The sequence below is a fragment of the Anomaloglossus baeobatrachus genome, chromosome 7 (assembly GCF_048569485.1).
Source record: "Anomaloglossus baeobatrachus isolate aAnoBae1 chromosome 7, aAnoBae1.hap1, whole genome shotgun sequence".
Classification (NCBI taxonomy): Eukaryota; Metazoa; Chordata; class Amphibia; order Anura; family Aromobatidae; genus Anomaloglossus; species Anomaloglossus baeobatrachus.
The window spans coordinates 295,538,698-295,608,295 of NC_134359.1; the positions used below are offsets into that span (position 1 = coordinate 295,538,698).

General features: G+C 48.0%; 6 protein-coding genes across 6 annotated transcripts in view; 1 reads left to right on the forward strand and 5 right to left on the reverse strand.

Moving 5' to 3' along the window:
* Positions 1–130, reverse strand: part of LOC142246455 (nmrA-like family domain-containing protein 1) — a 5,736-nt gene extending 5,606 nt beyond the window's left edge. Inside the window, exon 1 of the mRNA XM_075319511.1 lies at positions 9–130. Within this exon, the coding sequence (XP_075175626.1) occupies positions 9–48 (40 nt within the window). The 5' untranslated portion in view covers positions 49–130. The remainder of the gene's footprint in view (positions 1–8) is intronic.
* Positions 131–11,992: 11,862 nt separating this feature from the next.
* On the forward strand, positions 11,993–19,624 carry LOC142246456 (nmrA-like family domain-containing protein 1). The gene is made up of 5 exons (XM_075319512.1): positions 11,993–12,095; positions 15,371–15,609; positions 15,719–15,968; positions 17,460–17,650; positions 18,000–19,624. The coding sequence occupies exons 1-5, from the start codon at positions 12,056–12,058 to the stop codon at positions 18,177–18,179; spliced, it is 900 nt and encodes a 299-aa protein (XP_075175627.1). The 5' UTR covers positions 11,993–12,055; the 3' UTR covers positions 18,180–19,624.
* Positions 19,625–26,312: 6,688 nt separating this feature from the next.
* On the reverse strand, positions 26,313–31,067 carry LOC142246457 (nmrA-like family domain-containing protein 1). The gene is made up of 5 exons (XM_075319514.1): positions 30,982–31,067; positions 29,126–29,364; positions 28,766–29,015; positions 27,068–27,258; positions 26,313–26,719 (listed from the first exon to the last, which is right to left on the reverse strand). The coding sequence occupies exons 1-5, from the start codon at positions 31,019–31,021 to the stop codon at positions 26,540–26,542; spliced, it is 900 nt and encodes a 299-aa protein (XP_075175629.1). The 5' UTR covers positions 31,022–31,067; the 3' UTR covers positions 26,313–26,539.
* A 3,897-nt stretch (positions 31,068–34,964) lies between these two features.
* Positions 34,965–41,610, reverse strand: LOC142246458 (nmrA-like family domain-containing protein 1). Its single transcript, XM_075319515.1, has 5 exons — positions 41,476–41,610; positions 39,283–39,521; positions 38,939–39,188; positions 35,729–35,919; positions 34,965–35,396 (listed from the first exon to the last, which is right to left on the reverse strand). Exons 1-5 carry the CDS (start codon positions 41,513–41,515, stop codon positions 35,217–35,219), a joined length of 900 nt encoding a protein of 299 aa, XP_075175630.1. The 5' UTR covers positions 41,516–41,610; the 3' UTR covers positions 34,965–35,216.
* A 5,872-nt stretch (positions 41,611–47,482) lies between these two features.
* LOC142246459 (nmrA-like family domain-containing protein 1) lies at positions 47,483–51,719 on the reverse strand. Its single transcript, XM_075319516.1, has 5 exons — positions 51,669–51,719; positions 49,451–49,689; positions 49,107–49,356; positions 48,588–48,778; positions 47,483–47,910 (listed from the first exon to the last, which is right to left on the reverse strand). The coding sequence occupies exons 1-5, from the start codon at positions 51,706–51,708 to the stop codon at positions 47,731–47,733; spliced, it is 900 nt and encodes a 299-aa protein (XP_075175631.1). The 5' UTR covers positions 51,709–51,719; the 3' UTR covers positions 47,483–47,730.
* Positions 51,720–58,878: 7,159 nt separating this feature from the next.
* LOC142246460 (nmrA-like family domain-containing protein 1) lies at positions 58,879–62,814 on the reverse strand. The gene is made up of 5 exons (XM_075319517.1): positions 62,680–62,814; positions 61,520–61,758; positions 61,176–61,425; positions 60,034–60,224; positions 58,879–59,354 (listed from the first exon to the last, which is right to left on the reverse strand). The coding sequence occupies exons 1-5, from the start codon at positions 62,717–62,719 to the stop codon at positions 59,175–59,177; spliced, it is 900 nt and encodes a 299-aa protein (XP_075175632.1). The 5' UTR covers positions 62,720–62,814; the 3' UTR covers positions 58,879–59,174.
* Between the last annotated feature and the right edge of the window lie 6,784 nt (positions 62,815–69,598).

Genomic DNA, 69,598 nt, shown 5'->3' on the forward strand with positions numbered 1-69,598 from the left:
GCACTCACCTGTGGCTCCAAACACTACAATCACTTTCTTGTCAGCCATGGCCACTGCTGTAGACTGGAGGGTTCCTGCAGGTATACAGCCCGGCCCAGTGTAGAGAGGGTTATATACTGAAGCCCCGGACCCTCCCCGCCCCTGGGCTGTGGCCAAGTGTCATGACTCAGCTGCTCACAATAGGCAACCGGATCATCAGGAGGCCGGGGACCCTCAGAAAGTCAGCCCCTTATCCCAAGACCCTATATCACCCCCCCCCCCCCCCGCCATGACTGTCCACACCATTAAACAAACGCCCCTTTTCCAAACGCATACAAAGGACAAAAACAGAAATTCAAATATCTTTATTGGAGAGTATCAAAACTTAAAACCACTCTCATCTTTTAACACCACCATCTTTGGAAGGGTAAGGTTGCGGCTCATAAAGTTGACCACCGGAAGTGCTGGGGTTATGCCGCCAGACTCACGACGCAAGTTACCCATAGCCGATCTTCCGCCAAGGAGTAGCGATGACACAGTGGAGCTACGACCCCCCACCAAGAAAGAACAAGGCCTCCTCAATCTTGTCCTGCAGCCCCAACAAAAGGATGTCCAACCCAATGTCATTCAGGTGTACCCCGTCTGGCCGCATCAGCCTAGCATTACTCCCTTCTAATTGTCGGTGCCTCACAATAACTCCACCCTTAAAGTGAACAAAACGAAAAATGTGGTGGTTTATGGTCCTGCGGGTCCTTTCCATACCAGCCCAATCACGCGCCCCACGCCACACTACCCTGGGCACTATCTCCGACCATACAATGACTACCTGTGAGAAAACCCCCGGAAATTTGACAATATCCGTCCTCATAAGTGTGAGGAGCTCCGCCATTTGAATTGAGCACAAATCATTGCCCCCCCCCCCCCGCATGCAGCACCAAAACGACTCGTGCAAACGCCGTTCTTGATATCTGAACTACTTCCGGAAGCACTTGCGACCACATAAGCCCCCGGATGCCTCTCCAATTCACATCCGCATTGACGAACCCGAGCGATCTACCACCGGGCCGTAATTCGGCCCTCTGCCCAGCCCAATATACATAAGAGTGTCCCACCCATACACTTGGCCTGGAATGACCGTACGCCGTCAATGTTGATTTAGCAACAGAAGCGCAAACCAGGGGCATCAGGGGGCCCAGAGGTAGCCCGGGAACGGTGTTCCTTGCTGATTGACCGATGGAGCATGCTACCGGAACTTCTGAAAATCAAAACGTGAGAATGCGTCAGCCATAGAGTTTTTTATACCCGGAACGTGACGAGAGCGAAACCAGATATTCAGCGACAAGCATCTCAACACCAGGAAACGACTCAGCTTCACAACAGGAAGTAAAGAAGAAGACACATGATTTACAGCATGAACGACACTTTCATTGTCGGACCAGAAACAAATTTGCGAATTGGCAAACAGCTCACCCCAAAAAACGACTGCCACCATCAATGGGAAGAGCTCAAGAAGAGTAAGATTTTTTTGTCCATCCACATTCGATCCACCTAAATGGCCACCGCTCCGCACACCACTGATTAAGAAAGATAACCCCAAAACCCACAGACCCAGCCGCGTCTGTGAAAAGGGAGATATCCTGACACAAACGCTCCTCACCTTGGAAGCAACTATGACCATTATACTTCAGCAAAAAACTCCTCCACACCTGGAGATCCGCACGCAAGGAAAGACCTATCCGAATCCTATGGTGTGGGAGCTGAACATCTCGCATTGCCATGGCCAGCCACCTAGAAAAAATCCTGCCCTTCGGCATAACGCGGCACTGTGACGGGGGTGTACAACAGAGCAAAGGATGGACGAGGCCGAGGGACAATCCAACAGGTTTATTCACAAGAACACTGGAACAGCACACGATAAGTCCACGTAAAACAGATTCGGGGGCCCTTCCCGACAATCCTCGGACCGGATAACAAAGCAATCGTCCTTACAGTAGTCCAAAGAGTTCCACACAATCCCACGGGCCGCCACACAGGCCTAGCTCCGTCCGTGTCCACAGCCACCCAGGCTGGGGCTCCTGCTCTCTTCAAGTTTCAGCTCACTCTGAAGTTAAAAAAAGGGAAATGCATTGTCTGGGCTGCTTGACCAGCCCACCATGTTTGTTCAGGGGGTAGGGGTCACACATCCTATCATCAATGGTTTGGTCCATCACAGGGCTCCAATATGTCTGCCAGCCACAGTAGATGAAGGGATCCCCTGCTGTAAAGAACAATGACTATTCCTTCACTGGCCAATGCAATTACAGATTAGATACACAACTCTGGAAAGAAGAGGACAGGCTATTTACATAATCACATTGGATGCCAAGACTACAATTGTATGAGAGAGACACATTGAGACCAGTAGCTCTCCCAAGAAAATACATGAATTACAACTAATACAACCAGGGAAATATACATATCATGACATAGTATCACAGCATATACAGTGAGAGGGTAAATTACATCTTCACAATCCCTCCCCCTCCCAACTTGTGTACGTACTAGGGACCTCTACAGGTCACTGGTTAAGTACACACAGGCAGAGCGTTACTTACATGTGGCTTCATGCAGCCACGAATTGGCATCGTAGCTCTCCCACATCATTGCCCAGGAGAACAGCTGCAGGCAGACCACCCATCACCCCAACCACACATCGCCTGACCCCAAAACCAAAGTTCAGATCCACAGTGGCTGTGGGAATAGTCCTCCATTGTCCACCAGCCAGTTCAATGACAATCCCAGGTCCTCTATGGATTGCCTCAGGCCGAACCACTTGGGGATCAGCCAGTGTGAGGAAAGCACCCGAGTCACAAAATCCAACAAGTCTCTGTCCATCCAGCACAACCTCCTGCAAGTGCTTACCTCGATGAGCAGAAGTCGTCATAACTGCGGGTCGCACCCCGTAAACTCCTGGTGGTGCAACATGGGGGGCTGAGTCACTAGGCCAGTCCTCACATAACGGTGCCACATCTTCCTCCATGGCACTGGGCTGTAAATAATTAACAATCCGATTGGGTGCAGGATCAGTCCTCATTTGAACAGCTGGGCAGGAGACTTGCCGATGCCCTGGCTGTCCACATTGATAGCATCTGAGCTGGGTCTCCCTCCATCCAAGGCGTCCTCTTGGGTAAGGGGTAGGGGAACTTGGAGGCCGGCTCCCACCTGAAGGTGCTGTAGGGGTTTGAGGATGATTCCTCCATGGCCTGGCTGGGCATGAGGCCTGCAAATGCCCGGGATGCCTACAAACATAACACCTGCGCTCTGTTATTTCCTCTCCCCGGCGTATTCCAGAAAGTGCAGTAGAAGCAACATGAGGCACATTAACACGGGTATCAACATGTGGTGGCTTAGAGGAACGGGGAACAATGGGGACAGAATAACTGGGGGCATCCGGTGTTGTGGAGCTGTTAGGCATCTCTCCATCCTCCAACAGAACCCTCCACTGAGGCTTGATGGTGAGAGCCTCATCAGCGAGAGCAGCAGCTTCCTCCACTGTCGCTGGTTTTCTCTCACGCACCCATTCCCGGATCTCAGCGGGGCACTGGGCAAATAATTGTTCTTTTAGGATGACCTGCAGGAAGGTCTCCCAAGATAAGGCCTCCTCTGCCTCCAGCCAGCGATTACATATTTGTTTGAGTCTATGAGCATATATCTTAAAAGACACTTCCCCATCACAGGCTAAAGCACGGAACTGAGTCCTGTAAGTGTCTGGGGTCACAGCATAATGTTCTAGAATAGTCTGTTTAATATCCGCATACTCACAGTTCCACCGAGGGTCCATAGCTCTATAGGCTTCAGCAGCTCCCCCCTCTAGGAGCCCAACCAGATGCCGGACACGCTCCCTGTCCGGGACTTCCATTAATCGACACTGATGCTCAAAGTCCTGGAAGAAGCCCTCAATGTCGCCTGCAGCCTCATTAAACGGCTTAAAGTCTTTGCGGGACACCCTGGGAAGTTCCCTCATGATGGGTGCTGGGGTTACAGTCTGTCTGGAACCTCTCGCGGCTTCCACAGCGAGCTCCTTATCCAGCAGTGCCATCTCCTCCATCCTGCGCTCCTTCTCTTTAGCTCCACGCATGGCCTCCCTCTTATCTTCTATGGTGGCCTCATCTCCAAGCAGTGCCATCTCCTCCTTGTACCACACAACCCATTGACTTTTTTGGGTATTCACCTCCGGCTGCCGTCTTTCTTCCGTTTGCTGTGAGGATCCTTCCTCCACGTCATTTTGCGAGCAGACTCCTTCTAGCGCCTCAATCAGCTGCTCCTTGGAGAGTCCTTTGAAACGAACTCCTACTTCACGGGCCTTTGATTGCAGGCTCCCCAAAGTCCAGGTCTTGTACTCTGCAGTGCTGGTTCCTGATGTTGAGCCATTGTCCTCCATTCCTTCTGCTCTGATCCCAGCGCTGCCAACCAGTTTGTGACGGGGGTGTACAACAGAGCAAAGGATGGACGAGGCCGAGGGACGATCCAACAGGTTTATTCACAAGAACACTGGAACAGCACACGATAAGTCCACGTAAAACAGATTCGGGGGCCCTTCCCGACAATCCTCGGACCGGATAACAAAGCAATCGTCCTTACAGTAGTCCAAAGAGTTCCACACAATCCCACGGGCCGCCACACAGGCCTAGCTCCGTCCGTGTCCACAGCCACCCAGGCTGGGGCTCCTGCTCTCTTCAAGTTTCAGCTCACTCTGAAGTTACAAAAAGGGAAATGCATTGTCTGGGCTGCTTGACCAGCCCACCATGTTTGTTCAGGGGGTAGGGGTCACACATCCTATCATCAATGGTTTGGTCCATCACAGGGCTCCAATATGTCTGCCAGCCACAGTAGATGAAGGGATCCCCTGCTGTAAAGAACAATGACTATTCCTTCACTGGCCAATGCAATTACAGATTAGATACACAACTCTGGAAAGAAGAGGACAGGCTATTTACATAATCACATTGGATGCCAAGACTACAATTGTATGAGAGAGACACATTGAGACCAGTAGCTCTCCCAAGAAAATACATGAATTACAACTAATACAACCAGGGAAATATACATATCATGACATAGTATCACAGCATATACAGTGAGAGGGTAAATTACATCTTCACAATCCACGCAAAAGAAAATGAACCCAGGAGAGATTGCATTTGCGCCAACCTAACTTTCTTAAGAAAGAGGAAACTGTTGTGAATACATTTTCCAGTTTGGTGCTCCCTCTTGTGGTCAGTGCTGGTGGTGCAGTTGACTTGTTGAATGGGATATACTCACAGCAAAAAAGAGGGCAACCAGTCTAGTTAGCCCAGGCCAACACATCTAATGCACCAACAGGATGCAGACAAACCTCTCAACATGATGGACACTTCACAGGTGCAAGGTAAATTGCACACTAGTGGCGCGCATAGGGCACTGTTCACACTCGTATGCGCATGGTGTCCAGCCAGCAACCTATTATCACGCCCTTACTATTAGGTTAGGCGGGTTACCCGGACACTACTCACTGCAGCACACAAGGGACAGAGACTCCACTATGCACGGCCGTATTAAGAGGCCCGGCTGCACCCCGTATTAAAAAAGTGCAAAAAATATATATCAAATATATATGAGGTATTAGTTTGTAAATTGGCCAATGTACGTAAGCCCACAATCCTCATCACGGATCCTCATGCTTGCGGGTCCCTACGGGTCCCTTTTTTGCTGTGAGTATATTACATTTTTGGAGGAGTTTTTATCTCCTCTTTCTGTTGCTACTTGTTGAATGGGAGCCAAACACCTGTGGAGGACTGGCAATCAGGTCATTCAGATTGGGCCTATATAACTGAGTAGTTTTCTCCTGTTCCTTGCCGGTGCTCAATGTATCTCCTGTGTGCTAAGGACATTCTGAAACCAGCCCTTCTCTCTACCAGAACTCCTCTCAGATAAGTTGGTCTTTGCACCTCTGCTTATTGTTTCCACTTTTTTGTAGTTTTTTTTTCTGTTTTGATACTAATGCTTGATTCCTGATTTTGCCTGTCTGGAGTTCTTGGTGGAGTTGGATCATTCCGTGCTGGGAGTGTCTGTATACCTAGCTCCATGTTCTGCTATGTATTGTGTTTTGTCATGCTTGGTATTAAATTAAGTCCCTCATCTATATTAGTGTTTTTTGGATCCCAGTAACAGAGTACTGATATAGTGGTGGGGGGCCTGTGTGGGCTCAGGGCTTTTCCATATCAGGCGTGCTGAGATTTAATAGGGTTTTTACGGCTGCAGACAGTGCTTTTTCCTATCCTTTCCTATACAGATAGTTTAGGCCTCATCTTTGCTGAATTTGTTTTCTAGCTATGTATTGTGTTTTCCTATATCACCGTAGTCTTTACATGTGTGGGGGCTATCTATATCTTTGGGGACTGCTCCGAGGCAGATTAGCTTTTCTTATATTTCTCTCTGTAAGAATATTTACTTCTCCGGCTGTGTCAAGGCGACCAGGTCATCATAGGCAAGTCCCACGGCTACTTCTAGTTGTGTGTCAGGATTAGGTCTGCAGTCCGTTAAGGTTCCAGACACTGTGGTTACTTTTGGGTTTCCGCGTTTTTGTCCTTTTCTGATCCTCCTCGGTCCCTGAATCATAACAGGAAACCATCTATCAATCCTAGCAGCTTATCAATTTTTTCAGCAAGTAACCGAAAAACCATGTCCACTGCGTCAACTTCAATGCCCAAAAAGGAAAGGCACGTAAGTGGACCGACAGTTTTTTCCTCCGAAAATGGGACACCAAAAACTCCCATTAGCTCCTTAAACCTCGGCAAAACCTTGCTGCAAATGTCAGAACCAGGCGGACCAACATACAAGAAGTCATCCAAGTAATGGGTGACCAACTTAGAGCCTGTATCAATTTTAACGACCCATTCCAAAAAAACTGCTAAAAATCCCAAAATGCCTGCATGAATTTGCGCAGCCCACGGGCAGTCAAGTATCATAATAATAGGCCCCATTAACAAAACAACCCAAAAGGTGATGACAATCCGGGTGAACTGGTAAAAGGCGAAAGGCGGATGCAATGTCTGACTCAGCCATTAGCGCCCCTCGCCCTGCTTGGCGCACCATCGACACCGCATGATCAAATGAGGCGTAAGCCACCGAAGACTCTTCCTCACCAATTCCATCATTTACAGACGTGCCCGAGGGTGAGATAGGTGGTGGATTAACCCGTATTCCCCCGGCTCCGTCTAAGGGACTACGCCCAAAGGAGATACCCTAAGGTTGGAAAAGGGTGGGGAAACGAAAGGCCCTTCCATGCCACCAAGTGAAACCTCCTTCGCAATTTGTTTAAACAACACTTCCGGGAGCTCCCTGGCCGATTTCAGATTAGAACAAAACAACGAGCTTCCTCATAATCTGAAAGGTATGAAAAAAAACATACGTGAAACCAATCCGCAACTGAGCAGCCACAACCATATTGTGGTACCGGAAGCACCTCGGGCACAGCTATATATACCCCCGGGGGGGGGAGGAAGGAGGACAGAAGCACATCTGGATCTGGGAAGTCCTAGTAAACAGGTAAACGTGACACAAGGGGAGGGAAAAAGTTTGGACACACCTTCTCATTCAAAGAGTTTTCTTTATTTTCCTGACTCTAAAAATTGTCGATTCACATTGAAGGCATCAAAACTATGAATTAGCACATGTGGAATGAAATACTTAACAAAAAAGTGTGAAACAACTGAAAATATGTCTTATATTCTAGGTTCTTCACAGTCGCCACCTTTTGCTGTGATTACTGCTTTGCACACTCTTGGCATTCTCTTGATGAGCTTCAAGAGGTAGTCACCGGAAACGGTTTTCTAACAGTCTTGAAGGAGTTCCCAGAGATGCTTAGCACTTGTTGGCCCTTTTGCCTTCACTCTGCGGTCCAGCTCACCCCAAACCATCTCGATTGGGTTCAGGTCTGGTGACTGTGGAAGCCAGGTAATTTGGCGTAGCACCCCATCACTCTCCTTCTTAGTCAAATAGCTCTTACACAGCCTGGAGGTGTGTTTGGGGTCATTGTCCTGTTGAAAAATAAATAATGGTCCAACTAAACGCAAACCGGATGGAATAGCACGCCGCTGCCAGATGCTGTGGTAGACATGCTGGTTCAGTATGCCTTCAATATTGAATAAATCCCCAACAGTGTCACCAGCAAAAATCTCCCACACCATCACACGTCCTCCTCCATGCTTCACGGTGGGAACCAGGCATGTAGAGTCCATCCGTTCACCTTTTCTGCGTCGCACAAAGACACGGTGGTTGGATTCAAAGATCTCAAATTTGGACTCATCAGACCAAAGCACAGATTTCCACTGGCCTAATGTCCATTCCTTGTGGTTTTTAGCCCAAACAAGTCTCTTCTGCTTGTTGCCTGTCCTTAGCAGTGGTTTCCTAGCAGCTATTTTACCATGAAGGCCTGCTCCACAAAGGCTCCTCCTAACAGTTGTTCTAGAGATGTGTCTGCTGCTAGAACTCTGTGTGGCATTGACCTGGTCTCTAATCTGAGCTGCTGTTAACCTGCAATTTCTGAGGCTGGTGACTCGGATAAACTTATCCTCTGCAGCAGAGGTGACTCTTGGTCTTTCTTTCCTGGGGTGGTCCTCATGTGAGCCAGTTTCTTTGTAGCGTTTGATGTTTTTTTCCACTGCACTTGGGGACACTTTAAAAGTTTTCCCAATTTTTTGGTCTGACTGACCTTCATTTCTTAAAGTAATGATGGCCACTCGTTTTTCTTTACTTATCTGCTTTTTTCTTGCCACATTACAAATTCTAACAGTCTATTCAGTAGGACTATCAGCTGTGTATCCACCAGACTTCTGTACAACACAACTGATGGTCCCGACCCCATTTATAAGGCAAGAAATCTCACTTATTAACCCTGACAGGGCACACCTATGAAGTGAGAACCATTTCCGGTGACTACCTCTTGAAGCTCATCAAGAGAATGCCAAGAGTGTGCAAAGCAGTAATCAAAGCAAAAGGTGGCGACTGTGAAGAACCTAGAATATAAGACATATTTTCAGGTGTTTCACACTTTTTTAAGTATTTCTCTCCACATGTGGTAATTCATAGTTTTGATGCTTTCAATGTAAATCTGCAATTTTTAGTCATGAAAATAAAGAAAACTCTTTGAATGAGAAGGAGTGTCCAAACGTTTGGTCTGTACTGCGCATATATATATATATATATATTTTTTTTTATTATTTTTTTTTTTTTATTTTATTTTTTTTTTCCCCCTCAGTTCCATTTTTTTCTGCATTGATGGCTTCTTGCCAGCGGATTGTGTCATTTATCTCCCCTCAGCAGGTTTGTTGTGTTTAGGTGACATCAGTGCAGGACACCAGCATTACTGACATTACAGGGCGTCCCCAGTACTGCGACCAGGAGGAGGGTGATACCACAGCGGCTGGAGGGAGTCCTGCATATGGCCGCCCTGATACTGTGCTCCCTGTATAGCATGGGTGTGTGCGGTGTGGGTGATGTTATGCGGCATTATGTGATGTGACACCACATAGCTTACATAATCCTATAACAGAAAAGAAAACAGAATTCACAACACAGATATGAATTCAATCTTATACTCCAGAGCTGTATTCATAATTCTGCAGACTTCAGAGCTGAAATCTCCTGCCATTTCCTTGGTGTCCAGGTGCCATCTTTACACAATCATGTGATGTAGGGGAAAATTAAGTGTCCCCCTGCATTACAGATCCTTGTTGTGAAGCATACTGAGTCTGTGGTGGTTTTCTAGGGCGACGTCTCCCCTTGTCACGGCTATATTGTCCTGAGGAAGGGGGCTGTGACCCCTGAAACGCGTTGACCTGTATCTAGCTCATACAGTAAAGACTTGGATTAAATATTTCCGGATTGAATTGGTGATAGGCGCGGCGTCATACCCGTTTTTTCGTTCCGAGAATTCACTGTATGAGGCTGGCGGCTGCGGAGGATTACTGCACCACACGGCCCATTATGTACAGTGAGATTATAAACCGCACATCAATACACAGATTACACCGCCACCGCCGCCCGGGTCATGTGATCTCATTCTCTGCGCCTTCAGGGCAAGGATTGTCCATAGAAAGAGGAGTCCTGTGACCCAGGAGCCGCATTCACAATGGCCGTCTGCAAGCTGAGCACTGATTGGTTGAAAGTTTCTGGCAGCCAATCAACATCTGCTGGTGAGTGTCCCGTAAAAAGGAGCCACCGCTTCCTATTAATTCTGCTGGAGTTCCCCTTTAAGTGTGTAAAATAAAACACTCTGCAATTGTCGGTTTTGTTTTTCAATCTCTCATCAAGATCTCTGCTTGCTGCCAGTGACTGAAAGAATCCTCACTCCTAATCTAAGGTTGCATCAATATATATATATATATATATATATATATATATATGTGACGCCCTGGCCTATCAGGTCGTCACAGGGTATTGTGCAATCTGCCCTTCTGCACAGTATCCACCCTCCTTGGTTAACCTCCGGTGTTGTTAACAGCTAGTCCAATTAAAATCCTAGGAACACTTACCACCTGAACCCACCAGACACACCATTGGGGGCCTGAAGGGAATAGGGCCGCCCACATGGGGGGTTGGTGAGGAGAAAGTGAGGACAGTGACAGTTGAGAGTTGAGAGTGAAGGAGAGAGGAGGGGAAGTAGCTCTCGTGCGGAGAGGCCACGGAAGAGAGCTCCTGTATCCTAGGTGGCAGACGTTGGTCTGGGCCTGGTGGGAGCTGGAACTCGGTCGCGGGGGACAGTGTCAAGGGGCACGGACTGCCGAGGAGGCCAGCCGGCGGCCTTGAGCTGTAACCGGACAGGGGCCAGGGCACGACGGGGTACGTGGACCCCAGGCCGGAAAGTAGCTTCACGCGTTCCGGTAATTTACCCGATGGGGGTGAAGACTTCAAGTGTCATTCCCAACCCGCTCCAAAATCGGGGTACTAGCGTACCGATGGGATAGGACTTTCCCACTACAGTCCAAAGAAATCCTACGCGTGAACCCTGAGAGCAAGCTCTTTTAGCCACACGGGTGAGCGGGACCCGGAGTGTTTCAAACCGACGGGTCCAATCTAGACTAAGGTGCCAGGAATAGGGCCACAGACCAACAACACCACCAAGGGCATGGATCCAGGCGTGCTCCCCGCAGGCTGCAGTGGCGATCACAACTTTGGTTTACAAGCTGTCAGTGTGGTTATTCTGAGACTGAGTGAGTACAGCAGAAACCCCCTGCACCTATCCCCCAACGGCACCCAACACCATCCATCACCAATGGGCCCCAGGACACAAAATCCCCTGGCGTGGGGGCGGTACACACACGTATGTGTATATATATATCTCCACCAGTTTATAATTTAGCAGCACCCAAATTCCCAAATTTAATCTTAGTCTGTACTTTCTGAATTATGAGGTGAGATCCACCAACAGTCGCCATAACACATGTTCTCCTGCTGTAGATCGGGCAGAGGGGAGAGGCTCCTGCTGCAGACAGTCCTCTTACAGCCGGACACAGGACGTTTAGGAGGAGACGTGGATGATCTCTTTTGCTGTCGTCGTATTTTCTGCTGTAACTCAGGCTTTTGTGAGTGAAAAATTAGGTGAAGGACCAAGAAAGAATAGAAATAGATGATAGAAATCTGCCCTGCTCCGCTCCCTGCTGCCCGTCTCTTCTATCCCTATGACGGTGTCAGTCCTTACTGCCGCCCTGCATTCTATTCATGAATCAGGAGGCTCAGGATGAACAGTTGGGTGATAAAACTTCCTTTTTGGCTGATAATCTGAGTTATGACAGAAGCCGCAGAGACTTCATGCCTGTCTGCTGACTGCCCGGCGGACATGGCGGGGGGTGATATAGGGTCTTGGGATAAGGGGCTGACTTTCTGAGGGTCCCCGGGCTCCTGATGTTCTGGTTGCCTATTGTAAGTAGTGCTGAATCATAATAACATTTGGCCGAAGCCCAGGGGCGGGGAAGGATCCGGGTTTTCAGTATATAATGCGCTGTACACTGGGCCGGGCTGTATACCTGCAGGAACCCTCCAGTCTACAGCAGTGGCCATGGCTGACAAGAAAGTGATTGTAGTGTTTGGAGCCACAGGTGAGTGCAGGGAGGGGAAAGGGCTGAAGTTTGGGGGTGTCTGGATGTGGAGGGGTTCTGTGCTTGTCCCCCTCATCTGACTGTAGAAGTCTCCTCACCTGCTGTATACTCCCTCATATATCCACCTATATACTTGCAGTAAGTCTCCTCACCTGCTGTATACTCCCTCATATATCCCCCTATATACTTGCAGTAAGTCTCCTCACCTGCTGTATACTCCCTCATATATCCCCCTATATACCTGCAGTAAGTCTCCTCACCTTCTGTATACTCCCTCATATATCCCCTATATACTTGCAGTAAGGCTCTGCTGGACTATAACCCCCATCATCTACCTCTAACGCTGTTATGTCTAAACTTACAAAAGCATCTGGAGGAAAATAATGCAATTGCGTGTAACACCCACGGGGCTTAAAGAGATAGAAGTGTTTAAGTCCGCACCTCTGTCACTCAGTGCCGGGCCGGCGATGCAGATCCTCTGCGAAGTCACCGGTGGCGTGGCCTTGAGGCGTACAAGCAAGGGGGAAAGGATAGGGGATGGATCCTGGAGGGTGTCACCAGTTACAGTGGCGACAGGGTCCTCAGCCTCCTCCGCCGCAGTCCCGTCCTTCGACTTTCCTCATCCAGGAGGGGATTGGGAATGGAGTGAGGTATGCGGCCAGGTAACGTCCGCTATTTCTGTGCTCTGGGGCAGATGTCACTGCGGCTAGGGTAGTCTTGCTTCCCGCAGGCGAAGCTAGGCCCCAGGACAGTAATGGTGGTAGAACATTGGCGGTGCAGAGCTGAGGTATGCGGCCAGGTAACGTCCGCTATTTCTGTCCTCTGGGACAGATGTCACTGTAGCTAGGGTAGTCTTGCTTCCCGCAGGCGAAGCTAGGCCCCAGGGCTGTAATGGTGGTAGAACGTTGGGGGTGCAGGGCTGAGGCATGCGGCCAGGTAATGTCCGCTATTTCTGTGCTCTGGGGCAGATGTCACTGCGGCTAGGGTAGTCTTTCTTCCCGCAGGCGAAGCTAGGCCCCAGGGCTGTAATGGTGGTAGAACGTTGGGGGTGCAGGGCTGAGGCATGCGGCCAGGTAACATCCACTGTTTCTGTGCTCTGGGGCAGATGTCACTGCGGCTAGGGTAGTCTTGCTTCCGCAGGCGAAGCTAGGCCCCAGGGCTGTAATGGTGGTAGAACGTTGGGGGTGCAGGGCTGAGGCATGCGGCCAGGTAACATCCACTGTTTCTGTCCTCTGGGACAGATGTCACTGTAGCTAGGGTAGTCTTGGTTCCCGCAGGCAAAGCTAGGCCCCAGGACGGTAATGGTGGTAGAACATTGGGGGTGCAGGGCTGAGGGCGATGACAAGAACTGCTCAACACAAGTTGAAGTCTCCTATTACTGGTGTCAGGGTTAGTCCAGAGTCAGTGGCCCGGTCAGCCTGGAAGCAGCAGGGTTTCTCTCTCTGCCTGGGTGTATAAGCCTTCTTCTATGTGCAGGTCACAGTGGCTTGGAGCTTCACAGCGTCCCTCTTTTGGTTTGCTCAATCTCTACTCCGTGTGGCGGGCAGCGTGAACCAGTAATAGGCCCCTCTCAGTAACAGCGGCCCCGGGCTCTATATTGCTGCTTCGTCTTTTCTGGAAGACCAGGTACCTGAAGTCACCTGTCCTCCGGGGGTTGCTACCAGGCCGTTAGTACCTGACAGCCTAGGATCCCGGTATCCCGCTCTATGCACTCGGTCCTTTAGAGCTAGGTTGCAGCTCTCAGACAGCACCCTTCTCCTTGCCTCATACTAATGTTCTGAGGTCTGTCTCCTTGTTTCTCCCTAATCCCTCCTCCAAGTCAGTATGCCCAGAGAGGCTCCCTTCAATACAGGTTATGAGCTCCTCCTACTGGTCCAGAGAAGGAAGTGGTGTTGCATGTTAGTGTACCTGGCAGAGATTTCCCCACTGTTTCCAGGCATAGCATTTCTCCCAGTGATGAGAACAACTCCACTGTGGTTCCCAAGACCACTGGGGTGCCACACTTTGCTCTACTGTGGTGCCAGGTCCAGATTTGTCATTAATATGGTCGCCAACCCTTGGTTTTGATGCAGGGGGCAATGTGTGTCTCATTGAGGTGACTTTCCATGTAGTGGCATTTCATAATGGAAATATCTGATGGAGAAACTTACACCATATACTCTAAATGGGGCAGGGAGTCTGCAAGTTGTGGCTTAAAGGGTATCTGTCAGCAGGCTTCTGCCATCTTGTCTCTGAGCAGCATGATGTAGGCAAAGAGACCCTGAATCTAATGATGTATCACTTAGATTACTGGATGCTGCTCTTCTGACAGAATCTCTAACACTTTCGATGTAGCAGAGCTGCCCCTGCCCACACCAGGCTCTCTACACAGATTGAGTGAGGTGTCACAGGAGGGGGCATGCTGGACTGCTGTGCGTGTGACTCTGTAGTTCTGCAATTATCATGGTGCTGCTGCTTAAATAAACAGATTGGACTCTGACAAGACAGGCATCCCTGAATTCTATGACTTAACTCTTGAGGTATGAGATTACATAGCACAAAAACCTGTTGATAGGTCAGGCTGTTTTGGCAGTCAAGGTAATCTAAGTACTAAAAACCATTGGTTATAAATGATTCAGTGACAAAATGTATAATTGAAGGAACTAGATGGACTGGGGGCTTTTTTCTTCCCATCCTACATAACCCCTGCCTTGTTAAGATGCAGTTGGTGTTGATTACAGCTGATCAGCCATAGCCGCATTGGTTGTGGCTGATTAACCCCCTTGGATGCTGCAGCCATTAATGACTGTAGCATCTAGATGGTTAACAGAGGAAATGAAGGGAGCCCCCTCTTTAATGCCATCAGTTGTGATGAGCGTTATTTTGGGTCTCCCAGCTATGGTGGTCTCTTGAAAGTTGGTAACATTTTGATGGTTAGTGTTTTATAAAGAAATTCATTTTTTTTTTACTTTCTCTCCATCCTCTATTCCATATTGTGTTAATTCTTGTGCAGCACTTGAACGGTTAACCAAAAAATAATCCTCAAAGCTGTCTTACATATACTGGATGTCTGTAAAATGGTATCACCTATGTGAGTCGCTGTTAGAACCATTTTTACAAGAAAAGAAATCCCTTGGAGCGCCCTCTGGTGTCCATCTTGGTGGTCTGTGTTGTCCCCACTAGATCGGGGCCACTGGGGAATATTTGCAGGTTGTCACTCGGCTTTCCCGGACTCCTGGGTGGGGAGTTTGGCTGCGGTGCTGATGTCCGCCATGTCTTGTCCTTTCTCTCTCCAGGAGCTCAGGGTGGGTCGGTCGCTGCCGCTCTCCTGGATGATGGCACTTTTGAGGTCAGGGCAGTGACTCGAGACCCCAGCAAACCGGCAGCTGCGAAGCTAAAGGAGGCCGGAGCGGAGGTCGTGTCCGCGGATCTGGACGATGAGAAGAGCCTGGAGGCCGCACTGAGCGGAGCGTATGGGGCGTTCCTGGTCACCAACTTCTTGGAGCAATTCAGCAAAGAGATGGAGGTCACACAGGTAACGACCCCTTGGATGGATAGAATGATGTGGTGCTCATCCTGAGCCTCCTGGTTCATGTATTTAATGTAAGGAGCGCTGTAATGTGTTTGTTTGTTTTTTTTTCCAGGGTAAACTGGTCGCAGATATCTCAAAGCGTCTTTCCTTGGAGATCGTGGTCTTCAGTGGCCTGGAGAACGTGAAGAAACTGACAGAGGGAAAGCTGGAGGTGCTGCACTTTGATGGGAAAGGAGAAGCTGAGGAATATTTCCGTGAGCTCGGGGTCCCCATGACCAGCGTGCGGCTTTCCAGTTACTTCGAGAACCTGCTGACCTTCTTCAGGCCCCAGAAGAACAAGGACGGTGATGGCTACTCACTAGGTACAAGAAACGGGGTGTTTTACAGGACCTGCCATTGTCATAAATGGATTTTCTCCCCTAACATAGTGCTGGGATGTGTTCCTATGTCTAAATTGAACACATGGGGTATATGACTTGCATACATGCAGTCCTGTGCCATCTAGACTGTCTGCGGCCCCTCACAATGCATCTGTATTGAGTGAGGTCTAGTTGGAATGTGGCCGGAAGTATGGAAATCTCTTACATGCAATCACACTCCCGGCACAGATTTCTCAGTGGCTTCTCACATGTTGCGCTGAGTGACTGAAGACTTGGGGTCCGGTCTTAATAAACCCCTTTAAATAGTTTCTGAATGCTGGGGCCCTTACTGTTCTGGACTGATGGTCTTGTTAAAGGGATACAGGACCCTCTTACACCTGAAGTAATGGGGGCTCTGCTGAGGCTGGGGATAGTAGTCGTGATGCCCCCAACCGGCTCACTCCATGAAAAAGGGATAGTGTGTAGCGGTGGTAGGAGGGTGCCAGCTTCCAGGGGTGCTGTAGACTTTACCTCTAGGTTAGGGTACAGTCCCGGTAAGAGGCAGACTCCAGTTTTCCATTTAACATCTACACTTTATTGGTTTTGCAAACACCTTCCTTCTCTGAGACGGGGCACGTCTTCTTCACCGCACACCTCCATTTCCTCATACTCTCATTACCCCGGCTGTCAGTGTTCCATCGGCCTCCTGGATTACCAGCCCTTCTCCCTGTGGATACGGGTGCTCTGGCCATGCTGGTCTCCCACTTCCCGGGGTTCGTCAGCAATCCTACACGGTGGTGGTCCCTAGGACTTAGCCTCAAGCCTGCTGCATCTGTGTCCTTATCCGCCAGTCCTCAAGCCACAGAGCGGCCATCTCTGCATCAGGATCCGATCTCCCTCCACTCCGCCTCTCTGCAGCCTCTTATTTCCTTGTCTCCTTCACATGTCCTTCCCTGGGTCTCACTTGTGTCCCCCCTATCTACTGAGTTCATACCTCCCTCCCCCCACCCCACCCCGAACTCAACTACAGGTACACTGCCCTCTAGTGGGGAACTATGGAACTCCAACCCACCTTTCTAATAACATGAGGACGGGTAGTCGGGGTGATTGTCTCCTGCCCCCCTCCACCCCCCACCCCCCTTACACACCCAGGTCATCCGGATTTGTTTTTATTAAATACTGCAGTCACCCAAGGGCAGCATTCAGACTTGTACAGGGAATAACCCAATGTCTGGTCAGTACATGCTTTACCAGCAGGGGGCAGCAGTGTGATGTAGTTTAGTCAAGTTTGCAACCTAAAATCATAAGAACTATGAATGCAGCTCTGGATGTGATTGGAGTATAATGTCAATATTTTTCAAGATCTGTCTGAATAGGCATGTGCTTGTTAACTCTGTAGCATCCTACAGCTGAGGATTTGTTACAGTTGCATCCAGTCTACAGATTTGACTTTTGATCATTAGGCTCCAGTTTCACGACTTTCTCTCTTTCCAGCCATCCCGATGGGTGATGTGCTCCTGGATGGGATGTCCGTCAAAGACTTGGGCGGCGTGGTGGTCAACATCTTGAAGGCTCCATCAGAATACATAGGAAAGAACATCGGTCTCAGCACGGAGAAGCTGACGGTGGAGCAGTATGCGGCCATAATGTCCAGAGTCACCGGCAAGGACATCAAAGACGCCAAGGTGAGATCAGAGGCTTCTCCGGGGATGGATCACGCTTATGTCACCGAGGCAAACGTAGATGTAATCTTCTACATTTAGTTTCTGCCGTCAAATGAGAAACCTCCAATGGCTGCCACAGTGCCGACGGGTGTTAATGACCAAGGCAGCCATCTTGTACCTGAGACTCGCTAGACAGGGATGGGTGTGTAATATGCCCACTGAAAACCAGAGCTGCATTTATAGTTCTGCTGACTGTCCTGCAGCCCAAGAGCCAACTACCTCCTCTGCCTAACATGGATGATACCAGAGAACAATAGATTATATTGAGGCCAGTGGTGCAATGTCCCTTAATTGTGCATTTTACCCGCAGATCACCCCTGAAGCCTATGAGAAGCTCGCCTTCCCCGGAGCGGCAGAACTGGCCAACATGTTCCGCTTTTATACCATGAAGCCCGACAGGGACGTGGTGCTGACAAAGAAGCTCAACCCCAAGGCCAAGACCTTTGAGCCATGGATGGAGGAGAACAAGGAGGCGTTTAAGGACTTGTGAAGCAACTTATGGCGTGTGGTGGAGAAAAGACTGGACTATAGCGGCTGCTTTAGCAAAACTAGTGTGTGGATACCAGAAAAAACACTTAGCAACGAATCAGAATTCAGCTCTTTCTTCTGAGCTGGCCTATGGAAAATGAAAGCTGTAACCTGATTGGCTGCCATAGACGTCTGTTACTCTAGTTCTGCCGGTTCTTGGGACCATTACTGTGAAACGTTCCGGAGCCTGTGGAGGAAATGTTTTTGTCACGAACGGGGGGTAGGAAGCGGGAATTATGCCCCTCCTTTCTACCACCCGTCCGACCGAGCATGTGACGTGCTCTCTAGCGCCCCTCTTATAAGGCCACTTTACACACAGAGATAAATCTTTGGCAGATCTGTGGTTGCAGTGAAATTGTGGACAATCAGTGCCAGGTTTGTGGCTGTGTACAAATGGAACAATATGTCCATGATTTCACTGCAACCACAGATCTGCCGAAGATTTATCTGTGTGTGTAAAGTGGCCTATAGTGAGGCCAATTATGGAATTGCCCGACAATAAGCCAGGAGGCCGCTATTCTACTATGCCGATGATTGGAGGGTTCCCGGTGAGAGTAAGGTATATATTCTCCCGACCTCAGCGGATGGAATATATATAAACCTCCCCAAATCTCACTGGCCATCCCACAATGATCCTTGGCATAAACTCGCTGCCACCAACCGATTACGGCAACTATTGTGCCGAGCATACAGACGTGGAGTTCAGGATCGAGATAACAGAACAGCCCAAGATTAATTATATATTTTAATCGGCCTAAGCCACACTAGAAACTACAATATATACAATATGGAATCTACAGAATATATACATAGGTCAGAGTACATTTACAAGTTATGGTTACAAACAGGCATACAGTTCAAGCAGTTACCTTGTGCGTCTGGCCACAGGGGGGTGCTGTTCGACCAGGGTTCCAGGAACTTTCTCACAGGTGTATCCTACACGTGACCCCCCCGAGCAAAGAACAACCCAAAAATGGCTGTACTGTGGTTATCAACCTGGCTCAATCCATGTCCCCTCCTACCTTAGTGACCTCACAGGGAAGCACTGCCCCTCCCCTGGCTGGAGTCTAAAATAATATCCCAAAGGGATTATTGCTCATAACTTTGCCTGGGAACGTCGTTGGCGGACGCCAATGCTCTGTTTTACAGTTATGATTTTACCTTCAAAATGATAGGACACATGGCTGGTCTGCTGGTGCACCACTGGCCAATATCACGTTTGGGATACCTACTGAGGTCCCGCACCTATATAAAATATGTGCTAGAATCGCTAGCATGTCGCGATGCCATATGTCTGCTTGACATTTATAGGAAGCACGGCTCACGAGATATTACACATGTATTCCTGGCTCCTCTGTCTCAGATCTTCGGAACGCCTGTTTATTAGATAGGAACTTCTTCCATAGTGTGACAGGGGGGGGGGGGGGGGGTCTTCATCTCCATTTTGTGTTCTCAGGCGTAACAGCTCAGCTAATTTCCATATTATAGGAGATTGTCCTTTTCTCAAGCCACTGCTAAACAGACAAGTTCAAGTTAATTAGCATACTGATCGAAGCCTCCTTAGTTCTTCCAACTTGACAAGATGGCAGCTATAGGAATATGGCTTCATAGCTCAGAATATATCCCTCTGTCCTCAGTTTTCTATATGGTATTCAATTATAAAAAAATAATTTTTTTTTTTTTCTAAATTCTGATTGAATTGTAACTAAGGCCCAGAATCCCATCTGTGAGAGGTGGCGTTGTCCATAGCAACAGATTCCATACTTTTTCAATGGCTGCTGGACAATGAACACCGAATCTAACTGGTTGCTATGGGCCGACAGTGGTGGATTTGTCCATAACTACCAACACGTTTTATTGGGAATCACAAGGTCACGTATCCACAACTGTTGCCTATGGAAACATTAGAAATTAGAGGATTGGTTGCTATGGGTAACAAAGCTGGTTATGGCGGCCAATTCATCACTTTCCTGCAAGACCCTGATGCAGAGAGGGGGGGGGGGTGAGAAACCCACTAATGTCGGGGAAATAAAGGGCTGAGCTGCAGCTCAATGACTGGGGCAGTGGTCGCTAATGTGCAGTAAGACGCCATTCACACAGGCCCAGTCCACCCCTGGACATATTCCAATAGGCATAGTCACTGTTCCCCCATAATCCTGCTCACCTCTGACAGGTGGGATCATGGGAGTGGAGAGCAGCGCATATATGCACTCTGGAACATCCGCACACTGATCACCCAGCAGTTGTAGGAAGCCAGCAGCTGGGTTATCAAGTCTACAGGTGTGCTACTATTAGGCCCTGTGCCCACGCTGCAGATTTTGACGCAGATTTTCTGAAATCTGCATGTCTATTGTGAAGCCAGCGAGTTCAGAAGTGCTGTGCCCACGTTGCTTATTTGGTGCAGATTTTTTTCTGCACCAATTATGTTAGTGGGTGGGCCTACCCCCTACTAGTCTAGCATAGATAACCCGGCACTGTTGTTATTAAAAATGTTTTACTATTGTTCTATGATGTGTTAGGGCACCCCCTAGTGGCCGGGTGGGACGGCTGTTGCCACCGGGGAGGAGGAGTCGGCCGGATTGCTAGGCAAGGTCTGAATGTGTGTGAGACAGAAAGATCCGGGTCAGCGGAGAGTGAGCATCTGCAGCGGCAAGTGCGATTGTGTGAGCGGACCATCAAGGGACACCGGAGATCAGGAGGTGGACGCAACCTCAGACCCTATTCTGCCGGTGTGGGTCCGGTGTATGCTTGGCTGAAGAGTGGGAGCCCGGAGGAAGTGGAGTACTTTGGGCATATCCCCACTAGAGGGTGCGTTTGGGCAGGTTGTCCCCAGCTCCACTAATATTGCCGGAATCCGCTGACCGGAGTGTTTTATCTTTGTGAATAAATGTCGTTTTTATTGCATCTGGACTGTTGCCTGCAGCCTCTTTGTGCATCGGCCGATGAAGATACCGACACACACTCTCTCAACATTAAAGAAGTGATGAAGCCAGGGATGTGCCTTGAATACAGTGCTGCCACGACTACACAGCCAGAGGCCTCCCTGGCTGGTCGCTTCAAGTGGCGTAGTCGGCAGGATCCGAGTCCCTTGCCGGAGAACCAGGAGTCTGAAGACCAAGTAGTGCCTGAAGCACGGAATTCGGACTATGAAAGAAGATTCCCAGTCCCATGGTGGGAGGAAGAAGTGCCCAAGGCGTTGGACCGGGCACAAGATGGCGGCAAGATGGCCGACGTCTGTGAAGAAACAGAAAAGGCGCGGAAAATTGGCGCCAAAAGAAGAGCCTGGGGCTGGCCGGCGCCGAAGAAAAAGGACAGAGTACTCCGCCCAAAGAGGGGAGGCGCCAGCTCCAGGGCATTGAAGATGAAGAAAAAGAAAAAGAAGTACCTCAGCGGAGGAGTCAAGATGATGCGTGAGGCTGGGGGTGGAGTCCGTTTAAGAGCGGGAAACGAAGACCCGCCTCCACTTTCCCCAGTCTCAGCGTCGACATCACCGCCATTACCAGCGATACTGTCGGAGACCGAGATGGAGACCTTTGGGCAACCCGCGGAGTTGGCAACGACTATGGCCCTCATCAGCCTCGGTCGAGGCCGACCTCGGTTCGCCCCTGCTAGCGAGGCCGCGATAGCGGACCTTCCCATTGGACCGGGAGGTTCTACGAGGCCAGACAAAGTTTCCTGGAAGACCTCATGGGATGCTCAAACCGGGAGCACCATCACAGAGGTGAAGGCGACCTATGCTACCCCGCCCATGCCAAGCCGTCCGGGGGTTGCTGTTTTCCCATGGGACACCCCGCAGCTTAACGCCGCCGCCACACCCTTTGTTCCGGCGCCAGAGTCGGCCGAGGAGTTAGCCGGGCGTCAAGAGAAGGACCACCTGGGCTTCTTCTGGGACCCAGTCATCGTCTCACCGGAGGAGTCGCGCCCCAGTGTTCCGCCCCCGAAGCCTGACCCCGTCCAAGAACGGCTCCTGGCTGAGACTGTTGCCCGGGAAATGCTGTTCGGTTCCGGTGGCGAGAAGTTAGCCCAGCAGTTTGTGACCGGGGTGGTAGTCAAGTTTAATCAGCAAGAGGGATACGGCTTCATCCGAGAAGTAGAGACCGGGGATGATTATTTTTATAACCGGGTTCATCTCGACGTCGAAGGACTCCCTAAGCGACTTCACACCCTTTGGCCGGGCGAAAAAGTCACCTTCCTGCCGGATGCCGGTAGCCGCGGCCTGTTTGCCGTCTGCGTCTCCCGCATGCCGACCACCCGGGAAGCGGAGCAGTGGCAGGAGGAGATAGAGTGGGAGGAGCAGCAAGAGCGGCGCCGGAGCCATGCCAAACCGCTCCCGCCCGCGCCTCCTCAGCCCCAGCGCGTCCTGGCTGCTGCCCCGGAAGCAGTGATGGAATCGGCTCCTGATCCGGAGAAGTTCCCAGCCGTGGTAGCGGTGACCCAAAACGTGACTAATAAGCCGGTCATTATGCTGGATGCACCACCACCATCCCGGGCAGGAACACCGTCACCGCCAAGAGGAGCTGCAGCAGCTGTGCCGGAGGAACCGTCCTACGCCCCGGTGTCTTTCAGGCGAATCCGCCGCCAACCGGGACAAACTCTGGGGGCCTACATCCAGGCTCAAGCGGAAGAATGGAAGAGAGCCTGGCCCCCAGAGTAAGTTGTTGCCTCCAGCACTTGCCGAGACCGGTGTTGTTCCAGACCGGCAGAAAGTTCCTCTGTTGTTGTAAAGTTTTACGGGCCTGTTGCCCCCAGCAAAGACCGGGAGCGCTCTTGAAGCCTCCGGGCACCTCCAGCGAAGACCGGGAGCGCTACTGAAGCCTCCGGGCACCCATCTAAGACCGGGAGCGCTGTTGAGCCTCCGGGCGCTATCCAGAGACCGGGAGCGCTGTTGCGCCATCAAGCGCCCCTCAAGACCGGGAGCGCCGCTGAACTGGTGCCGCTGTTGAGGACTGAACCGAAAGGTTTTTATGTGTTTATGTTTTTATGTGTTTAAGAGCCTTGCCGGGAGGCTCGGATTTTAAGAGGGGAGGCATGTAGTGGGTGGGCCTACCCCCTACTAGTCTAGCATAGATAACCCGGCACTGTTGTTATTAAAAATGTTTTACTATTGTTCTATGATGTGTTAGGGCACCCCCTAGTGGCCGGGTGGGACGGCTGTTGCCACCGGGGAGGAGGAGTCGGCCGGATTGCTAGGCAAGGTCTGAATGTGTGTGAGACAGAAAGATCCGGGTCAGCGGAGAGTGAGCATCTGCAGTGGCAAGTGCGATTGTGTGAGCGGACCATCAAGGGACACCGGAGATCAGGAGGTGGATGCAACCTCAGAGCCTATTCTGCCGGTGTGGGTCCGGTGTATGCTTGGCTGAAGAGTGGGAGCCCGGAGGAAGTGGAGTACTTTGGGCATATCCCCACTAGAGGGTGCGTTTGGGCAGGTTGTCCCCAGCTCCACTAATATTGCCGGAATCCGCTGACCGGAGTGTTTTATCTTTGTGAATAAATGTCGTTTATATTGCATCTGGACTGTTGCCTGCAGCCTCTTTGTGCATCGGCCGATGAAGATACCGACATACACTCTCTCAACATTAAAGAAGTGATGAAGCCAGGGATGTGCCTTGAATACAGTGCTGCCACGACTACACAGCCAGAGGCCTCCCTGGCTGGTCGCGTCATATGCAAGGGAAAAAAACATGGGCACAGCACTTCTGAATTCTCACTTTGCTGGCTTCACAATGGACATGCAGATTTTGCTGCAGATTTCTGAACATATGTATCAAAACTTCACAGCCTGGGCACAGGGCCTTAAAGAGAACCACTGGCGGACATACTGCTGGTGCACTTACACTGGGGCCCCTAAGAAGGGGCCCAAACTGTAGAAAACAGTCTCCCAGTGACTGCAGAGAAGCAGGGGCTGTTCCGGTGTCATTTGCAGATGATGCGGTCACCCCCTGCTCCTTCTGGAGCTGCAGGGTCTGTGCAGGAGAGGGAGGATGACATTGTAGCTGTCGTAGCAAAGCCAGGGGCAGCTCTGCTCTGAGTCGTGTCCCCAATTTCCTGCAGACCAGAGACGTCACAGGTCATGGCTGCAGTCTTGGGATGGGGCAGGGATGAGAAGGCCCCGCTGCTCCTGGAGACTGACTTCTGCATAGGTAAGTACATGCAGTAATGTGTATGCAGAATATGGTGTACAAGGTGGCCATAGAATAACCCAAGGTGTTGTGTAGAGTGACCCAAATTGGCATATATGCTATCCTAACCTTTCAATGGGTCCCAGTGTGACACCCTGGACTAGCCAGGAAGTCACAGTTAGACCCTTGCACTACACCCATCCCCAAATAAGGTGACAGCAGCCGACCTAGTAAACCCTAGTCACCTCCCTCTGGGTTTGATGTCCACACCAGGGGGGCAGAGCCAGGTGGTTGGCCACCCTCCTCCAAAGAGTTCACAGGCCCAGAGGCAGGTAAAACCAAGAGATTAGTTTTGACAGTGAAGTGAATTGGTGAAGTAAACCTGTCAGTGTCCTGGGTAGGAGCACGGGCACTTTGGCTAGGAGGCAGACTGTGGTGGCCGTCTGCAGGAGCCGAGAAGACAGTCCTGGTGGAACCGTAGGTAGCCGGGACAGGGTAGTGGCCCGCCAGTACCGAACCAGGGAACCAGCTGGAAACCGGAGCACAAGTGGGGGGGGGGTACTCAGACCCTGTAATGTGGTCCCGAATCTACCGGACCCCATTAATTAACTGATTGAGGTCTGGACTTTAGGTCTTTTTCCACCCAAAGTCTCGAAAGAAGGCAACAGCCCACCGATTCCGGATAACGGCCACCGCCAAGGGATCCAACGGGCCAGCGCCTGCGGGCAAACTTGCTTTCCCGACGTACATGCCAGGGAGCGGGACTCCCGTCGCTGAAGCGCGGTTGTCCATTTCTACAAAAAGGTGTAGGAGAAAGACGGACACCAACCCGTTTGGGGACTGAAGCAACCAGCTGCGGGCACCGACCATCCTCTGTTTGGTTTACCAGAGACTGTTTGTCCGAGTGACTACTACTGTGCCTGTGGTGCAGTGTTGGTGCGCGGCCCGCATCAACCCAGTCCACCACCCCCTGCCCACGGAGGGGTTAACATCACAAGCTGCCCCCAACTTTTCCCCTGGGGTGCCCCGTAACCGACAACAGTGGTGCCTATGTTCACCACGACCCGTGGGTGGTGTCACGAACTCTAATCTAAAAAAAAAAAAATCCCTGAACACGCCAGTTCCCCGGTTCAGAGCGACATGACCCCTGTCCGGAGACGCTCGAGCCACCGACACATGAGCCCGGATCAGAGCGGCTCTGCTGCGGCCGAGCGGTACACCTACTCTGATGCCTTAATGGTGCGGAGCAGTGTGCCAACCACCACTACAGCAACATTGCAACCTGGGGTGAACACATTTAATAAGGAGCCAAGAACGATCTGAAAGATTGGTGAGCGGAGCCATGGGAACCGGATCACCAAAAAGAGCCGGACTGCCCATCACTAGATCAGATTAACTCACCTTACACCAGCTCCCAGTATGTGAACTGGGGGCGAAGAGGCAGACCCCTCCTGCAGTCTCCTGCTAATTAAAATCAATCGCCGGTGCCAAATGGAGGGGGAGGGGGAGGGGGGGTGAGTTGGGGCTGTCCAAAAAAAAAAAAAAAAAACATTGTGCATAGCAACAATGTGGTAGAAAACAGAAAATTGCCGCACATCCAAAATTCATAAGTTGATCTAATGCCACTAGGCAGCAGCTTCATCCAGTCTGATCAGAAGGTTACACCCAGAACCTCATGTTGAGGTATTTAATTTTTCGCCTAGTGGCATTCGATCAGCTTGTGAATTTTGGATGTGCGGCCATTTCTTTTTTCTACTACATTGTTGCAGAACTTCCCACACTGCTGTACAGGAGCCCCAACTGCCTGGACACTGCACTGCTGCTCCACAATGGCAGTGACAATGTCCTCCACAACCTCTCTGCTTACCGCTCGTCACCCACGCCAGATGGGATTCTGGGCCTTAGTTATAACAGTACAGTCAGATTTTTTGAATTTTTTTTTTATTGAACACCATATAGAAATAGTCGCCCCCACAGGCTCCGGAGCGTTCCACAGTAATGGTCCCAAGAACCGGCAGAACCAGAGGAACAGATGGTCTATAGCAGCCAATCAGGTTACAGCTTTCATTTTCCATAGGCCAGCTCAGAAGAGGGAGGGGAATTCTGGTTGGTTGCTATGGTAAGGGTTTGTCTCCACGCACTAGTTTTTCTAAAGCAGCCCCCTATATTCCAGTCTTTTCTCCACCACACGTCATAAGTTCCTTCACAAGTCCTTAAACGCCTCCTTGTTCTCCTCCATCCATGGCTCAAAGGTCTTGGCCTTGGGGTTGAGCTTCTTTGTCATCGCCACGTCCCTGTCAGGATTCATGATGTAAAAGCGGAACATGTTGGCCAGTTCTGCCGCTCCGGGGAAGGCGAGCTTCTCATAGGCTTCAGGGGTGATCTGCGGGTAAAATGCACAATTAAGGGACATTGCACCACAGGCCTCAATATAATCTATTGCTCTCTGGTATCATCCATGTTAGGCAGAAGAGGTAGTTGGCTCTTGGGCTGCAGGACAGTCAGCAGAACTATAGATGCAGCTCTGGTTTTCAGGTGGCATAGGACACCCCATCCCTGTCTAGCGATGGTCAGGTACAAGATAGTGCCTTGGTCATTAACACCCAGTCTGCACTGTGGCAGCCATTAGAGGTTTCTCATTTGAGGGCAGAGCCTAAATGTAGAAGATTACATCTACATTTGCCTCGGTGAGATAAGCGTGATCCATCCCCGGAGAGGCCTCTGATCTCACCTTGGCGTCTTTGATGTCCTTGCCGGTGACTCTGGACATTATGGCCGCATACTGCTCCACCGTCAGCTTCTCCGTGCTGAGACCGATGTTCTTTCCTATGTATTCTGATGGAGACTTCAGGATGGTGACCACCACGCCGCCCAAGTCCATGACGGACATCCCATCCAGGAGCTCGTCACCCATCGGGATGGCTGGAAAGAGAGAAAGTCGTGAAACTGGAGCCTAATGATCGGAAGTCAAATCTGTAGACTGGACGCAACTGTAACAAATCCTCAGCCGTAGGAGGCTACAGAGTTAACAAGCGCATGCCTATTCAGACAGATCTAGAAAAATATTTGCATTATACTCCAATCACATCCAGAGCTGCATTCATAATGCTCATGATTTTTGGTTGCAAATTTGGCTACAATACATCAAACTGCTGCCCCCTGCTGGTAAAGCATGTACTGACCAGGCATTGGGTTATTCCCTGAACAAGTCTGAATGCTGCCCTTGGGTGACTGCAGTATTTAATAAAAACAAATCCGGATGACCTGGGTGTGTAAGGGGGGGTGGGGGGGCAGGAGCCAATCACCCCGACTACCCGTCCTCATGTTATTAGAGAAGTGAGTTGGGGTTCAATAGTTCCCCACTAAAGGGCAGTGTCCCCATAGTTGGGTGCAGGGGACTGGATGAACTCAGTAGATTAGGGGGGGGGGTGGAGAGACAAGTGAGACCCAGGGAAGGAGACAAGGAAATAAGAGGCTGCAGAGAGGCGGAGTGGAGGGAGATTGGATCCTGATGCAGAGATGGCCGCCCTGTGGCTTGAGGACTGGCGGATAAGAACACAGATGCAGCAGGCGTGGGGCTAAGTCCTAGGGACCGCCATTGTGTAGGATTGCTGACGAACCCTGGGAAGTGGGAGATCAGCATGGCCAGAGCACCCGTATCCACAGGGAGAAGGGCTGGTAATCCAGGAGGCCGATGGAACACTGACAGCCGGGGTAATAAGAGTAGTGAGGAAATGGAGGTGTGCGGTGAAGAAGACGTGCCCCGTCTCAGAGAAGGAAGGTGTTTGTAAACCATTAAAGTGCAGATGTTGAATGGAAAACTGGAGTTTGCCTTTTACTGGGACTGTACCCTAACCCAGAGGTCAACTCTACAGCACCCCTGGAAGCTGGCACCCTCCTACCACCTCTACACTATCCTTTTCATGGCGCGAGTCGGTTGGGGGGGGGGGGGAATCACGACGACTATCCCCAGCCTCAGCAGAGCCCCCGGCTGTTACTACAGGTGTAAGAGGGTCCTGTATCCCTTTAACTAGACCATCAGTCACAGAAGAGACAATAGTCTTCCTCCTCCAGAAGACTAAGGGCCCCAGAAGTCAGAAAACCATTTAAAGGGGTTAATTAAGACAGGACCCCAAGTCTTCAGTCACTCAGCGCAACATGTGAGAAGTCCCTGAGAAATCTGTGCCAGGAGTGTGACTGCATGTATGAGATTTCCATACTGCCGACCACATTCCAACTAGACCTCGCTCAATAGAGTTATATTGTGAAAGGCCGCATAGTCTAGTTGGCACAAGACTGCATGTATGCAAATCACATACTGTATGTGTTCAGTTTAGATATAGGAACTGCATGGGGCTTAGTCATCTTAGGGGAGAAAGTCCATTTATGACAAAATGGTAAGTTCTATAAAAGGCCCTGCTTCTTGTACCTAGTGAGTAGCCATCACCGTCCTTGTTCTTCTGGGGTCTGAAGAAGGTCAGCAGGTTCTCGTAGTAGCTGGGAAGCCGCACGCTGGTCATGGGGACCTCGATCTCACGGAAATATTCCTCAATTTCTCCTTTCCCATCAAAGTGCAGCACCTCCAGCTTTCCCTCCGTCAGTTTCTTCACATTCTCCAGGCCACTGAAGACCACGATCTCCAGGGCGAGACGCTTGGAGATATCTGCTATCAGTTTACCCTGGAGAAAGAAAAAGATAAAATACATAACTATGCTCCTTACATTAAATACATGAATCAGGAGGCTCAGGATGAGCACCACATCATTCTATCCATCCATGGGGTCGTTACCTGTGTGACCTCTTTCTCTTTGCTGAAATGCTCCCAGAAGTTGGTGACCAGGAACGCCCCATACGCTCCGCTCAGTGCGGCCTCCAGGCTCTTCTCATCGTCCAGATCCGCGGACACGACCTCCGCTCCGGCCTCCTTTAGCTTCGCAGCTGCCGGTTTGCTGGGGTCTCGAGTCACTGCCCTGACCTCAAAGCTGCCATCATCCAGGAGAGCGGCAGCGACCGACCCACCCTGAGCTCCTGGAGAGAGAAAGGACCAGACATGGCGGACATCAGCACCGCAGCCAAACTCCCCACCCAGGAGTCCGGGAAAGCCGAGTGACCACCTGCAAATATTCACCAACAGCCCCGATCTAGCAGAGAACGCTGACCACCAAAACACCACCAGAGGGCGCTCCAAGGGATTGATTTTCTTGTAAAAAAGGTTCTAACAGCAACTCAGTATATAGGTGATACCATTTTACAGACGCCGAGTATATGCAAAACAGCTTTGAGGAATTTTTTTTTGGTTAACCGTTCAGTGCTTCATAGGAATGTACACAATATGGAACAGGGACAGAGGGGAAAAAAAAAAAATAAAAAAAAATGTATAAGTCACTAATCACAGAGTTACGAGCTTTCAAGAGACCACCATAGCTGGGAGACCAAGAAGAACGCTCATCACACCTGATGGCAGTAAAGAGGGAGCTCCCTTCCTCCATTAACCATCTAGATGCTACAGTCATTAATGGCTGCAGAATCCAAGGGGGTTAATCAGCCACAACCAATGTTGCTATGGCTGATGAGCTGTAGTCAACACCAACTGCATCTTAAAAAGGCAGAGGTTACACAAGTTGGGGGAAAATTATAATAAATAATATTATAATTATATTAATATTATATTTATATTATAATTATAATTAATTATAATATAAATAAATTATAATAATATAATATTATATATATGCCCCCAGTCCATCTAGTTTAACCTTCCTCCACCAATTATACATTTTGTCACCGAATCATTTATAACCAATCGTTGTTTTACTACTCAGAATCACTTGACTACAATGATTTCTTTTGCTATGAAATCTGAAGACCTCATACCTCAAGGGTTAAGTCATAGAATTCAGGGATGCCTGTCTTGTCAAAATCCAATCTGTTCATTTAAGCAGCAGCACCATGATCAATGCAGGACTAGTCACACGTACAGCAGTCCAGCGTGCCCCTTGCTGTGACATCTCACTCAATTAGTGTAGAGAGCCTGGTGTGGGCAGGGGCAGCTCTGCTACAGCTAAAGTGTTAGAGATTGTCAGAGCAGCATCCAGTAATCTAAGTGATACATCATTAGATTCAGGGTCTCTGCCTACATCAAGCTGCTCTGAGACAAGGTTGCTAAAACCTGCTGACAGATTCCCTTTAAGGGGTTAGACAGTGGGGGTCCCCCATATGTAGCATAAGCCACAGGTTGCAGACTCCCTGCCCCATTTACAGTATATGGTGGAAGATGCTCCAGCAGATATTTCAAATAGGAGATTCCACAACATGGAAAGTCACCATAAGACACACATTGCCCCAGCATCAAAACCAAGAGACAGCTGCCATATTAATGACAAAGCCAGACCTGGCCCCACAGCGGAGCAAAGAATCTGGGGAAAGCATCAGGAGAGGAGATTACTTGTATAGTACATCACAAGGGTATAGGTAGATGCTGGGGGTTGTAGTGCAGCAGAGACTTACTGCATGTATACAGGGGATATATGAGGGAGTATACAGCAGGTGAGGAGACCTCTACAGTCAGATGAGGGGGACAAGCACAGAATCCCCTCCACATCCAGACACCCCCAAACTTCAGCCCTTCCCCCTCCCTGCACTCACCTGTGGCTCCAAACACTACAATCACTTTCCTGTCAGCCATGGCCACTGCTGTAGACTGGAGGGTTCCTGCAGGTATACAGCCCGGCCCAGTGTAGAGAGGGTTATATACTGAAGCCCCGGACCCTCCCCGCCCCTGGGCTGCGGCCAAGTGGCATTATCACTCAGCTGCTCACAATAGGCAACCATTAGGCCGGGGACCCTTAGAAAGTCAGCCCCTTAGGCCCCATTCACACATCAGGTTTGAATGCGACGTCTGTGGTGCGACGGATCTGTCGTAAAATGTTTATCCGGCCGACAGAGCCGACGTCCACATGAACGTTTTTTGTCTGCGTCGAAAAAACAGACAGCAACGCATCCGTCAGCGTCGTCATTTGTTATAATGGAAGCCTATGGGCGCAGGATCCGTCAGAATCCTTGAAATGACGGAATCCAGCGATGGATCCGTTTTTTCCAACCGAGCATGCTCAGATGAGATGTAAATTCATTTCTGGTCAGAAAAAAAGTGGTACGACAAATCCGTTTTTTTTTACAGGATCCGTCGCATCAGTCACAAAACGGATTGTGACGGATGGCAAAAAACTCATGTGTGAAAGAGGCCTTATCCCAAGACCCTATATCACCCCCCGCCATGTCCGCCGGGCAGTCAGCAGACAGGCATGAAGTCTCTGCGGCTTCTGTCATAACTCAGATTATCAGCCAAAAAGGAAGTTCCATCTCCCAACTGTTCATCCTGAGCCTCCTGATTCATGAATAGAATGCAGGACGGTATATATATTTCATTCCCCAGCAAAGTCAGTCTATGAGATTTCAGTTTTGCTGTGCGCACGTTGCAGCTTGTTTTTGGCCATGTCTTTGTGGTGAATTCCTTCTGCGTTTTTGAGCACTTCCAGTCGATAGATTTGACTTAGGGGTGCTTCACACATAGCGAGATCGCTGCTGAATCACGGTTTTTGTGACGCAGCAGTGACCTCATTAGCGATCTCGCGGTGTGTGACACTGAGCAGCGATCTGGCCCCTGCTGTGAAATTGCTGCTCGTTACACCGCTCTCACGCTGCCAGTGATGGCTCCCTGCACAGGTAGCCGGAAGTACACATCGGGTAAATAAGCAAAGCAGTTTTCTTATTAACCCGATGTGTACTCTGGCTAGGAGTGCAGGGAGCCAGCGCTAAGTGGTGTGCGCTAATAACCAAGGTAAATATCGGGTAACCAAGCGCTTGGTTACCCGATATTTACCTTCGTTACCAAGCGCAGCATCGTTTCCACGCGTCGCTGGTGGCTGGTCACTGGTGAGATCTGCCTGATTGACAGCTCACCAGCGACCATGTAGCGACGTACCAGCGATCCTGATCAGGTCAGATCGCTGGAGTGTCACGGACCATTAAAAGAGGCACTGGACAAAAACGTGGCAAAAAACGCAGCATAAAGATGCAGCGTGCGAACAAAGCCTTAAAGGCTTCTTTCACACGTCCGTGAAAATCACGCACATTTTGCATAGACGTGTAAAAGGTGCACATGTGTGTGCGTGTTCAACGTGTGCTGTCAGTGTGCTATCTGCATAGCACACAGATAGCATGAATTTCTATACTTACCTGTCCATGGTGCTGATGTCTCCGGCACTGCTGCTGCTACTTCCGGTCCTCGGTGCAGTGAATACACGATGAGCATAATGAGCGGGGGTCGGAGGCGAGTGCCAGCATTGGCAGAGACTGCAACGCTGGAGAAGGTGAGTGTAGAAATTAATTTTATTTCACAGAAACGTGGTTTTCTCCGGTACGTGTCACACGGAGTACATCTGTGCAGTCCGTGTGCCATCGGTGTTGCCGGAGAAAAACGGACATGTCTATGTGTGGAGCACACTGACACACGGGCCATGTGGAAACACACACGTATGCGTAAACCCAGTGATTTTAATGGGTCTACGTGTGCCCGTGTCTCCGGTACATGTTAAAATGGACATCACACATACCGGGGACACGGATATGTGCAGGGGGCTAAAGGGGAATTCCAGTAGAATTAATAGGAAGCGGCAGTTCCTTTTTTCTAGGATTCTCACAGGTGGACGCTGATTGGTGAATGATTACGGCAGCCAATCATTGTTTGTCTTCCAGGCGGCCATTGTGAATGTGGTTCAGATCTGGGTTCCTTGGCCACTGGACTCTATGGACAATCCTTGCCCTGAAGGTGCAGAGAATGAGATCACATGACCCAGGCAGCGGTGATGGTGTAATCTGAGTATGGATGTGCGGTGTATAATCTCACTGTACATAATGGGCCGTGTGGTGCAGTAATCCTCCGCAGCCGCCGGCCTCATACAGGCGAGACGTCCTAGAAAACCGCCACAGACTCCGTATGTTCCACTACGAGGGCCTGTAATAAAGGGGGGGGGGGGTACTTAGTTTTTTCCTACATCACATGGATTATGTTGAGAGCAAAAGGCAAAGCACATTAAGAAGGGAATGCTGGGAGATTTCAGCTCTGAAGTGTGCAGAGTTGTGATTACAGCTCTGGAGTAATAGGTTGGGTTTTTATCTGAGTTGTCAATTCTGTTTTCTGATCCGTGATAGGACAATGTAAGTTATGTGGTGCCACATCCACATGATGCCAGATCACTCATCCACCTGCAGCCCATCACCCACATGACCATTCGTCAACAGTGAGCACAGTATTGGGGCAGCCATGTACAGGGCTCCCTGCTGCTGCTGTGTCAACCTCCTCCTGGTCGCAGAACTGAGGACGCCCTGTAGTGTCAATAATGCTGGTGTCCTGCACTAATTTCACCTAAACAGAACAAACCTGCTGAAGGGAGATCAATATGACACATTCTGCTGATGAGAAGCAGAAAATACAGGGGGTGGAGGCGCACAAAAAAAAAATGTTGTCTGGTATTCTAAGGCTGGGGAGGCCCATGGCATTCGTGCCCTCCCCAGCTTAAAAATAGCAGCCTGCAGCCACTCAGAGTTGACACATCCATTAGAAGTGCCAATTCTAGCGCTTTACCTGGTTCATTCTGATTGCCACCGCTCAAGAGCAGTCTGTGTAATATAAAGGGTTAGTAACAGCTGTGATTTGTATAAAAAAAAAACAAACAAAAACCCAAACCCTTATCTGAACTTGATACTTAACAAGGTAATCTTTACACTGACAACATTGGTTCCTGCTGATTCTTTACATCAGTCCAGTGATGAGTATCCACATGACCACTGCAGCCAGTCATGAGTGGCAGCAGCCACATATTATTGCAGGGCAGTAAATCGATAGTTAGGGGTTAATGGGCGACAGTGTCCCCTTTTTATAGCTCCTGCTATTTCCCTTCTAATTTTGCCACCTTAACCCTCCTGTGACTGGCTCTCAGGCCACGTGTCAGTTGTGGCCACGGATCTCATAACTGTGCACTATTTCATAGGAGGGTAAAGCATTTAACCCAGTAATGACATGAAGCCCCCCGCACGTTGTGTTTATTAATGGGGTTACAGCACTGACAATACAAGATGGAGGAGTACATATTGCACGTGTGTGAATGGCGTCTTACTGCACATTAGTGACCGCTCCAGTCACTGAGCTGCAGCTCGGCCCTTTATTTTGCTGGCGTTAGTGGGTTTCTCCACCCTCAGTGACACACACACACACACACACACACATATATACATATATACATATATACATATATACATATATACATATATACATATATACATATATACATATATATATATATATATGCCACCATAACTGGCTTTGTTACCCATGGCAACCACTCCTCATTTCTAATGTTGCTATAGGCAACAGTTGTGGATCCACAGCCTTGTGATTCCCAGTAACCCATAGGCAGCCAATTAGATTGCAGCTTTCATTTGCAAGCTACCATTGAAAGTGTAAAAGCATCGAACCTGTTGCTATGACAACGCCACCTCTCAGATGGGATTCTGGGCCTTAGTTATAACAGTACAGTCAGATTTTAGAAATGTTTTTATTGAACACCATATAGAAATAGTCGCCCCCACAGGCTCCGGAGCGTTTCGAAGTAATGGTCCCAAGATCCGGCAGAACCAGAGGAACAGATGGTCTATAGCAGCCAATCAGGTTACAGCTTTCATTTTCCATAGGCCAGCTCAGAAGAGGGAGCTGAATTCTGATTGCTTGCTATGGTAACAGTGTTTTGTCTCCACGCACTAGTTTTGCTAAAGCAGCCCCCTATATGTCACAGTCTTTTCTCCACCACACGTCATAAGTTCCTTCACAAGTTCTTAAACGCCTCCTTGTTCTCCTCCATCCATGGCTCAAAGGTCTTGGCCTTGGGGTTCAGCTCCTTGGTCATCGCCACGTCCCTGTCGGGCTTCATGATGTAAAAGCGGAACATGTTGGCCAGTTCTGCCGCTCCGGGGAAGCCGAGCTTCTCATAGGCTTCAGGGGTGATCTGCGGGTAAAATGCACAATTAAGGGACATTGCACCACAGGCCTCAATATAATCTATTGCTCTCTGGTATCATCCATGTTAGGCAGAGGAGGTAGTTTGCTCCTGGGTTGCTGGACAGTCAGCAGAACTATAAATGCAGCTCTGGTTCAGTGGGTATACAACGATCCCCCCCTCCCCCACCCCATCTAGTATCAGGTACAAGAAGTCTGCCTTGTTAATCACCCAGTCTGGAGGTTTCTCATTAGAGGGTAGAGCACAAGTGTAAAATTTACATCTACGTTTGCCCCAGTGAGATAAGCGTGATCCATCCCCGGAGAGGCCGCTGATCTCACCTTGGCATCTTTGATGTCCTTGCCGGTGACTCTGGACATTATGGCCGCATACTGCTCCACCGTCAGCTTCTCCGTGCTGAGACCGATGTTCTTTCCTATGTATTCTGATGGAGACTTCAAGATGCTGAGCACCACGCCGCCCAAGTCCTTGACGGACATCCCATCCAGGAGCACGTCACCCATCGGGACCGCTGGAAAGAGAAAAATTATTAAACAAGCTTGTTGGGGAGTCAAATCTGTAGACTGGACGCAACTGTAACAAATCCTCAGCTGTTGGCCATTAAAGTTTGGATGGTGACAAGTATTTGCCTATTCAGACAGCTCTTAGGCTATAGACAAAAAAAAGACTGCCTGGCGCATAACTGAACATTACAAAATATAAAAAAAAAAACAAAAAACGACAGTTTGCACTCTGATAATGCTAAAGTATGGAAACCATGAATGTGTGAACATGGACCTGCATTACTGCTAAGGAAAATCTAAGAAAAATGAGATATTTAGCATATAGAAATGGCCATTAAAAATTGTTTTTGCCATTTGGGTTTTGCACTGCAAAGCTGAGTTTTTGACCAAAGTTCTGCAACAAAAAGGCTGCATTTTGAACTGCATAGTGCGGACAAGAAACCCAAATTCCCATAGACTTTGCTTGAAAAGCAGAACACAACCATTTTGGCATTAAACGCTGCAGTTGAAAAAGCAGCAAAAAAAGCAGGTAAAAAGCAACGTGCGGACATAGCCTTAAAAAGCTTTTTTTATTCTCCAATCATCCAGAGCTGCATTCATAATTCTTATATTTTAAGTTGGAAGTTCGGCTACATTATATCACTGCTGCCCCCTGCTGGTAATAAAGCATTCACTGACCAGGCATCAGGTTATTCCCTGTACAAGTCTGAATACAGCGCTTGTGTGACTAGAAGAGGGCCCCGACGCCCTTTAAATAGACGAGGGCCCCGACGCCCTTTAAATAGACGAGGGCCCCGACGCCCTTTAAATAGACGAGGGCCCCGACGCCCTTTAAATAGACGAGGGCCCCGACGCCCTTTAAATAGACGAGGGCCCCGACGCCCTTTAAATAGACGAGGGCCCCGACGCCCTTTAAATAGACGAGGGCCCCGACGCCCTTTAAATAGACGAGGGCCCCGACGCCCTTTAAATAGACGAGGGCCCCGACGCCCTTTAAATAGACGAGGGCCCCGACGCCCTTTAAATAGACGAGGGCCCCGACGCCCTTTAAATAGACGAGGGCCCCGACGCCCTTTAAATAGACGAGGGCCCCGACGCCCTTTAAATAGACGAGGGCCCCGACGCCCTTTAAATAGACGAGGGCCCCGACGCCCTTTAAATAGACGAGGGCCCCGACGCCCTTTAAATAGACGAGGGCCCCGACGCCCTTTAAATAGACGAGGGCCCCGACGCCCTTTAAATAGACGAGGGCCCCGACGCCCTTTAAATAGACGAGGGCCCCGACGCCCTTTAAATAGACGAGGGCCCCGACGCCCTTTAAATAGACGAGGGCCCCGACGCCCTTTAAATAGACGAGGGCCCCGACGCCCTTTAAATAGACGAGGGCCCCGACGCCCTTTAAATAGACGAGGGCCCCGACGCCCTTTAAATAGACGAGGGCCCCGACGCCCTTTAAATAGACGAGGGCCCCGACGCCCTTTAAATAGACGAGGGCCCCGACGCCCTTTAAATAGACGAGGGCCCCGACGCCCTTTAAATAGACGAGGGCCCCGACGCCCTTTAAATAGACGAGGGCCCCGACGCCCTTTAAATAGACGAGGGCCCCGACGCCCTTTAAATAGACGAGGGCCCCGACGCCCTTTAAATAGACGAGGGCCCCGACGCCCTTTAAATAGACGAGGGCCCCGACGCCCTTTAAATAGACGAGGGCCCCGACGCCCTTTAAATAGACGAGGGCCCCGACGCCCTTTAAATAGACGAGGGCCCCGACGCCCTTTAAATAGACGAGGGCCCCGACGCCCTTTAAATAGACGAGGGCCCCGACGCCCTTTAAATAGACGAGGGCCCCGACGCCCTTTAAATAGACGAGGGCCCCGACGCCCTTTAAATAGACGAGGGCCCCGACGCCCTTTAAATAGACGAGGGCCCCGACGCCCTTTAAATAGACGAGGGCCCCGACGCCCTTTAAATAGACGAGGGCCCCGACGCCCTTTAAATAGACGAGGGCCCCGACGCCCTTTAAATAGACGAGGGCCCCGACGCCCTTTAAATAGACGAGGGCCCCGACGCCCTTTAAATAGACGAGGGCCCCGACGCCCTTTAAATAGACGAGGGCCCCGACGCCCTTTAAATAGACGAGGGCCCCGACGCCCTTTAAATAGACGAGGGCCCCGACGCCCTTTAAATAGACGAGGGCCCCGACGCCCTTTAAATAGACGAGGGCCCCGACGCCCTTTAAATAGACGAGGGCCCCGACGCCCTTTAAATAGACGAGGGCCCCGACGCCCTTTAAATAGACGAGGGCCCCGACGCCCTTTAAATAGACGAGGGCCCCGACGCCCTTTAAATAGACGAGGGCCCCGACGCCCTTTAAATAGACGAGGGCCCCGACGCCCTTTAAATAGACGAGGGCCCCGACGCCCTTTAAATAGACGAGGGCCCCGACGCCCTTTAAATAGACGAGGGCCCCGACGCCCTTTAAATAGACGAGGGCCCCGACGCCCTTTAAATAGACGAGGGCCCCGACGCCCTTTAAATAGACGAGGGCCCCGACGCCCTTTAAATAGACGAGGGCCCCGACGCCCTTTAAATAGACGAGGGCCCCGACGCCCTTTAAATAGACGAGGGCCCCGACGCCCTTTAAATAGACGAGGGCCCCGACGCCCTTTAAATAGACCAGTCACTGAGGAAAGTCTTCTCCGGAAGAGTAAGGGCCCCAGAAATTGGAAAGCCATTTAAGCGCTTTATTTAGAGCAGATCACAAGTCTTCAGTCACTGCAGGATATGTGGGAAGTTGGTGCCAGAAACGTGACTGCATGTTTAACATTTCCATACTTCCGGCCACATTCCAACTAGACCTCGCTCAATACTTCTATTGTGAGGCCGCACAGTCTAGTTGGCACAGGACTGCATGTATGCAAATCACACGTTTGGTTTAGACACAGGTAACTGGAGGGGAGGCCTTAGTCATCCTAGAGAAGAAATTATGACAATGGCAATTCTTATAGAAGACCCTGCTTCCTGTACCTAGTGAGTAGCCATCACCGTCCTTGTTCTTCTGGGGTCTGAAGAAGGTCAGCAGGTTCTCGTAGTAACTGGGAAGCCGCACGCTGCTCATGGGGACCCCGATCTCACGGAAATATTCCTCAATTTCTCCTTTCCCATCAAAGTGCAGCACCTCCAGCTTTCCCTCCGTCAGTTTCTTCACATTCTCCAGGCCACTGAAGACCACGATCTCCAGGGCGAGACGCTTGGAGATATCTGCTATCAGTTTACCCTGGAGAAAAATATAAAATACATAACAGCCCTTACATGAATCAAGAGGCTCAGGATGAGCACCACATCATTCCATCCATCCATGGGGTCGTTACCTGTGTGACCTCTTTCTCTTTGCTGAAATGCTCCCAGAAGTTGGTGACCAGGAACGCCCCATACGCTCCGCTCAGTGCGGCCTCCAGGCTCTTCTCATCGTCCAGATCCGCGGACACGACCTCCGCTCCGGCCTCCTTTAGCTTCGCAGCTGCCGGTTTGCTGGGGTCTCGAGTCACTGCCCTGACCTCAAAGCTGCCATCATCCAGGAGAGCGGCAGCGACCGACCCACCCTGAGCTCCTGGAGAGAGAAAGGACCAGACATGGCGGACATCAGCACCGCAGCCAAACTCCCCACCCAGGAGTCCGGGAAAGCCAAGTGACCACCTAAAAATATTCACCAGCAGCCCCGATCTAGCGGGGACAACACAGACCGGCACCAGAGGGTGCTCCAAGGGATTGATTTTCTTGTCGTAAAAATGGTTCTAACAGCGACTTTATTATTTGTACCTCATGTCCTTTCCTTCCCCCCCCCCCCCCCCATTATGGATGTGGTTTGTGTTATACACCCATTTTAACTGTTACAAATGTTATTTGCGCCTTAGCACGGCAGTATCAGTGGAGTAGGAAGACTTAAGTAGGAGACATTTTTTGCAAGAAAATCTTATTTCTCTTTTTGGAGGACACACACCACACAGATTTTTTTTTTATTCAAGTACTGCACACGAATTAGCACAATATGGAAAGGGGAGAAAAAAAACCCAAACAAACCATACATAATATAAACACAATAACCACTAATATGTTACAGTCTTTCAAAGGAAAAAAAATAACCCCAGATATAGATATAGATATCTATGTATATGTGGGGTTATTTTTTCCTTTGAAAGACTAACATATTGGTTGTTAGTGTGATAGATAGAGATTTAGAGATATCTCTATCACACTAACAAAAGACCAAAGAAGAAAAAAAAAACAAAAAAACACCAAAAAACACCAGCACAACAAGAGGGAGCTCCTTTCCTTTGTTAACCATCAGGGTGCTACAGTCATTAGTAGCTGCAGCATCTAAAGGGGTTAATCAGACAACCCATGCTGCTATGGCTGATCAGCTATAGGTCACACCTGCTGCATCTCAAGTCAGGGGTAACATGGGGATTGGGGGGGGGGGGGGGAAGAAAAAAAAAAATACATTTTGTGAACAAATCATTTATAATCAATGTTTTTTTAATTTTCAGATTTCCTTGTCCACAAAAGCATGCTGACCTTTCCACAGGTTTCTTTTGCTATGCAAGCTGAACCTCATAATGCAAGGGTTAGGCCATGTCCGCACGTTGCTTTTTACCTGCTTTTTTGCTGCTTTTTCAACTGCAGCGTTTAATGCCAAAATGGTTGTGTTCTGCTTTTCAAGCAAAGTCTATGGGAATTTGGGTTTCTTGTTCACACTATGTTGTTCAAACTGCAGCCTTTTTGTTGCAGAACTTTGGTCAAAAACTCAGCTTTGCAGTGCAAAACCCAAATGGCAAAAACAATTGACATGTTGCTTCTTTGAAAAGCTGAGTTTTTGACCAAAGTTCTGCAACAAAAAGGCTGCATTTTGAACTGCATAGTGCGGACAAGAAACCCAAATTCCCATAGACTTTGCTTGAATAGAAGAACACAACCATTTTGGCATTAAACGCTGCAGTTGAAAAAGCAACGTGCGGACATAGCCTTAAAAACATAGAATTCATGGATGTCTTCCTTATCAAGGATCAATCTGTACACACACACACACACACACACACTTTGTCAAAACAGTTGCACCCAGTAATCTAAGTGATACATCACTGGATTCAGGATCTCTGTCCTACAGCATACTGCTCTGAGATGAGGTAGCAAAACTCTGCTGACAGATTCCTTTTAAGGGGTTAAGCAGGGGGGGGGGGGTCCCCCACATGTTACATAAGCCGCAAGTTACAGATTTCCTGCCCCGTTTAGTGTATATGGTGAAGATTTCTACATCAGATATTTCCATTATGAAATGCCACTACATGGAAAGTCGCCATCAGACGCACATTGCCCCCTGCATCAAGAGAATGGGACAGCTGCCATATTAATGAGAAACCCAGCCCTGGCCCCACAGCAAAGAGGAGAATCAAAGGGAAAAGCATCAGGAAAATAATGGAATATAGTCAGATGAGGGGAACGGGCACAGAATCCCCCCCACATCCAGACACCCCCAAACTTCAGCCCTTCCCCCTCCCTGCACTCACCTGTGGCTCCAAACACTACAATCACTTTCTTGTCAGCCATGGCCACTGCTGTAGACTGGAGGGTTCCTGCAGGTATACAGCCCGGCCCAGTGTAGAGAGGGTTATATACTGAAGCCCCGGACCCTCCCCGCCCCTGGGCTGCGGCCAAGTGGCATTATCACTCAGCTGCTCACAATAGGCAACCAGGAGGCCGGGGACCCTCAGAAAGTCAGCCCCTTATCCCAAGACCCTATAACGCCCCCCTCCATGTCCGCCGGGCAGTCAGCAGACAGGCATGAAGTCTCTGCGGCTTCTGTCATCACTCAGATTATCAGCCAAAAAGGAAGTTCCATCACCCAACTGTTCATCCTGAGCCTCCTGATTCATGAATAGAATGCAGGGCGGCAGTAAGGACTGACACCGTCATAGGGATAGAAGAGACGGGCAGCAGGGAGCGGAGCAGGGAAGATTTACATCATCTATTTCTATATGTTTTATGTTGCTTATATAGCTCTATTAATTCCACAGCCTCTTACAGATGTGATCTATTTCTATTCTTTCTTGGTCCATGGACAATCCCTTTTAATTCACCTCCTTTTTCAATCACATAGTCCTGAGTTACAGCAGAAAATACAACGACACAAAAGAGGCCACGTCTCCTCCTAAACGTCCTGTGTCCGGCTGTAAGAGGACTGTCTGCAGCAGGAGCCTCTCCCCTCTGCCCCATCTACAGTAGGAGAACATGTGTGATGGCGACTCTTGGTGGATCTCACCTCATAGATCTCAGAAACTACAGACTAAGGGATTAAATTTGGGAATCTATGTGCTGCTAAATTATGAGCTGGTGGAGATATATATATATATATCTATCTATATATATATATATATATATAATATATATATATATATATATATACCGTATGTGTATATATATATATATATATATATATATATATATATATTGATGCGCTCTTGGATTAGCGATGAAGAGTCTTTCAGTCACTGACAGCAAGCAGAGGTGTTGAAACGATGAGAGATTGAAAAACAAAACATTGACAATTGCAGAGTGTTTATTTTATACATTTAAAGGGGAATTCCAGCAGAATCGGCGGCTCCTTTTTCTAGGACTGTCAACGGCGGATGCTGATTGGTTGAAGGTTTCCAGCAGCCAATCAGCGCTCGGCTTGCAGGCGGCCATTGTGAATTTCGCAGGACTCCTCTTTCTATGGACAATCCTTGCCCTGAAGGTGCAGAGAATGAGATCACATGACCCGGGCGGCGGTGGCGGTGTAATCCGAGTATTGATGTGCGGTTTATAATCTCACTGTATATAATGGGCCGTGTAGTGCAGTAATCCTCCGCAGCCGCCAGCCTCATACAGGGGAGACATCATCCAAGAAAACCGCCACAGACTGTGTGAGCTCCACTACAAGGGCCCGTAATGCAGGGGGGCACTTAGTTTTTTCCCTACATCATATGATTGTGTAAAGACAGCATCTGGATATAAAGGGCATGCTGGGAGATTTCAGCTCTGAAGTCTGCAGAATTATGAATGCAGCTCTGAAGTATAAGTTTGAGCTCATATCTGAGTTGTGAATTCTGTTTTCTTTTGTTATAGGACAATGTACGTTATGTGGTGTTACACATGATGCTGCAGAATATCGCCCATACCCCCATTCCTAAACAGGCAGCACAGTATCAGACGGGACGTGTACAGGACTCCCTGCAGTCACGGTGGTATCACCCTCCTCCTGGTCGCAGTACTGGGGACACCCTGTAATGTCAGTAATGCTGGTGTCCTGCACTAATTTCACCTAAACAGAACAAACCTGCTGAGGGGAGAAAAACCTGACACATTCTGAGGAGAAGCCGGAAATATAGAAAAAAAAATGCAGAGGAGCAGAAATGATATATCATGTGACTGCCCGTTTGCAAATAAGTTGTGATCAGCAGAGGTTCGGGAACAGAGTTTGGGCGCTTCTATTCTCAGGCTGGAGAGGACCATGGTTATTGGACCCTACCCAGCCTAAAAATAGCAGCCTGCAGTCACTCAGAATTGATGCATCCATTAAATGCGCCAATTTGTGTGCTTTACCCAGTTCATTCCGATTGCCCTGGAGCGGTGGCAATCGGCGTAATAAGGAGTTAATGACAGCTGTGATTTGTCCCAAAAAAAAAGAAAACCCAGCTGCCATCAAGACTGTGGTTAGTAATGGGGAGAGGTCTTTGAGATCCTCCCTTTACTAATCGTTGAAGTAAAAATAAAACTGCATTATGCTGCGATGTAGCCAAAAGCCAGCCCCCTCTTCCCCCCTCCGCAGAGATGGGGCATTTTTTTGTGTGTGTGATTTGCTTGTGGTATTTGAGGATGGAAAATGTCTGTCTAGCCCGAGCCTTAATCTGCAGATGTGGAGGGAATTGTACATGGACTGGCCATTTCCTAACCAGCGTTTCTCACCCCGGATGCGGAAAGGAGAGGAGCTGCGCAACGTCTTAGTGTTTCCGTCCTTCATTATTGCCAAGTTTTCTGTTTGCTGTCAGTGAATAAAAACTCATCGTAATCATGTCATCCACCCATAGGGCTTATCCCTCTAATGCCCCAGGACATAATGCTATATCCATACCCTCCCTACGATAGAGTAGTGTCAATTGAAAGGTTCAAATGTAAAAAAAAGAAAATAAAAAAATTTCCCCCCCCCGTATAGCATTGTGTGTAAGGGGGAGATTTACCAAAATGTCAATTATTCTGTATCCTAAAATGTCGCACCTCCACCCAAAAGTACAAAGTGATCAAAAAGTCTAAAATTTACCCCAAAATGTTACTAATAAAATCATCATCCCGCAAAGAAAAATTAAAATAAAGTTCACAGCTCAGACTGGGGGGGGAGGGGGGGCCCCTATCCGAAATTTGATAAAATTAAAGGCAATCTTACACTGACACCATTGGTTCCTGCAGCTTCTTGTTTACATCTCTGCAACAATGACATCACATGTATCCACATGACCGCTGCAGCCAGTCACGAGTGTCAGCAGCCAGACGATGTCATACTTCCTAACTTTTGAAGAATAGAGGGACAAATTCTGCGGCGCACACAGTCAAGTTTTGACCATGCCCTTAGCCACACCCATTTGGCAGTAAGGGGCATTCAGCAGATCCCCAGACTGTTCATTCATAGCAGCCTGAACGTTGTCAGTTATATAATCATCACTTCACACATGCTGCTTTGTGTCCATAAGGCAGTGTTCACACGTTGCATGAATCCTGTGGGGTTTTTTTGTTTCTGCACCAAACTACACAACAATCGTCTGATTATTCCATTTGCTGCATGTTTTGCCTTTTCCATTATTTCATGCATTTTTAGTACAGAATCTTTGATTCTGCACTTGTCTCCATGCGTTTGTTTTTTGACGCTCCACATAGAAGTCTCTAGACTGAAGGGGGAAGGAAAAAAAAAAAAGTTCAGCTGCGTCATGAAATCACATCCACTTTGCTTGGACAGTTAAATGGCTGAATTAGTTTAAAAATAAAAGTTAAAAACCCAGCTTCGCATTTGCAACAAGTATGTATCAAATGTCATAAAAGTGCATAAAAAAAATCCCCTCTGCAAACAGGATTGTTAATGTGCTTGTGGTGCGGATACCTGCCAAAAAAAAAAAAAAAAATGAGGTTGTGTTCAGTGTAAAGGCTGTGGGGGTTATTTATTTTTTTTTTAATGGGCTTAATAGAAAAGAAAATAATTGTGCCATTTAGTGATCCCATAAATAATCTGATTGCCACCGTTATTCCAATTACAGAGACAATATGTCCATGTTATTTGCTGATTTTTAGAAAATAAAGCTCATTCAAAATTCTTATTTCTTAATTTTATTAGAAAGAAAAAAAAAATAAAAATTTAATATATATATAATATATATATATATATATATAATTAGATATAGATCTGTCTTCCTCTCCTAGAATCCAGGACATAGATGCTGCTCTGTACAATGGATCTGTGTAATCTGCTGCATTGCACCTTGAACTATACCAAATCCTTCCTCTGACATCACCACGTCCTGTGGCTGAACAGCTAGAACATGTTTGAAACTTGCTGGTTTGACTCTAGGGGCAGGGGAAATGATTTATGCATTTGCATTTTTTTCCCCTCATTTCTTTACTAGTTTTATGGGGGAAGGGGGGGGGGAGAAGGAGTGACTTTAGCTAAATAGAGATAGTGTATTTCTGTAGCCAAATAAATTTGCTTCTATGCGTACAATACAGGTCAATATTACCAATCCTCCTATGCCTCTCAGTACAGGTAGTGGCTCAGTGTTAAGGTTTAAGGTACCGTCACACTAAGCTACATCGCTGCTGAGGCACGACTTGCTAGCGATGTTGCTGTGTGTGACATCCAGCAACAACCTGGCCCCTGCTGTGAGGTCGCCGGTTGTTGCTGAATGTCCTGGGCCATTTTTTAGTTGTTGCACTCCCGCTGTGAAGCGCACATCGCTGTGTGTGACAGCGACAGAGCAACAACTAAATGTTCAGTGAGCCGGCTTCTGCGGACGCTGGTAACCAATGTAAACATCGGGTAACCAAGAAGCCCTTCCCTTGGTTACCCAATATTTACCTTCGTTACTAGCGTCCGTCGCTCTCATCTGTCAGTGCCGGCTCCCTGCACCACGTAGCTGGAGTACACATCGGGTAATTAACCCGATGTGTATTGTGGCTAGGAGTGCAGGGAGCCAGCACTGGCAGTGAGCGGCGGACGCTGGTAACGAAAAGGTAAATATCGGGTAACCAAGGGAAGATCTTCTTGGTTACTCGATGTTTACCAGCGTCCACAGAAGCCGGCTGTCTGCACACAGACTACACATCGGGTAATTAACCCGATGTGTACTGTGGCTAGGTGTGCAGGGAGCTACCGGTGTGCGCGCTGGTAACCAAGGTAAATATTGTGTTGGTTACCCGATATTTACCTTAGTTACCAAGCACAGCATACTACTACATGTAGTGACGCTCCAGCGATCCCTGCAGGTCAGGTTGCTGGTGGGAACCACTGGAGCGTTGCTTAGTGTTACATCTCACCACCGATCCTCCTAGTAACTTACCAGCGATCCCTATCAGGTTGTATTGTTGTTGGGATCGCTGGTAAGTTGTTTAGTGTGACTGGGCCTTTGGAGCTGCTGCCTATGGACAATGAGTTCATGAGTTCGGAATGGCGGTATTTATTCCGAGGAGCTGGGACAAGAGCTGTGAACAGCGGGAGGTGAGAGGCCATTGCTGCAGGGCAGTAAATTACTATTATGGATGACATTTGTTGTTTCCCCTTTTATCAGGTTACTCATTTTTAAGCTCCTGCTATTTCCCCTTGTAAATTTTGCCAGCTTAACCCTTGTGACTTGCGCAGGCCACGTCCCAGTTGTGGCCACGGATCCTTGTAATTGTGAATGTGATGTCATAGGAGGTTAAAGCATTAAACCAGTAACGACCTGAAGCCCCCGCACACTATTAAACAGTCATAATGGGGTTGTTCCACTGACCATACAGGATGTGGGAGGAGGACATATTGCACGTGTGTGAATGGCGTCTTACTGCACATTAGTGACCACCGCTCCAGTCACTGAGCTGCAGCGCGGCCCTTTATTTTCCCCGGCATTAGTGGGTTTTACACCCCCCCCCCCCTCCTCTCTGACCTCCATTAGGGGTTTGTAGAAAAATCATGACTTGGCCACCATGACCAGCTTTATTACCCATGGCAACCAATCCTCATTTCTAATGTTTCCATAGGTAACAGTTGTGGATACGCGGCCTTGTGATTCCCAGTAACCCGTGTTGGTCATTATGGACAACTCCACCACTGGCGGCCCATAGCAACCAGTTAGATTGCAGCTTTCATTTTCCAGCCGCCATTGAAGTGGAAAGGATTGCGACTGTTGCTATTGACAACACCTAACAGATGGGGATTCTCGGCCTTAGTTATAATAATGGAGTCAGAATTTAGGAACTAATATTTTTTATTGAACACCATATAGAAATAGTCGCCCCCCCACAGGCTCCGGAGTGTTTCACAGTAATGGTCCCAAGATCCGGCAGAACCAGAGGAACAGACGGTCTATAGCAGCCAATCAGGTTACAGCTTTCATTTTCTATAGCCCAGCTCAGAAGAGGGAGCTGAATTCTGATTGTTACCATAGCAACCAGTATCTTTAGTAGTCTCCACACTAGTTTTTCTAAATCAGCCCCTATATTTCAGTATTTCACAGTCTTTTCTCCACCACACGTCATAAGTTCCTTCACAAGTCCTTAAACGCCTCCTTGTTCTCCTCCATCCATGGCTCAAAGGTCTTGGCCTTGGGGTTGAGCTTCTTGGTCATCGCCACGTCCCTGTCGGGCTTCTTGGTGTAAAAGCGGAACATGTTGGCCAGTTCTGCCGCTCCGGGGAAGGAGAGCCCCTCATAGGCTTCAGGGGTGATCTGCGGGTAAAATGCACAGTTAAGGGACATTGCACCACAGGCCTCAATATAACATATTGCTCTCTGGTATCATCCATCTTATGCAGATGAGGTAGTTGGTTCTTGGGCTGCAGAACAGTCAGCAGAACTATAAATGCAGCTCTGGTTTTCAGTCAGCATAGGACACCCCTTTCCCCTCCATGTCTAGTGTCAGGTACAAGATGGCTGCCTTGTTAATCACCCAGTCTTCATGGTGGAGGTGTCTCATTTGAGGGCAGAGCACAAGTGTAGAAGTGAGGGGCAGTTTTGCACATCAGACTACTCTCACCAGGGCAAAACTATGGGGCCGTGTCATCTGCGATTGACTTCTCCTGCCATAGCGGCCCGAGAAATTAATAGCAGCATGCTTTGTATGGCAGCGATTCTCTGTTCATGCACCCCCATACAAGTCTATGGGAGCATGTGAAACATTGCACTGCACTCACATCTGACCGCAGTGCAATGTACACAGATGGGAGAAAGCGCTCCCTCTTCTCCGCAGCTGTGATACGATCGCATGGCCCTCGGCTGATGCTCGCAGCAGAGGATCAGTAGCATATCGCTTCTGAGGCTATGCGCAAGTGGAACCGCACCCTTATATCTACACTTTCTACAGCCACATAAGCGTGATCCACCCCCGGAGAGGCCTCTGATCTCACCTTGGCGTCTTTGATGTCCTTGCCGGTGACTCTGGACATTATGGCCGCATACTGCTCCACCGTCAGCTTCTCCGTGCTGAGACCGATGTTCTTTCCTATGTATTCTGATGGAGACTTCAGGATGCTGACCACCACGCCGCCCAAGTCCTTGACGGACATCCCATCCAGGAGCACATCACCCATCGGGACCGCTGGAAGGAAGAAGGGGGTGGGGGAGAAAATTAAAAAAAGGTAATTAAACTGGAGATGACTGCAACATCCTCAGCTGTAGGCTGTAAAACTTTGGATGTTGATAAGTATATGACTATTCAGATAATTTTAAGATCCATTATACTCCAGAGCTGCATTCATAATCCTATAGTTTTAAGTTGGAAATTTGGCTACAATAAATCACATTACTGCCCCCTACTGGTACTAAAGTATTCAGTGTCCAGGCATTGGGTTACCTTAGTCATCTTCTAAAAGAAAGCCCATTTATGACACAATGGCAGGTCCTGTAAAAGACCCTGCTTCTTGTACCTAGTGAGTAGCCATCACCGTCCTTGTTCTTCTGGGGTTTGAAGAAGGTCAGCAGGTTCTCGTAGTAGCTGGGAAGCCGCACGTTGGTCACGGGGACCCCGATCTCACGGAAATATTCCTCAATTTCACCTTTCCCATCAAAGTGCAGCACCTCCAGCTTTCCCTCCGTCAGTTTCTTCACATTCTCCAGGCCACTGAAGACCATGATCTCCAGGGCGAGACGCTTGGAGATATCTGCTATCAGTTTACCCTGGAGAAAAATATAAAATACATAACAGCCCTTACATGAACCAGGAGGCTCAGGATGAGCACCACATCATTCTATCCATCCATGGGGTCGTTACCTGTGTGACCTCTTTCTCTTTGCTGCAATGTTCCCAGGAGTTGGTGACCAGGAACGCCCCATACGCTCCGCTCAGTGCGGCCTCCAGGCTCTTCTCATCGTCCAGATCCGCGGACACGACCTCCGCTCCGGCCTCCTTTAGCTTCGCAGCTGCCGGTTTGCTGGGGTCTCGAGTCACTGCCCTGACCTCAAAGCTGCCATCATCCAGGAGAGCGGCAGCGACCGACCCACCCTGAGCTCCTGGGGAGAGAAAGGACAAGACATGGCGGACATCAGCACCGCAGCCAAACTCCCCACCCAGGAGTCCGGGAAAGCCGAGTGACCACCTGCAAATATTCACCAGTGGCCACGATCTAGTGGGGACAACACAGACCACCAGAACACCACCAGAGGACGCTCCAAGGGATAATGGTTCTAACAGCGACTTTATTATTTGTGCCTCATGAATTATTTTGCTTATTAAGGCCCTGTGCACATTGAGCTTTTGGGTGCAGATTTGGGTGCAGTTTTTGTTCATAACCTTCATGCAGTCTTTCCCCAGAAAAATCGGAGAAATCTGAAGTGCTGTGCGCACATTGCTTCTTTCCTTACAGATTTTGCTGCAGATTTTCTGTAGTAGAAACAAGTGTGTGACTTTTCTGCAGATCCCTGCGTTTTTCCATTGATAGTTTAAAAAAGTAAAATAAAAAAAATGCAGGGACAAATGCACCAAAACTGAAATTACATGCATTTTTATTTTCTGCGTTATTTCAGCCAGAGGTGCGTTTCTGCTTAAACAAATCCGCAGTGTGCACAGGGCCTGAAGACTTTTAGCCAATTCATGACTTACACATTTTCAAAATGTTATTTGTGCCATAATACTGCAGGATCAGAGCGGAGAGAAGAAATGTTTTGGCTAGAAGATATACAATGTCTCTTTGGAGGGAGGGAGTGGAGGACACATGGGCATTACCATGTTACACACCCACAGTATATGCAACACAGCTTTGAGGATTTATTTTTTTTGGGGGGGGGGGGGTTAACCATTCAAGTGCTGCACAGGAATTAAACACAACATGGAGTGGGATAGAATGAACACCAACCATCAAGATGTTACTAACATCTAAGACCACCACAGCTGGCAGACCACAAAGAAAGCTCATCACAACCAGCGGGGTTAAAGAGTGCGCTGCCTTTTATAACCATCCAGATGCTACGGTCATTAATCCTGCAACATCTAAGGGGGTTAATCAGCTACAACCCATGCTGCTATGGCTGATCAGCTGTAGTCCACGCCTGCTTTACCAGTCAGGGGTTACATATGGGGAAGGAGGGGGGTGTCACTAAATTATACAACTAACATGGTTTCTAACACTTAAATTGCCTTGACAATCAAAAAATCATGACCTGTCAACAGGTTTTTGCTATGCTGTTATCTGAAGACATACTGCAAGGGTTAAAACTGTCCAGGGATGCCTGTATTGTCAAGGGCCAATTTATTTAAGCAGTAAGACCCTTATTGCAGGACTGCAAAAAGCAAATCCAGCATGCCCCCTGCCCTGACACCTCACTGTCAATGCACTCTATGGAGAACCTGGTGTGGGCAGCTCTGCTACATCTAAAAAGTCAGAACAGTTGCACCCAGTAATCTCAGTGGTACATCATTGGATTCAGGGTCTCTGCCTACATCATGCTCTTTTGAGATAAGGCTAGTTTCACACTTGCGCCATTTTGACGCAAACGGAATCCGTCACTAATGTAGTACAGTTCATTTACTGTGGAAGCGCATTATTATGGCTATCCCTTTAAGTGGTTAAACAGCAGGGGTCCTCCCATGTTATACAAGCCACAAGTTGCAGACCCCCTGCCCCATTTAGAGGATCAGGGGTAATTTCTGCAGATATTTCCATTCTGAAATTCCACCAGGATACACACATTGCCTCCAGCATTAAACCTGTGGGACGGCTGCCATATAATGACAAACCCAGACCTGGCCCCACAGCGGAGCAGAGAAACTGGGGAAAGCATCCGGAAAAGAATGCAACTGCTTGTAGCTTACACATAAAAGGACTAGATATAGATGGGGGTTGTAGTGCAGCAGAGCCTTACTGCAGGTATATAGGGGATATATGAGGGAGTATACAGCAGGTGAGACCTCTACAGTCAGAAGTGGGACGAGCACAGAATCCCCTCCACATCCAGACACCCCCAAACTTCAGCCTTCCCCTCCCTGCACTCACCTGTGGCTCCAAACACTACAATCACTTTCTTGTCAGTCATGGCCACTGCTGTAGACTGGAGGGTTCCTGCAGGTATACAGCCCGGCCCAGTGTAGAGAGGGTTATATACTGAAGCCCCGGACCCTCCCCGCCCCTGGGCTGCGGCCAAGTGGCATTATCACTCAGCTGCTCACAATAGGCAACCAGGAGGCCGGGGACCCTCAGAAAGTCAGCCCCTTATCCCAAGACCCTATAACGCCCCCCGCCATGTCCGCCGGGCAGTCAGCAGACAGGCATGAAGTCTCTGCGGCTTCTGTCATCACTCAGATTATCAGCCAAAAAGGAAATTCCATCACCCAACTGTTCATCCTGAGCCTCCTGATTCATGAATAGAATGCAGGGCGGCAGTAAGGACTGACACCGTCATAGGGATAGAAGAGACGGGCAGCAGGGAGCGGAGCAGGGCAGATTTCTATCATCTATTTCTATATGTTTTATGTTACTTATATAGCTCTATTAATTCCACAGCGTCTTACAGATGTGATCTATTTCTATTCTTTCTTGGTCCATGGACAATCCCTTTTAATTCACCTCCTTTTCAATCACAGAGTCCTGAGTTGCAGCTGAAAATACGATTAAAACATAAAAGATCGTCCATGTCTCCTCCTAAACGTCCTGTGTCCGGCTGTAAGAGGACTGTCTGCAGCAGGAGCCTCTCCCCTCTTCCCCATCTACAGTAGGAGAACATGTGTGATGGCGACTCTTGGTCGTTCTCACTCAATAAAAGTCAGAAACTACAGACTAAGGGATTAAATTTGGAAATTTATGCGCTGCTAAATTATGAGCTGGTGGAGAATATATATCTATATATATGCGATCTTGGATTAGCGATGAAGAGTCTTTCAGTCACTGACAGCAAGCAGAGGTGTTGAAACGATGAGAGATTGAAAAACAAAACATTGACAATTGCACAGCGTTTTATTTGATACATTTAAAGGGCAACTCCAGCAGAATTAATAGAAAGCAGCGGCTCCTTTTTCTAGGACTGTCAGCGGCGGATGCTGATTGGTTGAAGGTTTCCAGCAGCCAATCAGCGCTCGGCTTGCAGGCGGCCATTGTGAATTTCGCAAGACTCCTCTTTCTATGGAAAATCCTTGCCCTGAAGGTGCAGAGAATGAGATCACATGACCCGGGCGGCGGTGGCGGTGTAATCCGAGTATTGATGTGCGGTTTATAATCTCACTGTATATAATGGGCCGTGTAGTGCAGTAATCCTCCGCAGCCGCCGGCCTCATACAGGGGAGACATCATCCAAGAAAACCGCCACAGACTGTGTGAGCTCCACTACAAGGGCCCGTAATGCAGGGGGGCACTTAGTTTTTCCCTACATCATATGATTGTGTAAAGACAGCATCTGGATATAAAGGGCGTGCTGGGAGATTTCAGCTCTGAAGTCTGCAGAATTATGAATGCAGCTCTGAAGTATAAGTTTGAGCTCATATCTGAGTTGTGAATTCTGTTTTCTTTTGTTATAGGACAATGTAAGTTATGTGGTGTTACACATGATGCTGCAGAATATCGCCCATACCCCCATTCCTAAACAGGCAGCACAGTATCAGACGGGCCGTGTACAGGACTCCCTGCAGTCGCGGTGGTATCACCCTCCTCCTGGTCGCAGTACTGGGGACACCCTGTAATGTCAGTAATGCTGGTGTCCTGCACTAATTTCACCTAAACAGAACAAACCTGCTGAGGGGAGAAAAACCTGACACATTCTGAGGAGAAGCCGGAAATATAGAAAAAAAAATGCAGAGGAGCAGAAATGATATATCATGTGACTGCCCGTTTGCAAATAAGTTGTGATCAGCAGAGGTTCGGGAACAGAGTTTGGGGGGCTTCTATTCTCAGGCTGGAGAGGGCCATGGTTATTGGACCCTACCCAGCCTAAAAATAGCAGCCTGAAGTCACTCAGAATTGATGCATCCATTAAATGCGCCAATTTGTGCGCTTTACCCAGTTCATTCCGATTGCCCTGGAGCGGTGGCCATCGGCGTAATAAGGAGTTAATGACAGCTGTGATTTGTCCCAAAACAAAAACAAAAACAAAAAGCTGCCCTCAAAACTGTGGTTAGTAATGGGGAAAGGTCTTTGAGATCCTCCCTTTACTAATCGTTGAAGTAAAAAGAAAACTGCATTATGGTGCGATGTAGCCAAAAGCCAGCCCCCTCTTCCCCCCTCCGCAGAGATGGGGCATTTTTTTGTGTGTGATTTGCTTGTGGTATTTGAGGATGGAAAATGTCTGTCTAGCCCGAGCCTTAATCTGCAGATGTGGAGGGAATTGTACATGGACTGGCCATTTCCTAACCAGCGTTTCTCACCCCGGATGTGGAAAGGAGAGGAACTGCGCAACGTCTTAGTGTTTCCGTCCTTCATTATTGCCAAGTTTTCTGTTTGCTGTCAGTGAATAAGAACTCATCGTAATCATGTCCTCCACCCATAGGGCTTATCCCTCTAATGCCGGAGGACATAATGCTATATCCATACCCTCCCTACGATAGAGTAGTGTCAATTGAAAGGTTCAAATGTAAAAAAAAGAAAATAAAAAAATTTCCCCCCCCGTATAGCATTGTGTGTAAGGGGGAGATTTACCAAAATGTCAATTATTCTGTATCCTAAAATGTCGCACCTCCACCCAAAAGTACAAAGTGATCAAAAAGTCTAAAATTTACCCCAAAATGTTACTAATAAAATCTTCATCATCCCGCAAAGAAAAATTAAAATAAAGTTCACAGCTCAGACTGGGGGGTAGGGGGGGCCCCTATCCGAAATTTGATAAAATTAAAGGCAATCTTACACTAACAACATTGGTTCCTACAGCTTCTTGTTTACATCTCTGCAACAATGACATCACATGTATCCACATGACCGCTGCAGCCAGTCACGAGTGTCAGCAGCCAGATGATGTCATACTTCCTAACTTTTGAAGAATAGAGGGACAAATTCTGCGGCACACTCAGTCAAGTTTTGACCATGCCCTTAGCCACACCCATTTGGCAGTAAGGGGCATTCAGCAGATCCCCAGACTGTTCATTCATAGCAGCCTGAGCGTTGTCAGTTATATAATCATCACTTCACACATGCTGCTTTGTGTCCATAAGGCAGTGTTCACACGTTGCATGAATCCTGTGGGGTTTTTTTGTTTCTGCACCAAACTACACAACAATCGTCTGATTATTCCATTTGCTGCATGTTTCGCCTTTTCCATTATTTCATGCATTTTTAGTACAGAATCTTTGATTCTGCACTTGTCTCCATGCGTTTGTTTTTTGACGCTCCACATAGAAGTCTCTAGACTGAAGGGGAAGGTAAAAAAAAGTTCAGCTGCATCTTCATGAAATCACATCCACTTTGCTTGGACAGTTAAATGGCTGAATTAGTTTAAAAAAAAAAAAAAAAAAGTTAAAAACCCAGCTTCGCATTTGCAACAAGTATGTATCAAATGTCATAAAAGTGCATAAAAAAAATCCCCTCTGCAAATAGGATTGTTAATGTGCTTATGGTGCAGATACCTGGCAAAAAAAAAATAAATAACCCCACAGCCTTTACACTGTGTGAACACAACCTCATTTTTTTTTTATTTTTTTTTTAATGGGCTTAATAGAAAAGAAAATAATTGTGCCATTTAGTGATCCCATAAATAATCTGATTGCCACTGTTATTCCGATTACAGAGACAATATGTCCATGTTATTTGCTGATTTTTAGAAAATAAAGCTCATTTAAAATTCTTCTTAATTTTATTAGAAATAAAAAAAAAATTATATATATATATATATATATATATATATATATATATATATATATATACAGTGCCTACAAGTAGTCTTCAACCCCCTGCAGATTTAGCAGGTTTGATAAGATGCAAATAAGTTAGAGTCTGCAAACTTCAAACAAGAGCAGGATTTATTAACAGATGCATAAATCTTACAAACCAACAAGTTATGTTGCTCAGTTAAATTTTAATACATTTTCAACATAAAAGTGTGGGTCAATTATTATTCAACCCCTAGGTTTAATATTTTGTGGAATAACCCTTGTTTGCAATTACAGCTAATAATCGTCTTTTATAAGACCTGATCAGGCCGGCACAGGTCTCTGGAGTTATCTTGGCCCACTCCTCCATGCAGATCTTCTCCAAGTTATCTAGGTTCTTTGGGTGTCTCATGTGGACTTTAATCTTGAGCTCCTTCCACAAGTTTTCAATTGGGTTAAGGTCAGGAGACTGACTAGGCCACTGCAACACCTTGATTTTTTCCCTCTTGAACCAGGCCTTGGTTTTATTGGCTGTGTGCTTTGGGTCGTTGTCTTGTTGGAAGATGAAATGACGACCCATCTTAAGATCCTTGATGGAGGAGCGGAGGTTCTTGGCCAAAATCTCCAGGTAGGCCGTGCTATCCATCTTCCCATGGATGCGGACCAGATGGCCAGGCCCCTTGGCTGAGAAACAGTCCCACAGCATGATGCTGCCACCACCATGCTTGACTGTAGGGATGGTATTCTTGGGGTCGTATGCAGTGCCATCCAGTCTCCAAACGTCACGTGTGTGGTTGGTACCAAAGATCTCGATCTTGGTCTCATCAGACCAGAGAACCTTGAACCAGTCTGTCTCAGAGTCCTCCAAGTGATCATGAGCAAACTGTAGACGAGCCTTGACATGATGCTTTGAAAGTAAAGGTACCTTATGGGCTCGTCTGGAACGGAGACCATTGCGGTGGAGTACGTTACTTATGGTATTGACTGAAACCAATGTCCCCACTGCCATGAGATCTTCCCGGAGCTCCTTCCTTGTTGTCCTTGGGTTAGCCTTGACTCTTCGGACAAGCCTGGCCTCGGCACGGGTGGAAACTTTCAAAGGCTGTCCAGGCCGTGGAAGGCCAACAGTAGTTCCATAAGCCTTCCACTTCCGGATGATGCTCCCAACAGTGGAGACAGGTAGGCCCAACTCCTTGGAAAGGGTTTTGTACCCCTTGCCAGCCTTGTGACCCTCCACGATCTTGTCTCTGATGGCCTTGGAATGCTCCTTTGTCTTTCCCATGTTGACCAAGTATGAGTGCTGTTCACAAGTTTGGGGAGGGTCTTAATTAGTCAGAAAAGGCTGGAAAAAGAGATAATTAATCCAAACATGTAAAGCTCATTGTTCTTTGTGCCTGAAATACTTCTTAATACTTTAGGGGAACCAAACAGAATTCTGGTAGTTTGAGGGGTTGAATAATAAATGACCCTCTGAATAAACTTTTCACAATTTAAAAAAAAATAAAAAAATAGAAATAACATTCTTTTTTGCTGCATTTCACACTTCCAGGCTGATCTACAGTCCAAATGTCACACAATGCCAAGTTAATTCCGAATGTGTAAATCTGCAGGTGGTTGAATACTACTTGTAGGCACTATATATATATATATATATATATATATATATATATATATATAAAATTAGATATAGATCTGTCTTCCTCTCCTAGAATCCAGGACATAGATGCTGCTCTGTACAATGGATCTGTGTAATCTGCTGCATTGCACCTTGAACTATACCAAATCCTTCCTCTGACATCACCACGTCCTGTGGCTGAACAGCTAGAACATGTTTGAAACTTGCTGGTTTGACTCTAGGGGCAGGGGAAATTATTTATGCATTTGCAATTTTTCCCTCATTTCTTTAGTAGTTTTATGGGGGGGGGGGGGGGAGTGACTTTAGCTACATCGCTGCTGAGGCACGACTTGCTAGCGATGTTGCTGTGTGTGACATCCAGCAACAACCTGGCCCCTGCTGTGAGGTCGCCGGTTGTTGCTGAATGTCCTGGGCCATTTTTTAGTTGTTGCTGTCCCGCTGTGAAGCGCACATCGCTGTGTGTGACAGCGACAGAGCAACAACTAAATGTGCAGTGAGCCAGCTTCTGCGGACGCTGGTAACCAATGTAAACATCGGGTAACCAAGAAGCCCTTCCCTTGGTTACCCGATATTTACCTTAGTTACCAGCGTCCATCGCTCTCATCTGTCAGTGCCGGCTCCCTGCACCACGTAGCTGGAGTACACATCAGGTAATTAACCCGATGTGTACTGTGGCTAGGTGTGCAGGGAGCCAGCGGTGTGCGCTGGTAACCAAGGTAAATATTGTGTTGGTTACCCGATATTTACCTTAGTTACCAAGCACAGCATACTTCCACGTGTAGCGACGCTCCAGCGATCCCTGCCAGGTCAGGTTGCTGGTGGGATCGCTGGAGCGTCGCTTAGTGTGACATCTCACAAGCGACCTCCTAGTAACTTACCAGTGATCCCTATCAGGTTGTATTGTTGTTGGGATCGCTGGTAAGTTGTTTAGTGTGACTGGGCCTTTGGAGCTGCTGCCTATGGAAAATGAGTTCATGAGTTCGGAATGGCGGTATTTATTCCCTGAGGAGCTGGGACAAGAGCTGTGAACAGCGGGAGGTGAGAGGTCATTGCTGCAGGGCAGTAAATTACTATTATGGATGACATTTGTTGTTTCCCCCTTTTATCAGGTTACTCATTTTTAAGCTCCTGCTATTTCCCTTCTAAATTTTGCCAGCTTAACCTTTGTGACTTGCTCAGGCCACGTCCCAGTTGTGGCCACGGATCCTTGTAATTGTGAACGTGATGTCATAGGAGGTTAAAGCATTAAACCAGTAACGACCTGAAGCCCCCGCACACTATTAAAACACAAAGTCATAATGGGGTTGTTCCACTGACCATACAGGATGTGGGAGGAGGACATATGGCACGTGTGTGAATGGCGTCTTACTGCACATTAGTGACCGCCGCTCCAGTCATCACTGAGCTGCAGCGCGGCCCTTTATTTTCCCCCGCCATTAGTGGGTTTTACACCCCCCCCCACCTTCCTCTCTGTGACCTCCATTAGGGGTTTGTAGAAAAATCATGAATTGGCGGCCACCATGACCAGCTTTATTACCCATGGCAACCAATCCTCATTTCTAGTGTTTCCATAGGTAACAGTTGTGGATACGCGGCCTTGTGATTCCCAGTAACCCGTGTTGGTCATTATGGACAACTCCACCACTGGCGGCCCATAGCAACCAGTTAGATTGCAGCTTTCATTTTCCAGCCGCCATTGAAGTGGAAAGGATTTCGACTGTTGCTATTGACAACACCTCACAGATGGGGATTCTCGGCCTTAGTTATAATAATGGAGTCAGAATTAGGAAATAATATTTTTTATTGAACACCATATAGAAATAGTCGCCCCCCCACAGGCTCCGGAGTGTGTCGCAGTAATGGTCCCAAGAACCGGCAGAACTAGAGGAACAGACGGTCTATAGCAGCCAATCAGGTTACAGCTTTCATTTTCTATAGCCCAGCTCAGAAGAGGGAGCTGAATTCTGATTGTTACCATAGCAACCAGTATCTTTAGTAGTCTCCACACTAGTTTTTCTATATCAGCCCCTATATTTCAGTATTTCACAGTCTTTTCTCCACCACACGTCATAAGTTCCTTCACAAGTCCTTAAACGCCTCCTTGTTCTCCTCCATCCATGGTTCAAAGGTCTTGGCCTTGGGGTTGAGCTTCTTGGTCATCGCCACGTCCCTGTCGGGCTTCTTGGTGTAAAAGCGGAACATGTTGGCCAGTTCTGCCGCTCCGGGGAAGGAGAGCCCCTCATAGGCTTCAGGGGTGATCTGCGGGTAAAATGCACAATTAAGGGACATTGCACCACAGGCCTCAATATAACATATTGCTCTCTGGTATCATCCATCTTATGCAGATGAGGTAGTTGGTTCTTGGGCTGCAGAACAGTCAGCAGAACTATAAATGCAGCTCTGGTTTTCAGTCAGCATAGGACACCCCTTTCCCCTCCATGTCTAGTGTCAGGTACAAGATGGCTGCCTTGTTAATCACCCAGTCTTCATGGTGGAGGTGTCTCATTTGAGGGCAGAGCACAAGTGTAGAAGTGAGGGGGCAGTTTTGCACATAAATCAGACTACTCTCACCAGGGCAAAACTATGGGGCAGTGTCATCTGCGATTGACTTCTGCCATAGCGACCCGAGAAATTAATAGCAGCATGCTTTGTATGGCAGCGATTCTTGGCTCATGCACCCCCATACAAGTCTATGGGAGCATGTGAAACATTGCACTGCGGTCAGATGTGAGTGCAGTGCAATGTACACAGATGGGAGAAAGCGCTCCCTCTTCTCCGCAGCTGTGATACGATCGCATGGCCCTCGGCTGATGCTCGCAGCAGAGGATCAGTAGCATATCGCTTCTGATGCTATGCGCAAGTGGAACCGTACCCTTATATCTACACTTTCTACGGCCACATAAGCGTGATCCATCCCTGGAGAGGCCGCTGATCTCACCTTGGCGTCTTTGATGTCCTTGCCGGTGACTCTGGACATTATGGCCGCATACTGCTCCACCGTCAGCTTCTCCGTGCTGAGACCGATGTTCTTTCCTATGTATTCTGATGGAGACTTCAGGATGCTGACCACCACGCCGCCCAAGTCTTTGACGGACATCCCATCCAGGAGCACATCACCCATCGGGACCGCTGGAAGGAAGAAGGGGGTGGGGGAGAAAATTAAAACAAAAAATGTAATTAAACTGGAGATAACTGCAGACTGGACACAACTAACAAATCCTCAGCTGTAGGCTGTAAAACTTTGGATGTTCACAAGCATATGACTATTCAGATAATTTTAAGATCCATTATACTCCAGAGCTGCATTCATAATCCTATAGTTTTAAGTTGGAAATTTGGCTACAATAAATCACACTATTGCCCCCTACTGGTACTAAAGTATTCAGTGTCCAGGCATTGGGTTAGGCCAGTTTCACACATCCTTCTTTTTGCCGGTTTGGCGGATCCGGCGCGCTCCCATACAGTGAATACAGTACAATGACAGCGCAACAAGCGCCGGTCACATGCTGTCATGTGACCCGGAAGTTACAGCGCTGTCATTGTACTGTATTCACTGTACGGGAGCGCGCCGGATCCGCCAAAAAGAAGGATGTGTGAAACCGGCCTTACTCCCTGTACAAGTCTGAATGCTGCACTTGTGTGACTGGAGTATTCTATAATAGACAAATCCGGATGACCTTCTGGGTGTAAGAGGGTCCTGTATCCCTTTAACTAGAGAATCAGTCCAGAGGATACAATAGTCTTCCTCCTCCAGAAGAAGAAGGGCCCCAGCAGTCAAAACTATTTAAAAGGGTTAATTTAGTCCAGACCACAAGTCTTCAGTCACTCAGTGCGACATGCAAGAATTCATGTGGGATTTCCATACTTCCGGCCACATTCCAACTAGACCTCGCTCAATACACTTGCATTGTGAGGCCGCACAGGCTAGTTGGCACAGGACTGCATATATACAAATCACATGCGCAGTTTAGATACAGGTAACGGGGGGGTGGGGGGGGGGTTGGAACCTTAGTCATCTTCTAGAAGAAAGCCCATTTATGACACAATGGCAGGTCCTGTAAAAGACCCTGCTTCTTGTACCTAGTGAGTAGCCATCACCGTCCTTGTTCTTCTGGGGTTTGAAGAAGGTCAGCAGGTTCTCGTAGTAACTGGGAAGCCGCACGCTGGTCATGGGGACCCCGATCTCACGGAAATATTCCTCAATTTCACCTTTCCCATCAAAGTGTAGCACCTCCAGCTTTCCCTCCGTCAGTTTCTTCACATTCTCCAGGCCACTGAAGACCACGATCTCCAGGGCGAGACGCTTGGAGATATCTGCAATCAGTTTACCCTGGAGAAAAAGATAATATACATAACAGCCCTTACATGAACCAGGAGGCTCAGGATGAGCACCACATCATTCCATCCATCCATGGGGTCGTTACCTGTGTGACCTCTTTCTCTTTGCTGAAATGCTCCCAGAAGTTGGTGACCACGAACACCCCATACGCTCCGCTCAGTGCGGCCTCCAGGCTCTTCTCATCGTCCAGATCCGCGGACACGACCTCCGCTCCGGCCTCCTTTAGCTTCGCAGCTGCCGGTTTGCTGGGGTCTCGAGTCACTGCCCTGACCTCAAAGCTGCCATCATCCAGGAGAGCGGCAGCGACCGACCCACCCTGAGCTCCTGGAGAGAGAAAGGACCAGACATGGCGGACATCAGCACCGCAGCCAAACTCCCCACCCAGGAGTCCAGGAAAGCCGAGTGACCACCTGCAAATATTCACCAGCAACCCCGATCTAGCAGAGAACGCTGACCACCAAAATGGCACCAGAGGGCGCTCCAAGGGATTGATTTTCTTGTCATAAAAGTGGTTCTAACAGCGACTATTTGTACCTCATGTCCGTCCTCCCCTCCCCCTTCTTATGATTTCTCTTTTTGGAGGGAATGGGGTAGAATACACACACACAAAGGCAACACCATTTTACAGGCCCCACTATATGTAAAAAAGCTTTGAAGATTTTTTTTTTTATTCAAGTGCTGCACAGGAATTAGCACAATATGGAAGGGGGGGGGGGGGGGAGAGAGATATATATATATATATATACACACACACACACACACAGTCTAAAAAGTTGCACCCAGTAATCTAAGTGATACATCACTGGATTCAGGATCTCTGTCCTACAGTATACTGCTCGGAGATGAGGTAGCAAAACTCTGCTGACAGATTCCTTTTAAAGGCGTTAAGCAGGGGGGGGGTCCCCAACATGTTACATAAGCCACAAGTTGCAGATTTTCTGCCCCATTTAGAGTATATGGTGAACATTTCTACATCAGATATTTCCATTGTGAAATACCACTACATGGAAAGTCGCCATCAGACGCACATTGCCCCCTGCATCAAGAGAATGGGTCAGCTGCCATATTAATGACAAACCCAGCCCTGGCCCCACAGCAAAGAGGAGAATCAAAGAGAAAAACATCAGGAAAATAATGGAATATAGTCAGGAGTGGGACGAGCACAGAATCCCCCCCACATCCAGACACCCCCAACTGCAGGGAAAGTTCCCCCAAACTTCAGCCCTTCCCCCTCCCTGCACTCACCTGTGGCTCCAAACACTACAATCACTTTCTTGTCAGCCATGGCCACTGCTGTAGACTGGAGGGTTCCTGCAGGTATACAGCCTGGACCAGTGTAGAGAGGGTTATATACTGAAGCCCCGGACCCTCCCCGCCCCTGGGCTGCGGCCAAGTGTTATTATGACTCAGCTGCTCACAATAGACAACCAGGAGGGCGGGGACCCTCAGAAAGTCAGCCCCTTATCCCAAGACCCTATAACGCCCCCCGCCATGTCCGCCGGGCAGTCAGCAGACAGGCATGAAGTCTCTGCGGCTTCTGTCATAACTCAGATTATCAGCTATAGTTTTTATGTTGCTTATATAGCTCTATTAATTCCACAGCGTCTTACAGATGTGATCTATTTCTATTCTTACTTGGTCCATGGACAATCCCTTTTAATTCACCTCCTTTTCAATCACAGAGTCCTGAGTTGCAGCTGAAAATACGATTAAAACATAAAAGATCGTCCATGTCTCCTCCTAAACGTCCTGTGTCCGGCTGTAAGAGGACTGTCTGCAGCAGGAGCCTCTCCCCTCTGCCCCATCTACAGTAGGAGAACATGTGTGATGGCGACTCTTGGTCGTTCTCACTCAATAAAAGTCAGAAACTACAGACTAAGGGATTAAATTTGGAAATTTATGCGCTGCTAAATTATGAGCTGGTGGAGAATATATATCTATATATATGCGATCTTGGATTAGCGATGAAGAGTCTTTCAGTCACTGACAGCAAGCAGAGGTGTTGAAACGATGAGAGATTGAAAAACAAAACATTGACAATTGCACAGCGTTTTATTTTATACATTTAAAGGGCAACTCCAGCAGAATTAATAGAAAGCAGCGGCTCCTTTTTCTAGGACTGTCAACGGCGGATGCTGATTGGTTGAAGGTTTCCAGCAGCCAATCAGCGCTCGGCTTGCAGGCGGCCATTGTGAATTTCGCAAGACTCCTCTTTCTATGGACAATCCTTGCCCTGAAGGTGCAGAGAATGAGATCACATGACCCGGGCGGCGGTGGCGGTGTAATCCGAGTATTGATGTGCGGTTTATAATCTCACTGTATATAATGGGCCGTGTAGTGCAGTAATCCTCCGCAGCCGCCAGCCTCATACAGGGGAGACATCATCCAAGAAAACCGCCACAGACTGTGTGAGCTCCACTACAAGGGCCCGTAATGCAGGGGGGCACTTAGTTTTTCCCTACATCACATGATTGTGTAAAGACATCATCTGGATATAAAGGGCGTGCTGGGAGATTTCAGCTCTGAAGTCTGCAGAATTATGAATGCAGCTCTGAAGTATAAGTTTGAGCTCATATCTGAGTTGTGAATTCTGTTTTCTTTTGTTATAGGACAATGTACGTTATGTGGTGTTACACATGATGCTGCAGAATATCGCCCATACCCCCATTCCTAAACAGGCAGCACAGTATCAGACGGGCCGTGTACAGGACTCCCTGCAGTCGCGGTGGTATCACCCTCCTCCTGGTCGCAGTACTGGGGACACCCTGTAATGTCAGTAATGCTGGTGTCCTGCACTAATTTCACCTAAACAGAACAAACCTGCTGAGGGGAGAAAAACCTAACACATTCTGAGGAGAACCCGGAAATATAGAAAAAAAAATGCAGAGGAGCAGAAATGATATATCATGTGACTGCCCGTTTGCAAATAAGTTGTGATCAGCAGAGGTTCGGGAACAGAGTTTGGGGGCTTCTATTCTCAGGCTGGAGAGGGCCATGGTTATTGGACCCTACCCAGCCTAAAATTAGCAGCCTGCAGTCACTCAGAATTGATGCATCCATTAAATGCGCCAATTTGTGCGCTTTACCCAGTTCATTCCGATTGCCCTGGAGCGGTGGCAATCGGCGTAATAAGGAGTTAATGACAGCTGTGATTTGTCCCAAAAAAAAAAAGAAAAAGAAAACCCAGCTGCCATCAAGACTGTGGTTAGTAATGGGTAGAGGTCTTTGAGATCCTCCCTTTACTAATCGTTGAAGTAAAAATAAAACTGCATTTTGGTGCGATGTAGCCAAAAGCCAGCCCCCTCTTCCCCCCTCCGCAGAGATGGGGCATTTTTTTGTGTGTGTGATTTGCTTGTGGTATTTGAGGATGGAAAATGTCTGTCTAGCCCGAGCCTTAATCTGCAGATGTGGAGGGAATTGTACATGGACTGGCCATTTCCTAACCAGCGTTTCTCACCCCGGATGTGGAAAGGAGAGGAGCTGCGCAACGTCTTAGTGTTTCCGTCCTTCATTATTGCCAAATTTTCTGTTTGCTGTCAGTGAATAAAAACTCATCGTAATCATGTCCTCCACCCATAGGGCTTATCCCTCTAATGCCGGAGGACATAATGCTATATCCATACCCTCCCTACGATAGAGTAGTGTCAATTGAAAGGTTCAAATGTAAAAAAAAGAAAAGAAAAAAATTCCCCCCCCCGTATAGCATTGTGTGTAAGGGGGAGATTTACCAAAATGTCAATTATTCTGTATCCTAAAATGTCGCACCTCCACCCAAAAGTACAAAGTGATCAAAAAGTCTAAAATTTACCCCAAAATGTTACTAATAAAATCTTCATCATCCCGCAAAGAAAAATTAAAATAAAGTTCACAGCTCAGACTGGGGGGGAGGGGGGGACCCTATCCGAAATTTGATAAAATTAAAGGCAATCTTACACTAACAACATTGGTTCCTGCAGCTTCTTGTTTACATCTCTGCAACAATGACATCACATGTATCCACATGACCGCTGCAGCCAGTCACGAGTGTCAGCAGCCAGATGATGTCATACTTCCTAACTTTTGAAGAATAGAGGGACAAATTCTGCGGCACACTCAGTCAAGTTTTGACCATGCCCTTAGCCACACCCATTTGGCAGTAAGGGGCATTCAGCAGATCCCCAGACTGTTCATTCATAGCAGCCTGAACGTTGTCAGTTATATAATCATCACTTCACACATGCTGCTTTGTCTCCATAAGGCAGTGTTCACACGTTGCATGAATCCTGTGGGGTTTTTTTGTTTCTGCACCAAACTACACAACAATCGTCTGATTATTCCATTTGCTGCATGTTTCGCCTTTTCCATTATTTCATGCATTTTTAGTACAGAATCTTTGATTCTGCACTTGTCTCCATGCGTTTGTTTTTTTGACGCTCCACATAGAAGTCTCTAGACTGAAGGAAGGGGAAGGTAAAAAAAAGTTCAGCTGCATCTTCATGAAATCACATCCACTTTGCTTGGACAGTTAAATGGCTGAATTAGTTTAAAAAAAAAAAAAAAAAAAGTTAAAAACCCAGCTTCGCATTTGCAACAAGTATGTATCAAATGTCATAAAAGTGCATAAAAAAAATCCCCTCTGCAAATAGGATTGTTAATGTGCTTATGGTGCAGATACCTGGCAAAAAAAAAATAAATAACCCCACAGCCTTTACACTGTGAACACAACCTCATTTTTTTTTTATTTTTTTTTTAATGGGCTTAATAGAAAAGAAAATAATTGTGCCATTTAGTGATCCCATAAATAATCTGATTGCCACTGTTATTCCGATTACAGAGACAATATGTCCATGCTATTTGCTGATTTTTAGAAAATAAAGCTCATTTAAAATTCTTCTTAATTTTATTAGAAATAAAAAAAAAATTATATATATATATATATATATATATATATATATATATATATATATATATATATATATACAGTGCCTACAAGTAGTCTTCAACCCCCTGCAGATTTAGCAGGTTTGATAAGATGCAAATAAGTTAGAGTCTGCAAACTTCAAACAAGAGCAGGATTTATTAACAGATGCATAAATCTTACAAACCAACAAGTTATGTTGCTCAGTTAAATTTTAATAAATTTTCAACATAAAAGTGTGGGTCAATTATTATTCAACCCCTAGGTTTAATATTTTGTGGAATAACCCTTGTTTGCAATTACAGCTAATAATCGTCTTTTATAAGACCTGATCAGGCCGGCACAGGTCTCTGGAGTTATCTTGGCCCACTCCTCCATGCAGATCTTCTCCAAGTTATCTAGGTTCTTTGGGTGTCTCATGTGGACTTTAATCTTGAGCTCCTTCCACAAGTTTTCAATTGGGTTAAGGTCAGGAGACTGACTAGGCCACTGCAACACCTTGATTTTTTCCCTCTTGAACCAGGCCTTGGTTTTATTGGCTGTGTGCTTTGGGTCGTTGTCTTGTTGGAAGATGAAATGACGACCCATCTTAAGATCCTTGATGGAGGAGCGGAGGTTCTTGGCCAAAATCTCCAGGTAGGCCGTGCTATCCATCTTCCCATGGATGCGGACCAGATGGCCAGGCCCCTTGGCTGAGAAACAGTCCCACAGCATGATGCTGCCACCACCATGCTTGACTGTAGGGATGGTATTCTTGGGGTCGTATGCAGTGCCATCCAGTCTCCAAACGTCACGTGTGTGGTTGGTACCAAAGATCTCGATCTTGGTCTCATCAGACCAGAGAACCTTGAACCAGTCTGTCTCAGAGTCCTCCAAGTGATCATGAGCAAACTGTAGACGAGCCTTGACATGATGCTTTGAAAGTAAAGGTACCTTATGGGCTCGTCTGGAACGGAGACCATTGCGGTGGAGTACGTTACTTATGGTATTGACTGAAACCAATGTCCCCACTGCCATGAGATCTTCCCGGAGCTCCTTCCTTGTTGTCCTTGGGTTAGCCTTGACTCTTCGGACAAGCCTGGCCTCGGCACGGGTGGAAACTTTCAAAGGCTGTCCAGGCCGTGGAAGGCTAACAGTAGTTCCATAAGCCTTCCACTTCCGGATGATGCTCCCAACAGTGGAGACAGGTAGGCCCAACTCCTTGGAAAGGGTTTTGTACCCCTTGCCAGCCTTGTGACCCTCCACGATCTTGTCTCTGATGGCCTTGGAATGCTCCTTTGTCTTTCCCATGTTGACCAAGTATGAGTGCTGTTCACAAGTTTGGGGAGGGTCTTAATTAGTCAGAAAAGGCTGGAAAAAGAGATAATTAATCCAAACATGTAAAGCTCATTGTTCTTTGTGCCTGAAATACTTCTTAATACTTTAGGGGAACCAAACAGAATTCTGGTAGTTTGAGGGGTTGAATAATAAATGACCCTCTGAATAAACTTTTCACAATTTAAAAAAAAATAAAAAAATAGAAATAACATTCTTTTTTGCTGCATTTCACACTTCCAGGCTGATCTACAGTCCAAATGTCACAATGCCAAGTTAATTCCGAATGTGTAAATCTGCAGGTGGTTGAATACTACTTGTAGGCACTATATATATATATATATATATATATATATATATATATATATATATATATATATATATAAAATTAGATATAGATCTGTCTTCCTCTCCTAGAATCCAGGACATAGATGCTGCTCTGTACAATGGATCTGTGTAATCTGCTGCATTGCACCTTGAACTATACCAAATCCTTCCTCTGACATCACCACGTCCTGTGGCTGAACAGCTAGAACATGTTTGAAACTTGCTGGTTTGACTCTAGGGGCAGGGGAAATTATTTATGCATTTGCAATTTTTCCCTCATTTCTTTAGTAGTTTTATGGGGGGGGGGGGGGGGGGGGGAGTGACTTTAGCTACATCGCTGCTGAGGCACGACTTGCTAGCGATGTTGCTGTGTGTGACATCCAGCAACAACCTGGCCCCTGCTGTGAGGTCGCCGGTTGTTGCTGAATGTCCTGGGCCATTTTTTAGTTGTTGCTGTCCCGCTGTGAAGCGCACATCGCTGTGTGTGACAGCGACAGAGCAACAACTAAATGTGCAGTGAGCCAGCTTCTGCGGACGCTGGTAACCAATGTAAACATCGGGTAACCAAGAAGCCCTTCCCTTGGTTACCCGATATTTACCTTAGTTACCAGCGTCCATCGCTCTCATCTGTCAGTGCCGGCTCCCTGCACCACGTAGCTGGAGTACACATCAGGTAATTAACCCGATGTGTACTGTGGCTAGGTGTGCAGGGAGCCAGCGGTGTGCGCTGGTAACCAAGGTAAATATTGTGTTGGTTACCCGATATTTACCTTAGTTACCAAGCACAGCATACTTCCACGTGTAGCGACGCTCCAGCGATCCCTGCCAGGTCAGGTTGCTGGTGGGATCGCTGGAGCGTCGCTTAGTGTGACATCTCACAAGCGACCTCCTAGTAACTTACCAGTGATCCCTATCAGGTTGTATTGTTGTTGGGATCGCTGGTAAGTTGTTTAGTGTGACTGGGCCTTTGGAGCTGCTGCCTATGGAAAATGAGTTCATGAGTTCGGAATGGCGGTATTTATTCCCTGAGGAGCTGGGACAAGAGCTGTGAACAGCGGGAGGTGAGAGGTCATTGCTGCAGGGCAGTAAATTACTATTATGGATGACATTTTTTGTTTCCCCTTTTATCAGGTTACTCATTTTTAAGCTCCTGCTATTTCCCCTTCTAAATTTTGCCAGCTTAACCTTTGTGACTTGCTCAGGCCACGTCCCAGTTGTGGCCACGGATCCTTGTAATTGTGAACGTGATGTCATAGGAGGTTAAAGCATTAAACCAGTAACGACCTGAAGCCCCCGCACACTATTAAAACACAAAGTCATAATGGGGTTGTTCCACTGACCATACAGGATGTGGGAGGAGGACATATGGCACGTGTGTGAATGGCGTCTTACTGCACATTAGTGACCGCCGCTCCAGTCATCACTGAGCTGCAGCGCGGCCCTTTATTTTCCCCACCATTAGTGTGTTTTAACTCCCCCCCCCTCCTCTGTGACCTCCATTAGGGGTTTGTAGAAAAATCATGAATTGGCGGTGTGGCGCCCCTGACCTGGTCAGGCACCACTGAGTACTGCACCCATGCTGGGGACAGTACAATACAGGTAATCCAGAAGGCTGACCGGGGTGTG

Excerpts from the sequence above, each read along its gene's own strand:
- LOC142246456 (XM_075319512.1), top strand. The coding sequence starts at position 12,056 with ATGGCTGACAAGAAAGTGATTGTAGTGTTTGGAGCCACAG. Across the intron at positions 15,610-15,718 it reads AAGAGATGGAGGTCACACAG|GGTAAACTGGTCGCAGATAT; the intron begins GTAACGACCCCT and ends TTTTTTTTCCAG. Across the intron at positions 15,969-17,459 it reads CGGTGATGGCTACTCACTAG|CCATCCCGATGGGTGATGTG; the intron begins GTACAAGAAACG and ends CTCTCTTTCCAG.
- LOC142246457 (XM_075319514.1), bottom strand. The coding sequence starts at position 31,021 with ATGGCTGACAGGAAAGTGATTGTAGTGTTTGGAGCCACAG. Across the intron at positions 29,365-30,981 it reads TGTAGTGTTTGGAGCCACAG|GAGCTCAGGGTGGGTCGGTC; the intron begins GTGAGTGCAGGG and ends TTCTCTCTCCAG. Across the intron at positions 26,720-27,067 it reads AGGACATCAAAGACGCCAAG|ATCACCCCTGAAGCCTATGA; the intron begins GTGAGATCAGAG and ends TTTTACCCGCAG.
- LOC142246458 (XM_075319515.1), bottom strand. The coding sequence starts at position 41,515 with ATGGCTGACAAGAAAGTGATTGTAGTGTTTGGAGCCACAG. Across the intron at positions 39,522-41,475 it reads TGTAGTGTTTGGAGCCACAG|GAGCTCAGGGTGGGTCGGTC; the intron begins GTGAGTGCAGGG and ends TTCTCTCTCCAG. Across the intron at positions 39,189-39,282 it reads AAGAGAAAGAGGTCACACAG|GGTAAACTGATAGCAGATAT; the intron begins GTAACGACCCCA and ends ATTTTTCTCCAG.
- LOC142246459 (XM_075319516.1), bottom strand. The coding sequence starts at position 51,708 with ATGACTGACAAGAAAGTGATTGTAGTGTTTGGAGCCACAG. Across the intron at positions 49,690-51,668 it reads TGTAGTGTTTGGAGCCACAG|GAGCTCAGGGTGGGTCGGTC; the intron begins GTGAGTGCAGGG and ends TTCTCTCCCCAG. Across the intron at positions 49,357-49,450 it reads AAGAGAAAGAGGTCACACAG|GGTAAACTGATAGCAGATAT; the intron begins GTAACGACCCCA and ends ATTTTTCTCCAG.
- LOC142246460 (XM_075319517.1), bottom strand. The coding sequence starts at position 62,719 with ATGGCTGACAAGAAAGTGATTGTAGTGTTTGGAGCCACAG. Across the intron at positions 61,759-62,679 it reads TGTAGTGTTTGGAGCCACAG|GAGCTCAGGGTGGGTCGGTC; the intron begins GTGAGTGCAGGG and ends TTCTCTCTCCAG. Across the intron at positions 60,225-61,175 it reads CGGTGATGGCTACTCACTAG|CGGTCCCGATGGGTGATGTG; the intron begins GTACAAGAAGCA and ends TCTTCCTTCCAG.